At 42.6% G+C, this 72,089-nt stretch overlaps 2 protein-coding genes across 2 annotated transcripts; both read right to left on the minus strand.

The window, feature by feature from the left end:
* Positions 1–2,754: 2,754 nt before the first annotated feature.
* CHAT (choline O-acetyltransferase) lies at positions 2,755–57,344 on the minus strand. Its single transcript, XM_039481992.1, has 15 exons — positions 57,268–57,344; positions 51,898–52,039; positions 49,456–49,647; positions 46,500–46,618; positions 43,671–43,724; positions 36,017–36,197; positions 33,254–33,431; positions 24,333–24,502; positions 23,457–23,557; positions 22,631–22,759; positions 21,084–21,206; positions 18,378–18,519; positions 14,816–14,878; positions 5,103–5,240; positions 2,755–3,024 (listed from the first exon to the last, which is right to left on the minus strand). Exons 2-15 carry the CDS (start codon positions 51,955–51,957, stop codon positions 2,755–2,757), a joined length of 1,920 nt encoding a protein of 639 aa, XP_039337926.1. The 5' UTR covers positions 51,958–52,039; positions 57,268–57,344.
* Positions 57,345–59,827: 2,483 nt separating this feature from the next.
* On the minus strand, positions 59,828–62,835 carry SLC18A3 (solute carrier family 18 member A3). Its single transcript, XM_039481753.1, has one exon. It carries the CDS (start codon positions 62,157–62,159, stop codon positions 60,588–60,590), a length of 1,572 nt encoding a protein of 523 aa, XP_039337687.1. The 5' UTR covers positions 62,160–62,835; the 3' UTR covers positions 59,828–60,587.
* Between the last annotated feature and the right edge of the window lie 9,254 nt (positions 62,836–72,089).

The following is a 72,089-nucleotide window of genomic DNA, read 5'->3' on the forward strand; positions in this document are numbered from 1 at the left end:
TAAGCATATGAGTAGTTAATATTAAGTATGTGCTTAAATGCTCTGCTACATCATCCATGGTGGCATATAAGGATTTAGTGATGTGAAAAGCAGATGAATAGGAAAAACAGGTCAATATATCTAAGCCCAGAATCATTAAGTAATTGGTGGTAATCAGCAATCAGTAAGTATTGGTGGCTGTTGATTTCTTATTCGAATGAAAGGATGATGCCAAAACCTTCCATTGCTAATCAGTTTGCAGCGAGGAAAATAAAAGCATCCGCAGATGAGTGATGCATACTTTTGTGGTCATTTTTTTCTGCCTGTCAATTTAGTAAATTAATATTATAAAATACTATGATGTTTTTATCTAATCTGAATTTCAATGCATAAAGTTTTATGCTGAGTACCTAATAATTAGTCTGAGCTGTTTTATGGCATTTGCTTGTGCCAAAAAAGATGTGCAAGTAATACTTTGAAATACACATTGGAAGAATTATTTTACATTTTGATAGATTTCAATCTTAAATATATCTAATCAGAAATAATCAAAACCCCATTTTCTATAAATTAGCAAATTTGGTACTTGGTTATAGTTTCAAAAAACTCAGACACAATTTTGTGATTAAAAAAATCTAGGTATTTTGGTGTCAAGTTTGTATTAAAAGTGCAGACTGCCTTCATAGTGACATAGAACAAAGCAAGATTATATTGAGACTGTTGCAAAGTAATTCTCATAGCAGCAGTATGAAAACAAAATGTAAAGTCACATTTTAAACAGCAAATTAAAAAAATAAAAAGGTTAATTGCTAGACAACATACTTGCTACATAGTTAATGTATTTTTTTGTTATATTAATTTTGGAGCAAAATCATGCCATAGCATTATTTAATACTTTAAAAATAGTCTCCCTTTTTACTATTGACTGAAGGCAGTTCTGTGCTGTAATGAAACTGCTTTTTTTAAGCAGCAAATACGCATTAAAATATGGGACCACATCCTCAGCCAGTGTAAATTAATGTAGCTGATCTACACAAGTTGAGGAATAGAACCACAGTGCTTAAGTGTAATAGAGCCCTGTATAGCCCTCATCCAGCAGAGTACCTCAGCATGTACTTAACTGGAAGTACATGAATAGTTCCAATAAAGTTAATGAGACTGCTTGTGTTTAAAGCTAAGCATGTGCATATGCACTTTACTGGGTTGGTTTCTAAACTTAATTAAATAAACTATAATTATCCTTACAGCTATCCAGTTAGTTTGGTATACAGGTCTGTCTCATCTTACGCTGGGGTTATGTTCCGCAGTCAGCGCGTAAAATGAAAATCGCGTATAGTCAAAATTACATTGAGTGTAATGGCGTGCGGAATTGCCCGCACTACAGAAACAGTATTTAAATTATTTTTCTCTTTTTTTTTGTTTTTTCTTGTTTTTGCTGACCGTGTAAAACTGAAATTATGCATGTTAAATGCGCCTAAGATGCGACAGATCTGTACTGGATTGTATCTGGTCCCATGCTCTTAAGGCTATGAATGATGAGGACAGGCATTCAGTTCAATGGGAGGAGAAAGCACAGATCTCTACTCCCTCCTGTCCAACTAAACAACCCTGGCTAAACTCCTGAGAGTGACCCTTTTGGCTAACTATGGGTCTCCTCCTGCTCCTAATTCAATTAACAGGAGTCTTTCTATTGATTACCCTGAGAGTTGGGTAGGAATCAGGATTGAAAATCTCTAGACTGAACTAGCTGTGTCTTTCAGTCAGAGAGACAGTCACTGAAACAGAGGTGGAAAGTATGGGGGTTCCCCCACTCCCAAAATAAATTGTTCCAAAAAATGTACTGGTGGTATATTGTTCTTGCCATTTAGTTAACTATATTAAATAATATTGAAGCAAATGGCTTATTTAAAGAGACATACTCAATGCAAGACTAAAATGCTCTACAGTATCTACTGTGTATGAATCACTACAATCTGCATCTAAAAACAAAACCAAAACAAACAGGATAATCAGAGGTTAGAACGAGTGAAAAGTATTCTTAAAAATGGATCATGTCTGTAACTTCTATAGTGGGGACTTCTGCATCTTGTAGATCACATTTGAGTGCCTGCTTCTCTACTCCAGGTATTTGTAACTCTTTAATTTCTTATGGTTGCATGCAGCGCTACTGTTAGTCATGTGACTGAAATTCACTCCTCTGCAGAAAACTGACAAAAGGATTTAGTGGGACAGGCACATACACTTTGTGCTGGGCCTCTATAAAGGGATGTATTTCACCCAGTAAGAGGAGGAAATAAGTCCATGAATTAATTTAGGGCAAAATTCTCCCTGCTTCACTTGACTCTGATGTACTGCTATGCACTGGGAACTCCTCTGATGCAAAGACCCCATGTAGATTATTCTTGGCTTTACTAGGAACAGATGTGTGCTTGGGGCTAGTCAAGGTCAGAATAAAGATGGATGTTAAAACTACTTTTGCATATTGATAGGAATGGTGGTACAGTATGGTTCCATATTATTGCCATCTTCAGTTCAACTAAAGAAACCAATTGTTTTGCTGACTCTAGAGCAAAAAAACCTGAAACTTAAGTGTCATAGTATTCTAGCTTTCATATTGATAAATGATAATCATACCTAAAACAAGCTGCATTTTTGTTCTACAATAAAATGTTTCTCATTATACCTTGCCTTTGAACAGTTGTATAGTTGTTAATTCATAAGGATCTGCAGAGTGGAGGAAAGGAAAGGGTGCAGGAAAATAAGTCACACAGACAGTTAGAGCTTGCGTCCATTTTGAGATTTTGCAGCTGTTTCTTGTTTAGACAGTGATTTTGTCGTAGTAGAGTTGCATTTGCTGCACAGATCTCTCATTTCCATGAGACTTTCTTCCACAGCTTTAGCCAACATGACTGAGGAGGTCTCTTTACATTCTTTAAAGCTTGAGATGCAGAATAATATATGCTCTGGCTGTGGGTTATAACATACACCATAACCACTGGGGACCACAGGCCCATAACAGCAGAACATTTCCATGGTGGTTGGAACCTGATGGTGGGGAAAGGGAAAGAGTGATTTCAAGTTTAAGCAGTGCCACTGAAATCTAGTTAACATTAAATAATTATTTTTAAAAAACCCCCAAACATTTTAAATATAGAGGATCCACTTACCAAATATGGTTGCCTTAATAGGAAGTCTGGAGCACAGAGATGGACACCAAAATCAGCACTTTGGCAGATAAAACAGCTATGTATGGCTCTAAACACTGATCTGAGTGTCCAAATGCAGATTTTGGATGTTCTATTCAGTTGACTATATTTGAAAACTGGGCTCATTGTCTGAGACTGAAATGCATATATTTCACTTAGTCTATCATTTTAAATAGACCTTTAATGGCTATTAGCTTTGCATACTGATTTCTACAGAATAACTATCAATTTCTTCAGAATGCCTATCAACAGTTATGCTGCCTAAAATTTCCCTAAGATTTCACTCAGCTTATCTCAAGGTTAATTTAAACTTCTAATGTGCAAAGTTTAATTACTTTTGCAGCTCTTAACATTTATTATCAGGAGGCCAGGAAAAAAAAGTATATTTTAATTCATTCAGCTATTAGTTGAAACAATTCTTCTGTTACAATTCAAATTTAATTGTGACATAATGCTGGATAAAACACTTCCTACTGAAGGAAATTTAAGATTTGTTAGAAATCTGTATGTTTCAGACTTTGTGTACATGAGCCTTCAAAAGTGACATTTGGCTTTTTAATGGCATAGAACAAGCCATTAGTCCTGCTAATAGAGTCATAGAATTGTCAGATAAATTTGCTGTGCAACAGCCGAAGGCCATAAAGCTATTCAGAAGCACTTTTTTGCTCATGGATGGTTTCTTGGAGAATTTATGTAGTGGTATTCTGGCTACATTCACTCATGTCTGAAAGCCCACAAACATTATGACAAGATCAAATTACTTATTAAGATTTTTATGCTTCAGCACAATATTATCAGTCCTTTTTATTGCACACTCCCAGTCCTATATAGTTGAGGTAGAGTGTCAGTAAATGAATTACTTTGTAGATTTCTTTTTTCACTAAACCTGCTACCGTACGTAGAGAAACATTTAATTGTAAATTTTGATGACCCCGCTATTATAGTTCAAAATGTTGAATCTAGGTAATATTGGTGTGGTTAATCATCTTGTTACCAGCATATACCATCTTTAAAAGTAAAAGCTCATTTGCACATCAGGAATTGCAACTGACAGTTTTTGTGAATATCTGAAGGATGATAAGGCTATAGTTAGGATACTTACACTCTACTTTCCCTAATCTGTTCGTGTTCTTACTGCCTGTACATGTTGATCAGGCAGAGCCAGTGATGGTCTTAGCCTGTGCCAACTATAGCTTGCCTTTGGGCTCCACACATATCCAACCCACCAGTCACAGGATCTGAATAGCACACCCTCATTTCTAGTTGTTGTCTTGACAAGTTTTCATGTCACCTTCTGATTAAAGCTCTTGAATGTGTTTCTCTGCTGCTGCCTTCCTCCTAATTTACTGTTCAGTAGAATTTCCCATCTGGTCTATTCCAGAGACTGTAGACTAAAGTCTTGCAACCAGGTATACGGGAAGTGTGTCACAGTCATGTAACAGCCAGTCAGTATTGTTTTAAGGGTGAAGAGGTGGGGGTAGTCACAGGTGAGGAAAGGCTGCGCAAGGCCTTGTACCTCTTAGTAGCATGCATAGGTCCTTGCAAAACCTAAGCTAGCACTAGCCTGAAATTTCAAACACAGCTGCTTTTAAAAAGAAATATTTGTTCATGCTTCTTGGCCTCTCTGTCCACAATGGAAGCACGTCTGGCTTGGTGGCTGTGCTGTCTCTGGAAAACAGAATTACTACAGGAGTTGGTGCCTTCAGAAGGGCAAGACCTAAAGTGGAAGGGAAGGAAGCACAAGGCTCTCATACAAGTTTTGTTGTTTGTTTTTTGTGTTCAAGACTAGGCTTCACAAAGTTTGTCTGTCAGTTGGGGTACAGCTTTGGGATAGAGAAGGGAAGTTATGGCTTCAGCCAATTTTTATGTGTATTTTGACAATAGAAAAATACTGACTCATGAATTTGAAACACTCACCTGACTAGTTGAGAGGATAAATCGACTGCTTGTCAAATATGTTTCATCTGTAAATATCTCTGGTAGTTCCTTGAAGTGCTCCCGTGCTGTCTCTCTGAGCCCTAGCAAGTGATTGTCTATTGCCATTCCAGTAATGGCCTAGCAAAATATAATAGAAAGCACACAGTTTTACTGATGGTATGCAGAACTACAGAACTCCCAAGTGTCGCTGTCATTTCCCTTGGTTAGACTTGGGGGATTTTGTGTGGAATAATGCCCTAAATGTATTTTAAAATTACTCATTGTATATACATTGTGGATAATCAATAATAAAAGTTCATAAGGTACTTTTAAGTGCTATGTAAGAGCCTGATCCTGAGAAGTGTTGAGCACCCACAACTCCTTCTGGGGTTATGGGTGCTCATTATCTCTGAAAATCAGGTCCTGTAAGTATTATGGGTGGGTTTTTTAAAAGAGACTAAGTAAGTTAGACATCTAATTTCCAATGGAACTCCGTTAGGCACTTGTGAAAATATTACTTCACAGTACTTTTACTGGTTTCAAGGAAATTTTCAAGGAAGCTCCAAAACCTCTCCAAATGGTAGCAGATTATTCTCAAAAATTTCACTGCTTGTGGATCTGGGTCCAGGCTGATAAGGGGCTTAGTGTCCCACAGAATTTATATCCGCAGAGATATCTAGGATTCCCAGTCACTTGAGAAGAATGGGGCCAGGCGGTGGGGATTCCCTCTGCTCCTTAGTGTTTGAAGCTACCACTGACTTAACTTCCAAAGTCCTATCCTGCCATGCATTGGCCTGGGCTGAATTCTCTTAGGGTCAGCTCTCCTCTGATTGCTCCAAAGTCCTTATCAGGAATGTGGAAGAGATAACTCTAAGAACCATAACCACTTACTTGTTCCAAACTTCCTGTGCTTTAGGAGACTAGAATTGAATTAAAAATTATTTTAAAATATCTTGGCCATAGCAGTCTAGGTTTTGGCTGTTCTGAAGTGGGTGGTTTCAGAGTAGCAGTCGTGTTAGTCTGTATCCGCAAAAAGAACAGGAGTACTTGTGGCAAATAAATTGGTTAGTCTCTAAGGTGCCACAAGTATTCCTGTTCTTTTTGCTGAAGTGGGTGGAAGGTTACTCCAGATGAAAAGATACATTTAAATCTAACTTTTTCCTTCCATTTATTCACCACAACTGCCAGTCTCGGATGCTGTCAAAAACCCTTTTGGTACATCTTCAAGTTCCTGGTGAATCAAATGGTGAATATGTAGACTTTATCTGGGACAGAAAGCTAGAGTTCGTCACTGATTAAATCGTTTGGGAAGGGCAGATCATTTAGATGTAGAACAAGAAATTAAAATAGAACCGATAGCTAAAGGGCACAGAAAGCCTCAAGGATAGGGAAGACAAGATGCTCTAAAAGGGAAGGAGAAGAGTAAGAAGGCAGCAATTTGTTTTTTCTCTCAAGGAAAGAATTATCCCAATATCTAAGATGAATGATGCAAGGGTCAGGGAGTAAATAACCTTGTCTGGCTCATGAAGGAGAACGCACCCTTTGGTCAATGGTCTGTACGCCCATCAGCACACATGGTTCAGAAACACTGGAGAAAGGATTTGCAACATAACAGTGATTACCTTGGTTTTTCCTATCAAGGGAAATTGACTTGATGATCAAAGGACATATTTTGCTATCACACAAGATTTATAAGGCTCTTAGCAATGACATTTTTGCAACATAGATCAATGCCATGTCTGAAGAGAGACCGAGACAGGCTAACGAAATAAACTGTGAGTCAACACATAGGAAAAAATTGTGCTAAATTGAATTTTAGGGCTCCAAGTTTAAGATAGCAATGTTGCTGGTAAGCCCTAACAAGGGAAAATAAAATCACACTAAAGTGCTGTTTGTGTTATGAGGTGGATGTTTTATTTTCTTCAGGGCTGGTATGTTTCAGGTTGTAACATATACAGTTAAGTCAGATTGTGTAAATCTTCACTTGAATTTTCCCATAGTTTAAGGCACATCAGTTACATTATGTTTTTATGAGAACGAGGGAATGCCCAATGATCAAAACTAGGTGGAGTACTTTTGCATCTAAAATTGAATTTCATTGTCTCTTCAAGTGCATGCTAATATTAAGCTGTCCTCAAAAAAAGCAGGGGGAGGGGGAAGCTAATGAAATATTAAGGTTGAGATTTTAAATTTCTTGTAAACTAGGAAAGCCAGAATTAAAGTTCCCAAAACAATTTTAGCTCTGCCCCATGAGTTACATAAAGGTCTAATGTTTGTAACATTTCATTAGACTGAAAATGAACTACTGCATATTTTTAGTAATTTTAGGGAAAGGCGCACCCAGAGATCTCAGTGAGATTGGGGCCCTTTTGTGCTAGGGACTGTACATACTCAGTGAGAAACAGTCCCTGTCCTGAAGTGCTTAAAATCTACATAAACAAAGACAGACCCAGAATGTGAGAAAAGAAGTGTTAATATCCCCTTTTTAGAGATGGAGAACTAAGGATCAGAAAAAAAAATCTGGCAGAACCAGGATCTGATCCTCCAATGTCGCAGTGCAGTACCTTCACCACAAACGGTCATTCCTCATCCCTTTCTTCATTCCACAGTCCGAAGAATACCTCCTTTTACATGTCCTCCCCCTCACACTCTGCACATGTTTTCGGATAAGTAGTAGTGGAGAATGCTTTCTTGTCTATTACTACTATTTAAGCAGTAATCAGCAATTATTATGCCCAGCAGTGAATTTGTTAGGCATTGGACTGAGGCAAAACTAAAGGTGGTAAATTCTCCAACAAAACTAGTTATTAACGATTATTAACATCATGAGTGACTTGAGTAAGTTATTAGTATTGTAAGTCAGCACTTTGTCTTGACGCAGCAGGTTGTGAAGTGTTACCAAGACTGAGCTGCTTCACATTTAATCAACAGAAAATGGGTTGTTTTACTAGTAAAGTGATTTCTTCACTGGGGGATCCCCTTGTTTTATTGTCAAGCACATTCAATAGTCTTTTAAAGGGAGTATCATACAATCATTCATTTGCTGTTAATAACCATGCAAGTTCTAAGTCAATGTTCAGAATACATTTCACTTTAAGGACCAGATTCTCAGCTGGAGTATATGAATGCAGCTCCATTGATGTCAATAAAACTGTGCTCGCTTATCTCAGTGGAGGACTGGGCTCTAAAGTCATAGCTGCTTCCCCTGAAGGGTAATATAAAAATACATCAGTAGCCAGCTTTAGAAAAGTAACCCCTGGTATAGTAGAGACCTTCTTGAACAAAAGCCTTGGATCTAAATCCCTGTAAACTCTGGGAGAGATGTGAATTTTGCGGTTCCCGTTCCATATGTGTGTGTGTGTGTGTAGTGTAGGTGTAGGGGGGAGGGCTACAGAAAGGCTTTGCTGATTGCTTTTATGCATGCTTGCTTTTGTTCCCTATGAGACCCTTTAACATTCACTCACCACATTATCTTAGGAGCTGGCTGGGGGTGTGATTCCCAGCTTGCGTAGACATACTTGTTCTTGGTTTCCTCAAGCTAGCACACTAAAAGTAGTAGGGTAACTATGGTAGCACAAGTAGCAGCGTGGGTTAGCCATCCTGAGTACAACCCCCCCTGGGCCCTGTGGGTACATACCTAGGGTGGCGAGCCTATGTTGCCACTGCCCGGCTAAGTGCAGCTTCACTACTATTTTTAGCCCAAAGAGAGCTACTGCGAGAATGTCTGTGTGACCTGGGAATCACACCTCTAGCTCAAATATAGATGTAGCCTTAGTGTGCCCCATTTCCTCACCCCACCGCCCCCCACCTTTCCCCAGTTGTCAGCATGGTTAATGTTTATTGATGATCAAAAAGAGAAGTTACAAAAGCACATTACATATTGCTATCACTTGGTTTCCAATGGTCTAAAGTTTTAAAGGTAAACAGACCTTTTCATGGAGTTTTTGGACACTAGAATAAATACTGTGCTGAATAAAGGAAATATAGGTGGGTGTCTCATTGTACTCCTGCATCTGCCTACCTGTCCGTATCTACCTATTGCGTCTTGTTGTATACTTATATTTTAAGTTCTTTGGGGCACGGAATGTCTTTTTGTTCTGTGTGCATATGTTTGCCCTTTGGCCCCCAGGACTGTGTTCAAAGGGAGGGGACTTTGCTGGCAAGGGGAGGGGAGAAAAGGGCAGGAGGGCCAGGCAGGCCAGGACCCAGGGACTGACAGGAAGGCCAATGCTAGCAGGCAGGCCAATCAGGACAGCAGGGCCAATCCAGCAGTCCCCGTGTGGGAGCAGAGCAGCCGGGAGGGCAGGGGAGCGAGCTGTGGAGGAAGGAGGGGCCAGGGGGGAGCAGGAGAGCCAGAGCAGGAGCAGAGCCAGAGCAGGGCCAGAGAGCAGGCCAGAGAGCCAGAGGCCAGAGAGAGGGCAGGAGGAGAGCAGCAGCAGGCCAGAGCCAGAGCAGAGCAGCCAGAGAGCCAGAGATGCAGCCAGAGGAGAGACAGACTGCAGGAGAGAGAGCCAGAGAGAGGAGAGAGAGGCACATCCTGAGGAGAGAGGGGAGGCAGAGGAGAGCCAGAGGCCAGAGGAGAGGCCGAGCTGCTGGAGCCAGTGAGCAGCCAGCAGCCCAGAGGGCAGGGGCCAGCCAGGGGGGCCAGAGTCAGGGGCAAAGCAGGGGAAGGCCAGTGGCCCCAGGGGGAGCTGCCAGGGGGGGCCACCACCCAGGGGAAAAGGGGCCCACCACCCCCAAACCCACCAGGCCCACCACAGAGGAGGCCCACTCCAACCCACCAACAGCATCCCAACCCCTGCAGCCCAGGAGGACCCACCACAGGCCTGCTGGCAGCCAGGAGTCCTGACCACATGTTGTGCTCCCACCAGAGTGATTTATTGTCCCCTGTTCTTGTTTTCACTGTTTTTGTAATGTTCCTATAATGCTTTGTTTTATTCTTTTTCTTTATATTCTTTTTTATTCTTTTATTAGTTGTTTATTGGTTTATTGGTGCCAAAATCAGATATGTAAGAGGTTGGGTGCAGAAGGGAGGTGCCCAGTGCAGGGGGCCACCCCAGTGGCTCCCCTAGGGGGCCACAGGGGGCCACAGGGGGTTGAGCCAGGGAGGAGGCCCCTCTGGGGAGAGGCCCAGAACTTGAGAGGCAGAGAGAGGCCTGACAGGCAGGGAGCAAGGGGAGTAGGGGGGGGCGAAAAAGGAAGTGAGGGAGGGGACTCAGCACCTTTCCCACTTCCACAGAACAGAGAAAGTTCCCCACAATAGTCCCACCCACTCCCATACCACAGCTTACATGACCATTGTTGGTCCCATGGTTGGTCACCACACAGGTTCCCACTGGTTTGTGGTTGAGTTCTAGTAGCACTGTCCAGGCCTGGTTGAGCACTCCCAGCACTGAGATGCTGAAGAACAAGAAGAACCAACAGAACCAGATTACAGAGATTGAGCGCACTAACCAAGCGGAGCAGAACAGACAGAGACAGACAGGAACAGAAGCTATGGACAAGGCAAGAATACAGGCAGCACAGGCAGCAGAGACCGAGGACCGTACAGGAGCTGTTAGAAGAGAGCGGAAGGAAGGTCAGTTTGGGCTATTTCCAGACAAAGACAGGAGAGCAGGAGTAGAAGAAAGAAGACCTGTGTCAAGTCATGAGGCATACACTGTGAAAAGACCACCAGTAAGGCCAAGACCAAGAAATCAGAGGCCACAGACAAAGTAGACTTCATAGAGGAAGAACAAAAGAGCAATGTGCAAAAGAAAGAAAAGGAAAGGAAGGGAAGTATTTGGAAACCCTAAAGGGGTTCTTTGCAGGAACTCTAGGAGAAAGGGAGGAATTTGAGAAAAAGAGAAAAAGCAGAGCCCCAGGAAAGAGTGGAGAGGCAGAAGAGAGAGAATGAGAGGCAGCAGAGCAGTTCCAGAGAGAGACAGTTCTGGAACAGGAGGCTGGTGTTGAGTTCAAAGCTAGACTCTGTTGATGAAAGAGATGAGAAGAGAAAGGTAGAAGAAGAGAGGAAGAAAGGGAAGAAGAGAGAGCTGGAAGTAAGCAAGAACACAGGGAAGAAGAAGAGGAAGAGACAGAGGCTGACACAGAAGGAGAAGACTAGAAGTGAGCTGCTGGGGCGTGGCTGCTAGAACAGAAAGCTGCTGGTGAGCCCAAACCCAGCTCCAGCTACAGTGCTCAGCAGAAAAACAAGCTGGTCCAGCAACTGGTCCAATGAAAGAGGTGCCCAAAGCTGAGATGCCCACCAAAGGGAAAAGAAATCCAGGACCCCAAGAGACATCCCCCCCCCAGAGAGGATGGAAAAGAAGACCCACTGAAGCAGACACTGCCAGGAGAGAGGGGAAGATGAGACAGAGACACCCAGAAGAAAGAGAACAGAGACCAGGCGAGAGAAGGAGAACAGAAGAGAAGAGTCCCAGGCCCACAGAGGGCCAGAGTGAGAGGAGTGCAGGGAGGAGGGTGGCAGAGGCCCAAGCAGTGGTGAAAATCTCCAGTGAGGAGTGCTGGTGGTGGTCATGAGAGTCTGCTGCTTTGGAGGGGCAGATGTGTCTGTAGAGACTGTAAGAGCGAGCATAGAGAGGCAGGACTAGAGTACCATGCTATACTATATACTATGTTTGGGAGAGACCACCCAGACAGGCGCCAATGTGAAATTTTACAAACAGTTTGAAGAGCTGAAGCAATTGTTTGCACAGTTTGTCGACCAGCAGGACTAACAGACTGGCGGTCAATGGCCTAAGGCCTTGATGCAGCATATGCAGCACCCGGGAATATTGAAGCAAAAATAGCATAGCAAAGATAGCAAAAAAAAAGAGGAGAAAATGCATCTTCAGGTTCCAGAAAGATGAAAAGGGGGAGGGATGGGGAGAAGAAGAAGGAGCTACTTGGAGGAGGAGAGGAGACCAGGAGGATGGTGGGACGAGCACTATCACGGGGAAGGAGGATGAAGGTGGAGTATTCGAGAGGAGCGGAGAGGAGAAGGATGCTAAGCGGAGAAGTGGGCAGAGAAAGCGGGGAGAAAGAGGAGAAAGATAACCATGAGAGGCATAGAAGATGAACACCAGTGGAGAAAAAGAAGACCATTATTCCTCCGTGGAAAGGGAAGAAGATGATGAACTGATGATGATGAGAAAAGCAGCTGCTGATGATGAGGAGAGGAGGAGTTCCTGGACTGTTTGTTAGTTTGAGTTGGTGGCACGCCAGTGGCTGAGGCCTGCATAAAGAACACATGCCAGGGCAGAGTAGAGAACATAGGATCATAATGACCATGACAGGAACCATCAAGATGACAATTCAAACTGAGAGGTGACCAATCATGAAAACCAAGTCAAAAGTCAAGTCACAACAGGAAAATAGAAAAACAAGTTGCTCCTCTCATCAAATCTAAAATGTGGGGTGTAGGTAAGGATCAGACATCCGATCGCAAGTAAGTGACCAACCATAGACACCGTAAAATCAAGGACAAACATTGTAAAAGCCCCACATGTGTAAGCAAACACACCACAAGTGCTACCCAACCCTACCCAGTCGGCCACCACACAGAGGGTCCTGACACAGACCACAACAGAGGACAGTGAGAACAGGGAGGACAGGAGACCCACAGGGGGACATTCTGAGGATAGTTGAGGAGGCTGAAGAGGAGAGGAGAACCAGGACAGAACACCAAGGAAAAAGACCCTACACAGCCAAGAAGGGGAGAGAGGGGGCAATCCCAAACCCTAACAGGAGGCCAAGAGAAACCAGAAACAGGGGACTGAAGGAGTCCTCAAAAACCCAGAAAATACAGGAATGTGGGCCAGAGGATAGGAGAGAGAGGAGAGATAAGAAAGGTGTTAGAGAACTTATGTTGTGGTTCTATGTAGAGTGTGTTTATATGTATATTGTTATAGTTGTTATTGTTGTGTATAGTAGTAGTGTTATATATAAAGTTTCTTTTAAGTAATTGTTAATTTTTTTTTTTAAATTAATATATTGTATATATATGTTGTATATATATTGTATATGTTGTTGTTGTAACTATTGTGGCTGTGGCAGAATTTGTGGCTGTGAGTGAGGGGCACTGGGGCCCCTGTACTTGTGGCTGTATTTGTGTTTTGGCTGGGGTAGCCCTGCACTGTAAAGGGGAGGGAGGGAGGGAGGGTCAGGACTATGAGCCCCTGACCCGTCCAGCCCAGGAACAGGAAGGATGGCAACCCAGCCAGGCAGGCAGGACAGCAGCAGGCAGGCCGGCTAATCAGCCAGGGGGAGTGCAGGTCCTGGACTCCAGGTGTGTGTGGGAATGTGAGGTGTGTCAGGGGAATGGGCCGGGAGAGCAAGGAGGGGGGAGAGCTGGGGGCTGGAGAGAGGAAGGCAGAGCAGGCCCAGAGCAGAGGGCCAGAGCAGCAGCCAGAGAGCCAGAGCACCAGCCAGAGAGCAGCAGCCAGAGAGGGGAGCCCAGAGAGAGCCAGAGCTGAGCACAGAGGAGGGCAGGAGGAGGAGCAGCCAGAGGAGGAGGAGAGCGAGCTGCAGGCCAGAGAGCAGAGGCACAGAGCAGAGAGCATGCTGGGAGGCAGAGAGCAGGACAGAGGAGAGAGGAGCAGAGCAACTGGGCCCAGCCAGAGGAGGGGACTGGGAGGGGCGCAGCCCAGAACCAGCCACCAGCCAGCCCCAGGGCAGGCCTGTCCAGGGGGGCCAGGCTGCTGGGGGGGCTGGCTGGCACTGGCTGCAACACCCCCACCACCCAAAGCCACAGTGTGGTCAGTGTCCCACCCACAGCATCCCACCCCACAGCCCCAGCCACAGCAGCCAGGGCCTGGGAGAGAGGGCTGGGGCCAGGCAAAGACAGCTGCAAAGTGTGTTTTGAGAGTTTGTGTTGTTGTGTGTCCTGCCACAGAGCAGGGGGTGATGTGTTTGTCTGTAACCCGTTCCCATTTATTCTTATTTCTTTCTTTTGATTGATTTCTAAATTAACTAAATAATTTTTGCTAATAAAAAGTGGGAATCAGTGGGTCCAGAGGTGCCCAGTGCAGAGAGGGGGGGGGTGTGGACACCTTAGCCCCCCCTGGCTGTGGCAGCAGGGGGGGGGAGCCCCCCCAGGAATCCTGCCCAGTCTTGTTGGGGAGACTAGAACTCTGCCAAAACAGAGAGAGTCCTCAAGCAGGGAGGGAGGCTGGGAAAAGGAAGTGGGGGGGGGGACTCAGATCCTTTCGCTAGCCCACTTCACCGGGGTACACAGAAGCCAGGAAAGTTCCCCACAATAGCGGGACCATTCCCCCGCTTACACATACACTGCCTAGCACAATAGGTTCCAGGATTGGAGCTCCTAGATGTTACTGCAATACAAATAATTAATAATAATGTTAATGAGTGTCACACAAATGCCCAGTGTCCATATGCAGAGGTCATCTACACAAGGCCATCTTCTGGGACAACACTATATAAGAACTATCATATTTAAACAGGTTATGTCCAAAGGTTATTATGTAAGCTAACGAGCACTGTCTTATGCAGACATTTAACCTTGCAATGTCAGTTTCTGGAAAGTGTTTCTTGAAGTGAGATCATAGAAGATGGATGGTAGGTCAGGTAGTCAACAAGATAGTGTGAGGCACTGGGGTCCTCCATATTCAGAAGCATCTAAAGTTTTTGAAGTTTATGTACTTAGTGATTATGTCTTCATGTTTTTGGTATAAAACTGACTGGTTTTCATCCAGGCAGAACAACATTTTACTCACCAAAACAGTATAATTAGTCTGTGCCGTGATTGCATCTTGAAATCGTTGCATCTTCTCAGATTCCTGTTGGTGGAATAGAAACATAACTATTACTGAAAATCTCTGCAGGAAATAACTTTTACTGGCAACGAGCCAACAACCAATCATCAGTACACCCAAATGCCCCCAGTTACCCCAAAATTCCTACTTTGTTGTGGGCACTCTGAATGAATGGAAGGCCACTATGGTTCAAAGTTATGCTCACTGGTATTGCCTTATTTGTTTAGGGTCAAATAGGTCATAGGACCTAATCTAAAGTCAATGGAAATCCTGGAGAGACTTTCAATTAACTTAATAGAGTTTATATCAGGTCCATAGCCAACATAATGCCTAATCTATTTTTTAATCATATTCTTATCTGATTGGCAGCAGGTATCACTTAATAAATTAAAAGCAGAATGAACTGTGAAATTACATGTATTATATTAGTGAACAGAACCAGTTTACTGAAACTAAAATCTGATCAGTAGAGATGAGATGAATGGGTGAAGAAAATTCTCAGTAACTGTATACAGGGTCAGTCAATGTAGGTCCCTGTGGGCAGTCAGTGAAGTTTGCAACAGATGAAGGTATGAGTAATTAAAATTTAAAATTTAAAAGGTACAATAATTGCATAGTTTAATCCAGCCTTGCAAAACCATCATGGAAATTTACCAGACCAGGCACTAAATCTGTTGAGCATCCTTTATCATGATGACAATGACAGTGATGTTAATGAAAAAAAGTATTGATATTTTACCAGCTGGTCAAGAAAATCATTCCCCTGAGTGAATGAGCAACTAGAATTTTCCAGGGCTGCTTTAACCTTTGTAGTTACAGTTACTTCACATCTCTGGTTACAGAACTATAAATTTTGGCTCCTGCCAAATAACAGACTTTAGATCATGGGATCAATCTTAGGCACCGTTGCTACTGCATATCAAGCGAGATGTTTCAGATTAGGGAGATCTTGAAATAGCCAAAAGTTACTGGCTTCTTTTGTGTAGTTCTAAATGAACAGGGAAGCTTCAGCTTGCATGGACAATGAATGATCTTTTGAATAAAGAATTCATTTTAGAAGCAATCCAAGGGCATCATCAGAAACCTTCACAGCACAGAATCTGTTATTTCTTCATGAGACTAGAGCCAGGCCCCAGGTCCTTCATGTAGATTACATTACAAAATGCAGTCTTTAAATCTGATTTACAGTTTCTCAAGCACTCTCTGCAATGTCAGAGGTTCTTTCCTGTGAAGATGGTGTCTAGTGTATGATATATATCTCCTGTGTTAGAGAATCAATCTGACCCAGACTCAATCTTTGGTGACTGTTCAAACTATCGTTTGAAAATCACTTTCTTTGGTATCAGAAGCAAAATATTTTCTGATTTGATTTGGACTAATGGCTACTCACAAAAAATACTTCAGAAAGTTCAAGGCTACTTAAATCAGAAGACATATGTCTTTTAGTCCAACAAAAAAACACACCCCTTTTTCCTTCCATTGGTGGAGTGTAGGTCAGCTAAGGGAATCCTGTTTCTAATTCATTTTGTAACTATAGTATATATGGGTCTAGACTGGAAAAGAATGGTCATATCTGAACAAATGTTTGTGTTCCAAAAATTATGCATGAAATATCCACAGAGTAATTCAGATGCCTGCACCTTTCCAAATGGATATTCTAACAAAATATGCGTACTTTATAATCTCCAGGAAAACCATAATTCCATTGTGCAGAACTGCATGATGTTTACAGGATTCTTTAGATGGAACAACAACATTATTATCCTCCATATTTATTATTGCTGAGGGGTGAGATAAGGATTTAGAAGGTTGGGGCACACAAAATGAGGCACAGGCTGGCAGAGGTGATTCTAGAGAAATGAGGACTGTGTTGTCACATGTGACATTCCCTTGCTCACTCACACGATGCAACACAGTTAGGATATCACTGGTGGGTACACTGTCTCAGAGCTGAGGCAGTAAAGTATTGGGAGATGATGAAGCTTTGCAAGTGCTGGAGAAGCCAGATAGTTGAATCTGAGTGAACAAAGGTAGAGATAAGAGCCACCAGCAATGGTTCAAAGGGGCAAGAGAAATCAGATAAAAAATTTGGCATGAGAACTTGGGGGTGGGAACTGATTGGGGCATCTGTCTTCTACTAGAGGTTCTGAAAGAGTGAGAGCATGCACTGGTGTGGCGCTGTCCAGGGGCAGGGACTGATGCATGGAAAAAGGACTGTTCTGGGGAAGTACCTTCAGGCTTGCCCACTCTAGACAGTAGCACTGTATCACCAGAGAGGTTACCGGCAGGCAGAGGCCATTTTCAGCGCAATAGTGAGTCCCGTGTAGGATGGGTTGGCCAGATTGGAGGAGAGCTCAGGCCAAAGTATAGTGATTACCATTAAAAAGTCATCATTTTCCTAGAGTTATCACACAGTTATGTCCTGTTCAGGAACCTCCTCAGCTTTCATGGTGTCAGTGGATTTTTAACATAGAGTTTCTGAGAGCCCAGTTCAGCACAAGATGGGTTTTGAACTCGACAGCTTACACAGGTGGAAGATGTGGTGAGGGAATGGAAACTGTCACCTCATGCAGCCTCTGCAGTTTTGTACACAGGTCTGTTCTACACTAAGATTTCTTAAATCACCATGCCTCATTGTATTGCAGTTGTTTCTGTTAAAGTTTTGATAGATACTTAGAAGCAGCTACCCTGACTATCCCGTGCTAGAAGAGACTCTGTACAAACATGTCCAAATTCTGGCAGTGACACACATACAGGCACCCACCAGAAAATCTGTGCACAGCAGAGGTGGAAGACTCCCCTACAAAACCTGCAGAGAGATATACAGAGGGGCTTTCCTGCAGACTGCAAAGGGGAGCGCCTGGGACAACAATTAGGGTAAGCCTGTTTGTGCATGTACACTCCCTGACCTGGCAATTGCATCTCGCCACACACCCACCTGCCAGTTCAAATTATTCACATTCCTGGTAAGCGGATGGAGTGTGTGCAGGAGGAATCTGCATGAGGCAGCTGAACAGTGCAGTTCCAGAAAGTGGCTATCAGTGCATTATGGAAAGCTGTTTCCTAAGCATGACCAAGACTTAAACATCTAATCTCAGAAGTTTTAGCCTGACTGGGCATATTAGATAAACACTATATATGTTTGGCAGAAGCATGGCTATAGAAACAAACAAACCAACTAACATTCAGTGTGCAGTATATGACCCTGAACTTTCCAGTTCAGTGTGAAATTCTCCAAAGAGCAGAATTTGGCTCTGCGGGTGTAAATTACAAAAGATTCTGTTAAGTAAGTTTAGACACAGATTCTGTTTCTCATGGTGTAATTATCTGTATCATGCTTTTGGGTACTCAAATAATAAAACGAATATTCATATTTAGCATGAAGCTCTGGTTCTCACAGAAATGAGTTCCTACCTGACTATAGTCTACGAGGCCTACATTTTTGTCACCCTTATCTATAGGTAAGAGAAGCATGATTTTTTGTTCTGTTTTAAATAAAAGCAAAAGAGAGAGATTAAGGTACCGGTAGAGATGACTTGTCATCAATCATTGCTTTTACAAAAGCTAAAACTTCTGGGGTTGCAGACCTAATATTGTCAACTCTTCCCTCTTCAAATCGGCGTATGGAAGCACTTTCATAGGTAGGAACAAGTCTCCTGTGGCATCTGAGAGAATGAAATAGGAAAAGCAGAGAGTAATTGTTTCAGGGAATCATAATGGCAAAAAGAAAAATAGGCTCAGTAGGTTTTATTTTTACAAGGTTGATTTTATTTGTGGGTAATATTTCATTTTAATGTTAATAGAATGATATAAGAAATTGCCAAAAGATGGATACTATGGCCCTTTCAATACAAAGAGCTGTGTACAGTTGAATATATTTTATTTATGGATTGCTAGTAAAAATTACCTGGTATGTAAAAACAAGGCTAATAAAACTAGAATTTACTGAAAGATCTCAAGAAGTGTTTTATTAGTGCCACATGATAAAATAATTGTGTGATTAATCATTTACGTACAAGATTGGAACATGTTTTATTTAACACAAGAAAAAAATGCATTGCATATTTTCTGTGTGTGTGTATGTCACAGAAAATTCAGAGGAAATGAATGCCATTTCAGATGTAGAGCCAAAGGTGAAAACCCAGATTATAAGCAGAACTGTACATGGAAATTAGCACGTTACCATCTGTTTACTGTCCGTTGTCCCCTGCTTTTGCAACCAGTGGACTTACTGCAGGGGCGGCTCTAGGAATTGTGCCGCCCCAAGCAGGGGGGCACGCCGCGAGGGGCGCTCTGGCGGTCGCCGGTCCCGCGGCTCCAGTGGACCTCCTGCAGACGTGCCTGCGGAGGGTCCGCTGGTCCCCCGGCTCCGGTGGATCTCCACCGGAGCCGGGGGACCAGCGGACCCGCCACAGGCACGTCTGCAGGAGGTCCACCGGAGTCGCCTGCCGCCCTCCCGCGGCACGCCGCCCCAAGCACGCGCTTGGCGTGCTGGGGTCTGGAGCCGGCCCTGACTAACTGGTATCCCCACTGAAAATAACCTACAAATGACTTTGGCTTTTCTACACTACAGTTGAATCAGGGGCTGTCTTATAGCTCAGTTGTCCCCCAATCTACGAGCAGAGTTGAAATCTGTATTATAGTTGAGACCCAGCATGCTCTCATAACCAGGCTATGGACAGTCCTTTGTTGTGATTATTGGATTGCAGCTAACAAAGTGGGTGAAACAAGCTTGGCATCTGGTCACGTGAAAGGCCATTTCAGGATTTAATTTAATAAGTTTAGGGATTGTTGGTATAATGGGTCTACGCTAAGAAACCCCACAAGTGGTCACTACCCTGGGACATTAATTGTCCTGACAGTCCATAAGAGAGCCTGTGACAATGGGAATGCCATGGAGATTAGTAGAGTAAAAAGAGCAACCAAGGTCAGCTCTTAGTATCAAACCCTGGGATGCCCATTTTGCCTGGGGGAAGCCCAACAACAGCTGTCCAGGGGGAAATAAACAGTAACTACTACCTTGCAGTGGAGCTCCAACCCTATGTGCTGCTGAGATCTCTTCAGAAGGTCTCTGTTGTTCCCTGTGGATGGGGAACTGAGGGCATTATCAGCAGATCCCATGCACAGATGGTGCTTACTGCACCTATCTGTTGCTTTCCAACTTCACTTTCCCTGGGCCACTTCTGGGGGGTGGGCAGCTCCTGCCACATTCCATGCCCATCCTCGCTGCTGCCCCCCTGACACAGTGAAAATGGAGGGGAGGTTGTATGGGACAGGCAGAGGAAGGGGTGGGAGAGAGGGCAGACAAAGTGAACCAGAGAGTGAGGGTGAGAAAGACAGAGAGTGAAAGGGGGACTGTGAGTGGTGGAGAGAAGGCAATAATGAATGTGGGGTATGGGATGAACAAGCAGAGAAGAAGTGGTAAAATAAGATGGAGAAGCGAGGGATGGGAGCGGAATAGCTTGTGTTCATGGGTTTTAACTATGGCTCAGTCAGTCTTTGATTCCTTGCACAGAAAAATATATTAGAAGTGATGTTGGTGTGCACTGCACAGAACCTCTGGGCCCAAACCCCATACAGGAAGGGGAGTGGCACCTGGGTCTACTATTCCTGCCAGAGTCTGTATCATTTGTTTATGTATTAGCAGCTGCAGCCTGCCTATGCCTATTGAGATAGGTTGTACTCTTTCCCCAGGACTTCCTTTATGCTAAAGAGTCTTCTCAGTCATGTGCTTACTCATTTCAAGCTTTTGGGTGACGTGATTGTGTCCTGTAATTACACACCATTATTAGAGAAGCCCAGAACTGGGTTTGTTTTCATTACATTTTATATGCTGAATCTGAGCTACAACTTGGATTATAATAGACAGGCGAGGCTGTAACCATTCTCTGATTTATCTGCAAATGACAATTTGCTTCCTTTCAGGTTTTTAAACTATAGGCCCTGTAACTTTGCAATAACTGTGGATGTTTTGCTTACTTTTCTAGCTGATTTAAATAGTTCCACTATAATTGTAAAACAAACATATAGCTTATGAGAGGGTGCTATATGTCAGAACAAAGTGACTACTATTATGGGTTTTTATCCTGTTTTTTAAGGACCCCATCCAGCAGGCCTAACCTTTTATGCCAATGGGAGTTTGTCTGGGTGCAGGACTTAGCCCTTTGTTTTACTGATTAATTGTAAATCGTGCTCACAATATATTATTCCCATGATTTGATAAACATACCTGTAAAATGCCAGCTGAAGTGCTACTTGAATGTAGGCATCTGGGCTAGTCTTTTGTTTCTTGATAAACTCTTTTCCATAGTTTTCAAATGTATAAACAATAAAATCTAGATTGTTTACTATCCTAGAAAACAAGCAGGGGCATTTGTAGTAGAGGAAAATGCAAGATTCCCATATCATGTGGTTTGCAAGCAATATTTAGAAAACATTTTTCCCATGTACCGTTCACCACATATCTCAACTAGCACCTATTGGGTAGACATTTTCAGTCTAATGTCTGGCACTTGGCAACCAGTAAATTGTTCTCAACTAACAATCTCTAATCATGCACTATTCAACGTGCAACTTTAATCTTCAGTGCTGTTTATGAGCTGTGACACTCATGTAGTTGTGCTCATTTGGGTTAAACACTTTTTTTTCCCAGCGATTCTGCTCTTGAAGGTTAAACATGCTCTTCTTTGTTCTAGATTATATATCAGTGAAGCACCTGTATTTAAATAATGGATAGATTAAAAGTCTAATGCGGGTCCTGATTTTATTATGAACTCCCATTTCAAAGAAATGTCACCTTTTGTTTATTTAGAAACAAAACAATCTTTTTTTGGTATCTGGACTGAGTTAATGCCTCTCCTATTAGATCTTAGATTTTAAACACTTTGTTACCAGTGCTGCGTTACCTAATGGGATCACAATAAGCAAAGATTTAAAATTGGTCATGTGTACATTATGTTAATTTTCTCATGAAAATTGGACAATAAGCTTAAATAAATAAATCTCTCTCAAAAAAGTTGTCAGTCAAAGTCACCATGAAAAATTCCGTGCATATCCATTGTGATCTAGAAAATCCAGCTCCAAAGAACTGGCCTTTGTAGTAACAGTGTAGATACAAGCAAATTAAATGCTTGAATTCAAATTGTCTATTCAAACCAGTTGTTTACAACTCCCCTAAATACATTTCCTCCACAGGCGTGGCTATGTCTGGGTCAGATCAAACCATATACCTGTACAAACAGAGGCCATTGTTCATATTTTATGTAAATAATGCAGTGGTTCTCAAACTTTTGTACTGGTGACCCCTTTCACATAGCAAGCCTCTGAGGGCGACCCTCCCTTATAAATTAAAAATGCGTTTTAATATATATAATACCATTATAAATGCTGGCTGCAAAGCAGGGTTTGGGGTGGAGGCTGACAGCTCGTGACCCCCCATGTAATAACCTTGCGACCCCCTGAGGGGTCCCAACCCTCAGTCTGAGAACCCCTGAAACAAGGAATGCTGTATCAAATTTATTTCCAGTGGTATTGATAGTTATCATTAGCTTCTCCTATATTTACATGAAAGGAATGTAATGATAGTGCAGTTCCTAGTGCAATGTATTAACTGTACAGCCTTAAAGGCCTGATCCTGTGAGGCACTGAGCACCTTTTGTTTTCATGGGAGTTGAGGATGATCAGCACTGGGTGGGATCGGGCTGTATAATAAATTAGTTGTTTGTTAGGTGGCTCACAACTTGAAGCAGTTCAGAAAAGTCCAGGAATCTGCCGTACCTTTGAAGTTTTTCTGCTGATGATGCTAAGTGTCCCTGAATTTCTGGAGAGCATTTCCATCTCAATCTCCTTGGAGTAGGAAGCTCACTCACTGAATCAGCTCTGACTAATTTCTTAGCGCTTTCCTTCCTGTAAACATGTCAGAGAAAATACATAAGGGACATGGTAACAACCTATTTCTTACAAATGGTGATATAGCCATTTTCTTGATAAATCATTAGTTCCTGACATGCTGGAGAAACCAAGTAAGCTCTGATATTACAGATGTTCTGTTTTGCTGGGGAAAACACACAAATGCAATGGACCTAATTTTGATGTCACTTACACCAGTGTAAAGCAAGAGTAACTCCAAAGAGCCGATCAGTATGAGTTGTCTTTAGACACATGATTTTTACTTGGGTCCATTTCCGCTTGTTGGGGCAAAGCCAAGGGTGAAAATCCCAATGATATCAAGGCAACTAGGATTTGGTCCGTTAAACAAAAGCAGAGGAAAATGAAAGTGCTAAACTGTTTCAATGCTTTCTAATGTGCAAACTGCAATTCCAGTTATAAAGAACCACAATTAACAGTGTGAAGTTGTTCTGGGGGGGCGGGGGCAGGAAACGTGACTTCACTGTGGGTTTCAAAATAGAGTTGAAGTGGGGCTAAAGCCATAGGGGTGAATTTCACTCTGAAAGAGGATCCCAGTATGTTTAGAGCAGATACTGCATTTTTTGTTTTCAGGCACATTCATTTTGTTTTACTACTTAAGAGGCCCAGTTAATGCATTTGAGTAAAAAAACACCTGGATGCTGTCCTGTTATGTTAATAATGAAAGAGGACTCACATGTGCTTGAGCAAATGTTCGGTGCACTGTACCAGGACGATCCCATCGAAAGGGGAGTGTTCACACACAGTGCCACAGACTCCATCTCTTCCCACAACAAACTAGCAAGGGAAATGCCATCGCATAAATAATAAGCATAGGATAATATACTGAGTGCACTGTGCTTTGGATAGGAAAAAGCAAATATGCTGATGGCAGCAACATAGCAGGATGACATTGTTATTTCTCTGCTGTGTTATTTGCACACGTCTGGAACCAGCTCCCTCCAGAGGTCCACTAGGACCAGAGCTGGGAGAGCTTGAGGTTAAAGTGAAAGACTTGAAAAGGAGAGGAAATCTCAGCTGCTCTCATCCTTTTTCTTGTTCTCGATTTCCTAATTTAACCTTCTCTCTTTCTTTTAGTCTGGGGTAAAGACATTTCTGGAAGGTAGACGAGATAGATCTCTTCTCAGCTGCATGGGTAAAGGTAGCATTATGAACTCTGCAAGTGATTAAGTGTTAAAAAGGACACACTATACACTGCAACACTTCCTATTCCCCAAGCAGGTCTTGCTTCCCTTGTCTGCTGTCACTCATGGGCAGGAAGCCATTCTGGTCTCAGTGCCAGTGCTTCCCAGCCTCTTGCTTGACATGCTGCCATGACCCTCGCCCCTTCACTCTGCTGATTCCCCATCTGACTACCCTGCCTTTGCTCGTGGTCTATGTCTGATACTCCAAAGGAAATGAAAACCCTCTGTGATGTACTTGGCGTACTATGGCATGCAGATGAGTATCCATCCGGACCCCTGTGGTGATCAGCCCTGACACATGAGATTTGAGTATGTCATCGTTAGTGTGTATCAGAGCAATTACATGTCAGAGTACAGTAAGATTTTACCTGCATGGGTTTGTCATACCAGCGATTGGCACCATTTTTATCATAGCCTCCCCCATGTAGAAGTTGCAAAGCCATATTTGTATCATTGAGTTCCACCCCACTTGGGCCATCCAGACACACCAAGCATATACACCGTTCAATCATATCCAGGGAGTCTCGGTTAGTAGAGTCTGTGGATAAAACATTGACACATTTACAACTGCATCTTATTATTTGCATTACAATAGCACCTAGAGGGCCCCACAGAAGGAGGTGGTGTGCAACTATAGACCATAATCTTGCAATGAGCTCCAGGTAGAAGGGCTCCTCTGTCCTGCAGAGCTCTATTGCCATCAGAACTCACTGAAGGATCAGATGTATAGAGTAGGAGGACAATTGCTACTCTAAAGAATTCAGTCTTTTGTGTTAATTTTGCAATACAACTGTCTTTCTTTTACAGTAATTCAATAGTATCAGTCTCCCAAAATTACCCACCTTACCATAACACATGGGGCAAAGTCAGGCCTTTGGTTTTCCTGAAGTAACCATGTAGGAACTCAGGTCCACTTCACTTCACTATGGACTTTTTCATCACATCATATTTGGGCAGTAAAATGACATCTGTTAGCTTTATTCCTATCACATTGCTTTTCATAAGAAATATTTAGTCCCATATGGTGAAAATTTCCATTTTGGGCTTCTTCACTCCAAGTCTTGTGTGTAATAAGAGACTGGGCTTTTGCTTGACAAAAGTTCCAAGCGGGACATGTGCAACTAGATTTTATCAAAGCAGATGTGACCCCTGAGATGTGTCTTGACAAACATTCCACAATGAAATAACTGGATCTCTTCAGCATCACCCCCTTCCTTTAAGTAGTTTTCACAGTAAAAATCCTTTTGGAACAAAGAAACATTTATTTGTTCTCTCATTTAGCCTGAAAATTCTCAACTTGGGAGCATTGAAGAAAATCTGCCTAGTCAATAAACTCAAAGTTTCTTGTAAAAAACCCCAAAACAAAACAAAAAGAGTCTCCAACTTTGCCAGCTTCATGTCAATAAAGAAGATAATTCTACAGTTCAGTGCTCAGCTGGTCTCAAATCACTGTCTAGAGGACAGAGCACTGAACTAGCAAATGAGAGACCTGGGTTCTGGTCCCAATTCTGGCATGCTGGAGGACCTTAGGCAAGTCACATCACTTCCCTGTGCCTCAGTTTCCCCATCTATAAAATAGGGATAATGATACTTATCCCCTTTTGTAAACCACTTTGAGATCTATTGCTAAAAATGACAGATAAGAGTAGGTATTATTATAATTAGAAAATGGAAAAAATATGAAGTTATGGTTGTGGGGTTTGTTTCATGAACACTTTATTGTATAATCCATGCTCTGCTTCTCCTCCATCCCTTTCTGTCTCTAACACACTTTGAGCTAAATGCACTTATTTTGGTTTTCAGTCCATGCTTCTCTCCCCCATGCTGTCTGTCTGTCTCTCTCTCTCTCACTCAAAGGTGATGTGCATAGGATTTTTTAACAATTGGGCTTGTGCTCCCTTTTTCTTCTTGGTGATGGGTAAAGGCATGAATGGTTTCTTTGTTTATTTTCTGTATGGCTTTTAACTTCAAAACATTAGGAATGTAAAGTCTAGTCTTTCCTGGGAATGCCAGTAGGAAGTGTCAGAAATGTTTGTTAGCTCTTAATCCCTTAATCGAAAAGGTAAAAGTGTGGCATCTTTAACAAATTCTGTGCTTGTATTCCAAGGTATTTTAGTCAGTGATTGCCATTAAAAGGTTGTTCTCAAAATCAAACAAAAAACAGTTTCATACACTGCTTTAAAATCCCTCTTAACAGCTTAGCTTCTGCTCTCTTGCTTCATGTGATGTCATTTACACTATCTCTTCAGTCACCGTGCAGTGAAAAGGAGAAAGAAAATGCACAGAAAAGAAAAGGCTACACGAGAGATCAGAAAGAAGACAAACAGAAAAGGACATGCAAGAAAATGAAAGTGAAGAACTATTCTGGGAGTTTGAGTGAGCAGGTGCACTCCTCCACTAGCTCAATCTAAGGGGCAGCTCCAGCAAGAAATAGTTGGGATCCACTGGTTTAAAGTGATGAAAAGGGCCAGGTTGTGAGCCCCTTGCTTGCTGCGGTGAACAGTTACAGGAGTAGTCTCACTGACCTCAGTTTACCCACAGGAGCAGACCTGTTGTTCACCAGGACAAGTAAAGGGCTCATAGTCTGGCTCATAGAATTCCTGTGTGGTCCTACACTGAGATGAACTACAGCATTCTTTAAGGTGGAAAATGCTATATAATGATTCATGTTATTTGTATACAGAATGCTCCTAATACTATGGAAACAAAATTGGTTAGTGAATTACAAAACTGTTGTCCATGTTTGCTTACTATTTGTTCAATGTTTTGCTTATGTTACCTCACAGGTTTATACATTTTATTACAGCTGCTGCCTACACACCAGCAACCCTCACTCTGACATATGGATTCAGGGCTGCGATAACCTAGGTTTTTAAACTGAATAAAATGAGACTCCCATGCTAGAAACAGCAAAGCAATGGGAAAATGCCCTTACAAATGAACCAGAACATGTCCAGAGAACCAATCAGTCAAACACTGACAAGTTTATCATGTAAGCAGAAAATGAACTGAACAAGAACTCATGTACCATGACTTGGGACGGGAAAAAAAATCTAGAAGGAATGAAAACAAGGGGCTAGCAGAGAACAAAAACTGCATGAACAATTTGTTCTTTTTACTCCCTCCTCTAACATACAGAATTGCATTTAATATGGTAAATCAATCTCTCTAGAGGAACTATTTTTTTTAATAGGAAAAGAAGGGAAGGGAGTCATGGGCCTAATTTAGACACTGTAGGTGAGACTGCAACTCTAATGACTTTAGTAGATTTGCACTTGCTTACATCAGATCTGAATGTAGACCTCTATCTTATTAGCTTTGCAATATGAACTCACAGTTAACGACTGTGTGTGTATAACAATGGTGGCTGGTGTCCAAGTGTGACACCCTATAGCTCCTTTGCACCCTCACCCTCTTAAATACCCATTTCCCATTCCCATCAGATCTGAATGCCTCACCGTCTAGTATGTTTATTCTCACAATACCCCTTTCCAGTGTAGAAAACCCATTCCTGTTGCTTTGCTCCCTTGCTCCCTCCACTGAAGAATTTTCCAGGGCTGCCCAGAGGATTCAGGGGGCCTGGGGCAAAGCAATTTCAGGGGCCCCTGCCATAAAAGAAAGTTGCAATACTATAGAATACCGTTTTCTCATGGGCCCCCTGTGTGGCCCAGGGCAAATAGCCCCACTTGCCCCTCCCCACCCGCCAGGCAGCCCTGGAATTTCCACTGGCTGACTCTGACATCTCCCATTGTAGACCATCACCTGTGCCTAGATGAGTTTGTTGCCAACTACTGTGTTTTTACTGCAAGTTTTGCAATATGGTTAGGGTACTAGGCTAGGACTTGGAGACCTGGCTTCAATTCCCTGCTCTGTCACAGCCTTCCTCTGTGGCCTTGGGCAAGTCATTTAGCCTCTCTGTGCCTCAGTTCTCCATCTTAGCAATGACTTACCATATCAGTAGCCCTTCCCTACTTCATAGGGGTGTTGTGAGGATAAATACATTAATGATTGTCATGTTCTTTGAGATGCAAAGCTCTATCTAAGTGTTAGGTATTATTATACTAGTAAAGCAACAGTTCCTGGAAACAGATGATTAGCTGAAAACTCTCAGCTTCATTTTAAAAAAAAAGTTTCTGCCCTCATGGTTGCAGAGAAAAGCCTGAAAAAGTGGTATGAGTGTACCCTACAGGCTCAGCAACCAGAAGGCAAAGAATATTATTATTATTATTATTATTTTTTAAACCTCATGCTTTTTAAGCCAATCTCATGACTTTTGAGGTCTGGCATAGTTTTTTTTTTTTTCTTGTTTGGGATTGGCAATACTGTGTTTCTGTTATCTTCCAGAAAATGGGAATAATTACATTTAAAATAACAAAATCAGGATAAGCTATACTAGCTCTTTCTGTAAGTGTTTGGAGCAACTCTCAGCTAACTGGTTTCTTACCTCTTTTGCTGAAATTCACTAATTCAGTAGCTATTGGGTTTTTTATATCTAACTATTAATCTTTATGTCCCTTCAATTCTTTTTTTCACCGTGACATCAGTACAGCAACGGATCTCCATCCACCAGTGGCAATAAAGCTGCTAAGTGTCCCAAGTCAACCCCCCAAGCTTATTTTAATGCTATTATATCTCAACATCTGCTTTGACTCACCTGGATGAAGGTGTTTGCTGAAAGTCTAGCCAAACTCCAACAGCATGAGAGTGCCATGGCCATGTTGATATTTTATTTGTTTTTAGAACATTGAGATCTATGAGACTGACAGACTCAGAGAATTGCTATTGGGATAGAAAACTTTTCATGTCAAGGTTACTGGTATGAATGTGGTGTGGGTTGATAGCTTGGGGATTTGAGAAAGTTACTGACACATCTTATGCTGTCTCTGATCTGTTGACTTGAGTTTCCAGTGCTGTGAATCTGGAATCTGACATACTTTTTTTTTTCTTATTAGAAGCACACTCTGATCAAAGGATAAGCTATTTGCTATGAGGGGGGAGCAATAAGAGGGCATGAAATATGTACACTTATATCCCTTGCATACATGCAGAAGTAAAATTTGTATTTCCTTCTAGCACAGGCTCAAAATATATGGCAAGTAGAAATTCAAGGAGCAGACCATTTGCAAAGCAGAATGAAAAGTGGATTTAAAGGAACTTTGGAAAACAGAAAAAAAAGTAGCAATGTTTTAAAGAAAATGGTCTCTTTCTACAAGTTCATACAAAAATGGCCACCATTTTGTTGTATGCAAACTTGTCCCCCCAAATGATGTGATAGCTGACTGAAGTCAATGAGAATCTTTCTGTTGATTTCAATGGGCTGTGGATCAGGTCCTTAATTACTATTTTTTCATCTAAAAAGAGCTTAGCATCTTGGTGAACTTTTGTCTCAGCAGAGGGGCTCTTTTAATAATAATTCTGAAATGCTGCCTGAACTTTGTGTTTTGATGGCTGACGCAGGTCACAATTATTGACAAAAAGAATTAACATTTATTTCACCATAGTATTTACAGAATTTCCTGCAGGTAGAATGGGAAATACCACAAATGCTGTGGTAAACTTAACTAGGCAAACCATTTTTCCCCAGTGTAACCCAGGATCGTCTTAATTCAAAATAATTGGCACTAGACTACCAATCCAATAGGGAAAAATAAAGGAGGTAGGTTTGATTTTTGGGACCAAACTGTCATAACCATGACGTGCACGAACATCTACATGACATTTACTTGTGCAAAATCTGTTTGTCATGGGTTTTGCACGTCCTTTCCTGTGCCCCCCCATACAAATGCTCCAATCTCTCACCTGAACAAGTAGGTGTCAATACTTGAAAAGTGTTTGCATGCATAACACTGCACACAGAGAAACAGAGTCCGGTTTTGTTCATTTATGTTCCAGCACTCAGTTGTGATGAACATTAGCATGAAACCTCTGAGGTTTGAAGCCTTTCAGAATCTGGCCTTTTAAATAATTTTTCCATCTAGATACCCTATTTATCATCTTAGGTGTCCTCTCTTTCTTTGCTGGTATCTAGACCAGAGAATTCTCTCAGAAATTCACTGGCATTAGCACCCTGACAGCAAGATTATTTAGTTATGTAGACTCTCTCCTCAGGCCCTATGCTACCAGCACTCCCAGCTATCTTTGAGACACCACTGACTTCCTGAGGAAACTACAATCCTTTGGTGATCTTCCAGAAAACACCATCCTGTCCACTATGGATGTAGAAGCTCTCTACACCAACATTCCACACAAAGATGGACTACAAGCCATCAGGAATAGCATCCCTGATACCATCACAGCAAACCTGGTGGCTGAAATTTGTGACTTTGTCCTCACCCATAACTATTTCAGGTTTGGGGACAATGTGTACCTTCAAATCAGCGGGACTGCTGTGGGTACCTGCATTGCCCCTCAGTATGCCAACATTTTTATGGCTGACTTCAGAACAACACTTCCTCAGCTCTCATCCCCTTATGCCCCTACTCTACTTGCACTACATTGATGACATCTTCATCATCTGGACTCATGGGAAGGAGGCCCTTGAGGAATTCCACCAAGATTTCAATGATTTCCACGCTACCATCAACCTCAGCCTGGACCAGTCCACACAAGAGGTCGACTTCCTAGGTCCACTACAGTGCTAATAAGCGATGATGACATAAACACGACCCTATACCAGAAACCTACTGACCGCTATACTTACCTACATTCCTCCAGCTTTCATCCAGACCACATCACACGATCCATTGTCTACAGCCAAGCGCTAAGATACAACCATATTTGCTCCGATCCCTCAGACAGAGACAAACACCTACAGAATCTCTATCAAACATTCTTAAAACTGCAATACCCACCCGGTGAAGTGAAGAAACAGACTGACAGAGCCAGAAGGGTATCGAGAAGTCACCTACTACAAGACAGGCCCAACAAAGAAAGTAACAGAACGCCACTAGCCGTCACCTACAGCCCTCAGCTAAAACCTCTTCAGCGCATCATCAGGGATCTACAACCTATCCTGAAGAACGATCCCTCACTCTCTCAGACCTTCGGAGACAGGCCAGTTATTGCCTACAGACAGCCCCCCAACCTGAAGCAAATACTCACCAGCAACTACACAACACACAACAAAAACACCAACCCAGGAACCAAACTCTGCTACAAACCCCAGTGCCAACTCTGTCCAGATATCTATTCAAGAGACACCACTATAGGACCTAACCACATCAGCCATACCATTCGGGGCTCGTTCACCTGCACATCTACCAATGTGATATATGCCATCATGTGCCAGCAATGCCTCTCTGCCATGTACATTGGCCAAACCAGACGTTCTCTATGCAAAAGAATAAATGGACACAAATCTGACATCATTAATCATAATATTCAAAAACCAGTAGAACACTTCAGACTCTCTGGTTACTCAATAACAGACCTAAAAGTGGCAATTCTTCAACAAAAAAACTTCAAAAACAGACTCCAACGTGAAGCTGCAGAACTGGTATTAATTTGAAAACTGGATACCATCAGATTAGGCCTGAATAAAGCCTGAGAGTGGTTGGGTCATTATAAACCCTAAACTTAATTTCCCCAATACTAATTTCTCCCTACTGTTACTTACACCTTCTTGTCAACTGTCTGTAATGGGCCACTCTCATACTACTTCAAAAATTATTTTTCTTCCCTTGGTATCCTGCTGCTAATTGATTTATCTTGTTAGACTGACCTCACACCTGGTAAAGCAACCATCCTTTCATGTATTTATACCTGCTCCTGTATTTTTCACTTCATGCATCCAATGAAGTGGGTTCTAGCCCACGAAAGCTTATGTCCAAATAAATGTTAGTCTCTAAGGTGCCACAAGGACTCCTCATTGTTTTTGCTGATACAGACTAACATGGCTACCACTTTGAAACCTGTGTTTATATAGTGATTATTTACAAAGCACATCAAGAGAAATGTTGCTTGCTGCTCAGGAATTTGGAGGAATGGAGCTCAGCGAGTGAAAGGGTACTGCAAACACAAGACTCAACAATGAAAGCAACTGAATACTTTGCCAAAAGTATTGAGCCGACTCAAAAGGAAAATCAGAATATCCGAGTATCAAATCAGAGCCAAGAACATTAGCTCTTTGGGCATTCCAACAAGCTGACACATTGCCAACCTAGTAGAATTTGCAGAAGATGACATTCCTAAACACAAATAATTTTAGTGCAGGACAATGATATCAGACTGGCACTTCCTTGATACAGATATTCTCTAGCCACAGAACAGATACCACTGCTGCAACAGAGGGTAGGCTGCAGGGAGCTGCAGAGTCAGCCGTCTTACAAAGGCAATGTTCCTGGGGATCCTGAGTGGATGAAAACACAATGAGCCAGACCCTTAGCTGTTTAAAATTGGCTTAACTTCCTTTGAAGTCAATGGAGTTACACTGATCACACCAGTTGACAATCAGGTTGAATATGAAGAAAACACTACAAGAAATGAGCCCAATAATTCTTCAGTAAGATTGATTCTAAGAAAGATAAAGAATTTTCCAATCTATACTTAACACTGTAATTTATAGGTAGAAGGTCTCCAGAAACTCCTCATTTCTATACTATGCATTCTTATAGAAAAGTTAATGCTTAAATTCCATTTTTCTTGTTTAGTTGTAATGAGGGCTGAGGGTGGGTGGATTGTGTGAAAAGCCATTATCAGTAATCTGCAAGGGAAATGGGTATCCTCCTCTGGGGACATATTTTCAAATGACAAGCTGTTTGGTAAACTCTGGTGCATTTCTAAAGCACAAATACTATTCTTCCTAATATCTCTGAGCCAGAGATAAAGGGATGATTTAGCATTTTTCAGAGAGAAAGATAAATAGGAAAATTTCTCTTACCTTGCTTCAGTCTGAACACAGTGTAAAACATGAAGTGCTAGACTATCCAACACTTGCTAAAGCCTATGGATGCATTGTACTCATTATCACAGTTTGACCATGAAGAAATAGACAAATCACAAACTCTGATGGCATGTTCAGAATTTATCAGAGGAAAGACAAAGTGTGGGATGAAATCTAGCTACATGGTATTGCCCCTAGAGTTTCACAACTGGCTCAAAATCATACTTTCTGTTTCTCTGTGTGATGATACATCTGAATGCTTACAAGAATTGAACTTCCTCATGCTAGAGGACTTCAACAATGGAGCTGAGATTTTAGCCTTCTATGTGCCTTAAGGATCACCTCCCATCAAGGACCAGTGATGATGATGAAGATGAAGAAGAGAAGGTTGGGGTTGCCGCAGCTAACCTTTCATGAGGATTGTCCTGGCCTCTGCCCACTCAGTTCTTCCATCAGATGTCAGTAAACCAATTGGAGGCAGCCTCTCTTCTTCGTTCTCTGCCATTTTGACTATCTTTCTTAACTGAGTGAACAGATCCCCTTCGCTGAGACGGCGGAAATTAATTACAACATCCAAAACAAAGAACTGCAGGGAAATGATAAAAGTCAGAAGGATCACAGACAGATTATATTGAGCTCTGTAAGAAAACATCTTGCTCAATGTGGGATGGCCTGGAGGTGTTGCAGCTCTGCACAGTGAGAATACATGGCTGAGGGAAGTGGTGTGTTAACATGCTGGGGCCTGATACTGTGCCCTCACCTGTGTTTGGGTTTGATACCAGTGTAACTCCACTGACTTCAGTTGAGTGGCTCCTGATTTACACTGGAGTGGGAGCAGAATAAGAACATAAGAATGGCCATACTGGGTCAGACCAAAGGTCCATCCAGCCCAGAATCCTGTCTACTGACAGTGACCAATGCCAGGTGTCCCAGAGAGAGTGAATCTAACAGGTAACAATCAAGTGATCTCTTTCCTGCCATCCATCTCCACCCTCTGACAAACAGAGGCTAGGGTCACCATTCCTTGCCCATCCTGGCTAATAGCCATTGATGGACTTAACTTCTATTAATTTATCTAGTTCTCTTTTAATTCCTGTTATAATTCTAGCCTTCACAAAGTTCCAAAGGTTGACTGTGCGCTGTGTGAAGAAGAACTTCCTTTTGTTTTAAACCTGCTGCCCATTAATTTCATTTGGTGCCCCCTAGTTCTTATATTATGGGAACAAGTAAATAACTTTTCCTTATTCACTTTCTCCACACGACTCATGATTGTCTAGACCTCTATGATATCCCCCCTTAGTCTCTTTTCCAAGCTGAAAAGTCCTAGCCTCTTTAATCTCTCCTCATATGGGACCCGTTCCAAACCCCTAATCATTTTAGTTGCCCTTCTCTGAACCTTTTCTAATGCCAGTATATCTTTTTTGAGACAACGAGACCACATCTGTATGCAGTATTCAAGATGTGGGCATACCATGGATTTATATAAGGGCAATAAGATATTCTCCATCTTATTCTCTATCCCTTTTTTAATGATTCCTAACATCTTGTTTGCTTTTTTGACTGCTGCTGCACACTGTGTGGACCTCTTCAGAGAACTATCCATGATGACTCCAAGATCTCTTTCCTGATTAGTTGTAGCCTAATTGTCCCCATCACATTGTATGTATAGTTGGGGTTATTTTTTCCAATGTGCATTACTTTACATTTATCCACATTAAATTTCATTTGCCATTTTGTTGCCCAATCACTTAGTTTTGTGAGATCTTTTTGAAGTTCTTCACAGTCTGGCTTACATTGTTTGAATAAGATTAAAAACACGTGAGCAATTAAAACCAGGAAGCATGTTAATAATTTCCATAGTCCCAGCTCTTTTAAAAATAGCATAGGGATATGCAATACTGTTACGTGTGGAACCCACAGAGCTTTTTATAACCCGTTTATTATGTGCTAAATTACGCTGCTTGCTCTCTAAAGTTTTGCCAGCATTCAAAAGCTGACCATTAGTAATAAGTAAACTGTAGAAGATTCAGTGATCTATTGTGGATGGATAAACAACCAGGTGTCTGGATGTTTTTCCAGATTAATCCAAACCACCCTGATAGAGAAACTGACAGGGTCAGATTAAGACCATCTGGGACCTAGATCTACCAGAACTTCCCCTCCTGCCAAAAACAAACCAAAAAACAACAACAAAAAAACCCACACCACAAAAAAGATTACCCAGATTCTTTCCCTCTGATTCCTGACTCTTATCATCCTTCTTCAGCCCCCACAAATAGACTTTCACTGCCAGTTCCTTCCCCATAGACATGTCATTCCTCACTCTTCTCACTACCCATAGGTTCCTTAATCTTCTGCCCTCCGATTATTACTCTTGATTGGCTTGTTGTTCTGTTAAGCCCACACAGGTTGGCAGGCAGGGATTCCAAGGATGCTGCCTTAATCCATCCAGAAAATTTCATGAGTGCAGGATTTCTCATGACATTGCCAGTGATTCTGAAACTTCAGCTTTTCATCTCGATTTAGAAAGAAAACAAATGTCAGAATTTTCTGTGGAAGAGAAATGCTGTTTTGTGACCAGCTCTGCTCCTTACAATACATTAAAAAAGCAAAATGTTTGCCTCTGGAATGCACCATATTCTACTAAATGTCAGGGACTTGCAAACAAATGCTGTATGGGAGGGGTACTGTACAAGGTCTCTTTTCCTCCCACCCTCACTCTAAATTATACAGGCTGAACACTATGTGGTATGCCAATATATCCAAAAGAGTTTTCTGGTGAAAATATAAACATTTCAGCAAATGCACTTCATATAAATTTTTTTGCCTGTGGTGTTGCTTCCCTGCTTGATAAGTGTTTTTATTTGAATGGAAACTAAATTAGTATTTTCCCCAGTCCCACATCTCTCCTTGCTCTAGCAGTGTATTCAGAATGTAAGCTGGGCTAGGAAGGGGAAAAAAAAACTATGGGAGCTTCTTGTTAAAATGTTGGCAGCACATCACTGATAAGAACTGGGTATGGGCTTCAGGACTGAGTCCAGTGCCATCATCTATTGTACATTCAGTGAGATCCTGGACCAATGATCGTATTACATTGTTATCAAGCAAATTTATGCATACCCGATTTCTGAAGGAAAGAGGAAAAGGTTTAAAAACAAAATGCCTACTCACCTGATAGTTACAAGCAACAATGATGTGCTCTGGTTCTGGCATTATGCTGCTTTTCTGGGCCACAAGAGTATCTTTGGTATGGCCTGGAAGACGATAGGAAGAAAAGAGTCCATAGTATTGCTTCATACAGAGAGGATGACCAGATAGCTGTCCACGAGCAAAATCAACAGGTATAGCATTGCTGGAGAGAGAGGAGAGAAACAAAGCCAGAGAAAAGTAGAAAGAGAGAGACAGAAAGAAAAAGAAATCTAATCTGTCCTTTGTTCTGTTACAATTAGATTAGGTACAATACAAATGGAATAATAAAAACAAGATTACAGTGTAAGGAAATAGATAAATTCCCATACCAAAGTTAAATACATCATTCCTGGCAGATTCATGCATATTCATTAGGCAATTTTATTTGCATTCAATGAATATGTTTTTAGAGACTCAAACAATAGCAGGGCATGCAAATCAGTGACTGCAACATATATTCATCATCTGTGAATATACAATACCCTTGTACTTTTCATCATCCAGTATAAAATCTTTCACATATGTATCCCCTGCTGATCCAAAAAAAAAAAAAAAGCCTGCTTTCCACCAAGAGTCCTGAGGTAGGAGTAGGGAGCCTGCTTAAAAGGGACCCCTAAAAACTCTGTAGGATAAATGAAAATCAGATGAACATCTGAAGCTGACATGCACCCTAGAAGGCCATGTGTGCTTTGTACTGGAAGTCCTGGCTAGAGTTGCTTAGAATGTTTAAGGGAAACATCTCCATCTCTGGAAATCAGTAGAATGGGCAGGATGGAGGGGAATCATCTGCACAGTGAGGAGTTAATTTAATCCTACCAAACAACTTTGGCCCTTAGAGTGACACATGGAGGAAGTAAATGCTGAAATTTAACAGCTGGATCCTTTTTAATTGCTAGGAGTCTGAGGGGAGATATGATTGGTCTTTATAAATATATCAGAGGGATAAATATCAGGGAGGGAGAGGAATTATTTAAACTTACTAACAACGTGGACACAAGAACAAATGGATATAAACTGGATACTAGGAAGTTTAGACTTGAAATTAGACAAAGGTTTCTAACCATTAGAGGACTGAAGTTCTGGAAAAGCCTTCCAAGGGGAGTAGTGGGGGCAAAAGACATATCCGGCTTCAAGACTAAGATTGATAAGTTTATGGAGGGGATGGTATGATGGGATAGCCTAATTTTGGCAATTAATCTTTGATTATTAGTAGGTAAATATGCCCAATGGTGTGTGATGGGATGGGATCTGAGTTACTACAGAGAATTCTTTTCTGGGTGCTGGCTAGTGAGTCTTGCCCACATGCTCAGGGTTTAACTGGTTGCCATATTTGGGGTCAGGAAGGAATTTTCCTCCAGGGCAGATTGGCAGAGGCCCTGGAGGTTTTTCGCCTTCCTCTGCAGCGTGGGGCACGGGTCACTTACTGGAGGATTCTCTGCACCTTGAGGTCTTTAAACCACGATTTGAGGACTTCAATAACTCAGACATAGGTTAGGGGATTGTTACAGGAGTGGGTGGGTGAGATTCTGTGGCCTGCGTTATGCAGGAGGTCAGACTAGATGATCATAGTGGTCCCTTCTGACCTTAAAGTCTATGAACAATACACACTAAAGTGCCTCTTTAGTGACCAGAACAAAATCTGGTTACTTTGCTGTGGAATATTTTCTTTTCTGATTATGGATTGTAGCACATTGTACTGTCAATGCAGTATAAACTAATGTAGTTGTCATTGTAGGCAGGGGCCAAAGGGAAAATGCTGGTCTTGTGGTTAAGATACTAGATCAGGAGAAAGTTCTCTAATTCCCAGGTCTGCCATAGACTTCCTGTATGACTTACTTCCTTGGAAAAGTCACAAAATCTCTCTGTGCCTCAGGTCCTCATCTGTAAAATGGAGATAATAATACTTCCTTTCTTTCCACCCTCTATCTTTGTCTTATCTATTTAGATTGTCAGCACTTTGGGCCAGAGACAGTCTCTTATGTTCTGATGTAGTACAAAGCCCAATGGATTCCCACTCTCGTTTTGGGCCTATTTTTACAAGAATAGTAAATAATAACAGTGATGATAAGACAGCCTGTGATTATAATGATTTTAGAAAGGGGACATTCTACTATATTGTTCTGACAAAAAACTTGCACTGATTTAATACATTAAGCTATATTCTTGTGTTATATTTTTGTCTGTTTAAGTTAGGCTTTGTTTGAAATACTTTAACCAGGCAACTGGGCTAGCTACATAACTAAAACTACTGTGACAAAGTTCCTCCTCTACCTTGGTGGGTCCTGTGCTTATTGGCAGATTTCCTCACCTCACAAATTCACCTTGTGGATCAGGAAACAGCCCAGAGACCTTCCCCTCTGGTAGAAACCACAGTCCAGGTCAATTCCTCCTGTGTTTGATCAGGAGTTGGGAGGTTTGGCAGGAACCCAGGCCTGCCCTCTATTCCGGGTTCCAGCCCACGGCCCTGTGGACTGCAGCTGTCTACAGTGCCTCCTGGTACAGTTGCAGAACAGCTACTACTCCCTGGACTACTTCCCCATGGCCTCCTCCCAACAGCTTCTTTGTCCTCACCACCAGACCTTCCTCCTGATGTCTAATAATGCTTGTACTTCTCAGTCCTCCAGCAGTATGCCTACTCGCTCTCAGCTTCTTTCATACCTCTTGCTCCGAGTTCTTTGCACGCACACACTTTCTCTCCTCTGGCCTGACTGGAGTGAGCCCTTTTATAGCATCAGAGGGGCCTTAATTAGAGTCAGGTGCTTAACAGCCTCACCTGACTTTTAGCAGGTTAATTGGGGTCAGGTGTTCTCATTAGCCTGGAGCTGCCCCTGCTCTGGTCACTCAAGGAACAGAAAACTGCTTATCCAGTGGCCAGTAGATCTCCCTTCGACTACTCTGCTGTTCCCAACTGGCCTGGGTCTATCACACTACATATAAGTAAAAGCTGTGTTATCTTGCACTTTATCAACCAGAAAGCTCTATTAACCGGCATTTCTGATATTTCCCAATACAAATCTTCAATCTAGTAACCAGGACTAGTATACTGCCCAGGAGGTGATGCAATTGCATATTCCGCACTCTAGTTTTATGCAAAGGAGGCAGAAGACAAGTAATCAAGCTGATACCAGGGATTTATTCAAAACACCAGCTTCCAGGGTATGTCATAGGGTCATTACACATTCAGCCCAATCTCCTACACCTTCTACATCTACAAGGATAATTGATGTTGATAATGATGATGCCAAGGCACTGCAAGATCCTGAAGTGCCTTCTGAATCATCAAAGATCAAATTATGTTCAGTATAGTTTTAGTGTTAAATGTATTTTTAGTGATCTGGGTGTCCGCCATGAGCTGTCCATAGTGATATGTAGTGTCATAAGATAACCTACAGTATAGAAAACTTTACCTGTATACACCTGAGTGCTTCAAGAAATCAACCAACCAACTCCAGTACTACTACTAGATTGGTAAGTACAGTACCTTTATACTATTTTATATTTTATTCATTTTATTGTATTCTATGTCTTTGAAAACTGGTATTCCATTGGTAAGTATAGCTCTTAGGTAACCAGAATTTTTGACTAACCGGCACCATCATTCCCCCAGATGCCAGATAACAAAGCTTTACTGTACCTTGGAAAGTTATGAACTGCTTTTGCATACTAGTTTTGTGCTGTGGAGGCCAAGAATTAATTAATATAGGTTTGAAGGGATCTTAATGTATGTTAGCTAAGCTAAGATGTGACCCTGCATGCTGTAAGATATGTGGTACAGAGAGAATTGTGTGAAGAGTCATTACGACCTTGTGAATTGCAGTCTTGTTTTCTGTTCTAGTATTGCAGACAAATAAGATAGCGAATAGGCTTATGTATAAACAAATGCAAATGTTTATCTTCAATGTCTCCAAGATTACTAACCATTGTCTGTTACAGAGGTATAAATGATTGTTATGAATTGCTTACTAATTGAGAGAGATCCGTCCGGGACAAGGGGCAACCCAGTTCCTGACACTCTCTCCCTCTTGTGTTCACTAGAGAAATTAATAAAGTATTTTGATTTTGCTGCACCCAAACAAAAAGCGAGAACTTAGTTTTTCTTCGACAATTTGGGGGCTCGTCCGGGATGGCAACGCCCACGGACACACAGACGGCTACTACGGATCGTTCCCCTTCGAACCCCATGGCGCCACAATAGAGGTAAGAGACCTTTTGAAATCTCTATTGGGGTGTCGGAGGAGGACTGTCTGTGGGGGACGTCTGTTTCTGCTGGGCTCACGCCATCTGAACTTATTGACTGTGCAGCAGGATCAAATGCAGAGTGGTATTGGGGAGAGGCCCTGATAAGGTTAGTTTATAGCAGTACTGGGAACTGCTGAATTGGCCAACAGGTAAATGCATAAGGTAATGCATAAAGTAATGCATAGGTAAATGCATTAGAATGCACCGGTGCTGAGGGGTTTTTACCGCCTCAAGAGGGGTTGTCATACCGCCTCATAGTATTGGTCCGGACCAGGTAACGATGCATCTTGGTTTAAAAAAAAAAAAAAAAAAAAAGAGATAAATAGGTTTAAAAAAGGGTTAAATAGAGGAAAAGAGGCCTTGGTGTGTGTGTGTGTGTACACCAGTGTGACTGATCGTTATCGGAAGATGCCCAGAGTACCCTGTGAAGCGGAAGCTAATGATCAGGACTGCTCTAACGCAAGCCCGGTAACTAGTGGATCTTTAGGAGATCCGACCCACGGTGGGCTGACTCAGCTTGGCATAGTCCGGCGAGGAAGCTGCCTGGGTCTAGGAGTGTGTGAACCCATCTTCCCTCCCCTTTCCCTTCTGTGTGGGCTACTGACAATCTGATCGTCTCCCTGGAAGCAATTAGAGTACGCGGCTTTATCTCCCAGAGACTAGCCGACGCTCTTTGCTGAAAGGAGGTGTAAGAGGGTCGTAGTCTTTCTTGTGAGTCTCTCCTGTATGTGAGTACCCTGTAGGGAGAGATCCTTAGATTCTGGTCCGCGAGTGCGGACAGGGAACCCCTCTGAGTTTGTGTGATTGGAACATGGGGGAGGGACAGTCTAAACTTTCCACCTTACCCCCTAAGGGTACCCCTGCATATTACATGTACGTACATTATGGTCCTCAAACCTGCAGGTATTTAAATGATTGGAATCTATACACGCGTGAAAATTCATTTACTATTGTGTTTACCTATGCAGTGATTCAAAAGATGCTAGGATTACATTGACTATCCTACGGCAGTAACAGGGCAACAATGGATATTGGAATATTAATAGTTATAATGAGGAAATATTAGTGTTGGTACCCAAAGGTGAGCAACAACAGTAGAACTTCTAGAAAAGGGAGTAAATAACTATTAAAGTGAGTCTAAGAATCCTGTGACAAGTCTTCTTTAGATCAAGGAACCCAGGTCAAAATATTAAAGATAAAATGTTACATCTTTGCTAAGCAATATGTATTCCTAGCTCTTCAGAGATGCATATCAAGCTGTCATGTAAAGATGTAGTGACAAAGTAGTTTATAACATGTCAACATCTGCATTTTTAGATATGCAGATATGGCATACAGTTCTATAGTTTATCTTAGACAAAAGCACATGTTCCTGAGCAACCAAGAATAGTTTCAGACTTTTGAAGTAAAAAAATCCAACAACTCCTTCCAATTTCTTTTCTTATAGTCAATTCACAGCTGGTGAGATTAGGGTGACCAGATGTCACAATTTTATAGGGACAGTCCCGATATTTGGGGCTTTTTCTTATATAAGCACCTATTGCCCCTCCCCCACCTCCTGTCTCGATTTTTTACACTTTCTATTTGGTCACCCTAGGTGAGACCTCAGATGGCTAAATATCGACTTTGCCTTTCCCTGGCTCAAATGAATACTGGTCAGGATGCGTGACAAGGGGGCTCTCATTATCCCATGATTGAAAATGTTCCATTCCTCCGTTATGGTGCAGTGTACTGTGCATTGGTCGTCTGCCACATTGCACTCTTTGGGTGGATGCATTTCAGTGGTACTGCTGGAATGTAGTTTGTGAAATTCTTTTCGATGAATGGTGCTATATACGTAAAATACTGTTATTAATAGTACAGTTCTCAAGGACTGCTGGAGATATTTTCCTACATTTACATTTTCCATGTACAACAGGAAAAATGGATTACAACTTTTTTGGTTAAATACCAGCAGTAGAACCTGGGTATGATTAGGCTTGTGGGGTTTATTATTTTGGGATTGGGTAGGGGATGTCTATTAACAAATTAACCATGGTGAAGAGGCAAATATCAGAAATATGGAAATTGTACAGATACTTGTGAGGGAGTTTACCAATCTGGTGGTTCTCAAGTAATACGCAGGGATGTTGGCAAACTTTGCTATGACATACCACACAACAGAAACACTAACCCAAGAACCAATCCCTGCAACAAACCCCGGTGCCAACTCTGTCCGCATATCTATTCAAGGGACACCATCATAGGACGTAACCACATCAGCCACACCATCAGGGACTTATTCACCTGCACATCTACCAATGTGATATATGCCATCATGTGCCAGCAACGCCCCTCTGCCATTTACATTGGCCATACTGGACCATCTCTACGCAAAAGAATAAATGGATACAAATCAGACATCAAGAATTGTAACATTCCAAAACCTAGGAAAGCACTTCAATCTCCCAGACACCCAGTAACAGCTTTAAAATGGCCATTCTTCAACAAAAAATCTTCAAAAACAGACTTCAGTGAGAAACTGCAGAACTGGAATTAATTTGCAAACTTGACACCATCAAATTAGACCTGAATAAAGACTGTGAGTGGTTGGGTCACTACAAAAAGTAAAAAGAACAGGAGTACTTGTGGCAACTTAGAGACTAACAAATTTATTTGAGCATAAGCTTTTGTGGGCTACAGCCCACGTCATAGGATGCATAAGGTGCCACAAGTACTCCTGTTTTGTTTTGCAGATACAGACTAACACAGCTGCTACTCTGAAACCTACAAAAAGTAATTTTCTCTCTGACAGTCACCCCTTCTTGTCAACTGTTGGGAATGGGCCACATCCATCATGATTGAATAGGCCACGTCACCACTGACCCTCCACTTGGTAAGACAACTCCCATCTTTTCATGTGCTGTATATTTATACCTACCTACTGTATTTTTCACTCCATGCATCTGATGAAGTGGGTTATAGCCCACAAAAGCTTATGCCCAAATAAATTTGTTAGTCTCTAATGTGCCACAAGGACTCTTCCTTATTTTTGCTATGACACTGCCACACATTGATCTGCAGTTGGAGAGGATGGACTCCTTAGGTAGGTCTGAAACAATCACATTAGTCAGATTTTTATGTTGTATTGTAGATTGAACTGTGTATCTGACAGATGACTGACATGACTTCTGAAGAATCCTCATCTGGCACCTCATATTGTAGTAATAAAGGAGAAGTATGCAGAGCTACCATGGAGTTGCTAAAGCTACCATACCTGAACCATTTCAATTCCTAACATTAGAGTGGTCCAATGAATTATGGCCTAATGTAGCGTGCTTTTGGACACCTCCAAGCAATCCTAACCAGAGCTCTTTATATTTGTAGTCAGTCAGTGATTCTATTCCAAAATACTTACGCATCCAGTAAAGATTTATAATCCAGCACTCCTGAAATGAGATTAGCAGCAAACCTGTAAGTAAAAAATAGAAATAACCTCACTCTTTTGTCATGCAGCAACATGGTGCCATTTCTGGGAGTTCAGTCTGAGCCCGAGAAGGCCCATAAAGATCAATTATGCTCTACACTAGTGGTTCTCAAACTTTTTTTCTGCAGACCACTTGAAAATTTCTGAAGGTCTCGGCAGACCACTTAATGATCTTTCCAAATGTTGTTTGTACTGTTAACTAACTATTGTAATGCACTTTGGATAAAAGCGCTATATTACAAAAAAATATTTTGTTCTACAAATAAAAGCACACTTCTCATATTTTAATATCAGTAGTCTTACCTTTCTAATGTGATGGATGTGCCCTCTCTCCCCCGCTGCGGCAACCCCTGAGCTGGGGCTGAGAAGGAGGGGGGTCTCTTCCCCACCCCAGCAGCCACAGAGCTGAGGCTGGGAAGGAGGGCCATCTCTCCCTGGCAACCACAGCCCTGGAGCTGGGGAAAGTTGCCTGTTTCTCTGGCCGCTGCAGCCCTGCATGTCCCAAATTCCCCCCACCCCCTCTTCTCACCCCACTGCCCCCTCCCGCTTACCCTCTATTCCCCCCCAAGCCACCTCCTCACCTTACATGTGTGTTTTCTCCAGGGTCCAGGCACCTAATTAGTGGAGCCACGCCTGCATGGCTCCATTAATTAGGTGGGTGGCCCTTCATTCTCTCGTGTGCAGCCATCCAGGCACGCACCTTTAGAGAGAACTATCCGCAGACCACCTGAATGGAGTTTGCGGACCACTGGTGGTCCACGGACCACAGTTTGAGAACCTCTGCTCTACAGCATGACAGAGTCTGCCTCTTGGCAAGAAAGGGAAAAAAACCTATGATTAATTTTAACATACACATGCAGAGGAAGAATTAATTGACTAGTGTATATAATTAGTGTTATGTATTTTTATGAGCATAGTGCCTAGTCATGGACCAGGACCCCATTGTACTAGGTGCTATACAAACACAGAACAAAATGACAGTCCCTGCCCCACAGAGTTTACAGTCATGTAGTGATAATCCTTATTTAACAATTAAACAAAATTAGACTGGATACCACAAGAGGATACTTGGAAGTAGTTGTTTACAGAACAGGATGGGGGCTGCATCCTTGATAGGAGCCTCAGCAATATAAATGCTTAAGTATATAAACGGCTGCAGGGCAGGAACATTATTTCCTCAGACCGCCCATTTGCTATGTTTCTGAATGGGATCCTCTATGTTAAAAGTGTTTGTTTGTTACGGGTCATATGCATTAGAGAAATGCAAAACTTAGTTTCATAGAAAAGAATGTGCACAGTGAATCTATTCAGTAACAAGAGGAAGCACATTTATTCTAATGTTTAGAGTAGGTTTAAAAAAAGACATGGTGCTCTGTCTATGCAAAATTTTAATATAATACAGAGCAGCTTCAAGGTTCTGGCTGTTTTTTTAAATTATAACAGCATAAATTCATATGCAATTTACTCTTTCAGTAATGTGCAGCTGCAAAGTGCTAAAAGCAAAGAGGAAATCTGCAATATTTGAAAGTAGATTTGCTTTGTATTGCTGTTTAAAAAGGGAGAAATGATTTGGCAAAGGTTGAGAACTGGAAGCTTACTTTTGAATAGCATCTGGGGATGTATATTGTGTACTTGGCTTGTATAAACTTTGTTTATTCTTTATGTTTTCATTTTTTAAAATAAATTAAGCCACCCTTATATCCATATAGGGAAATGGTCAACACCAAAAATGTTCTTTGGATGCTGGTGATTTTAGAAGCAACAGGGCTCCAGAATTCATTGGTTATATGTGCAGCAGCAGGTATAATCAGGAGTAATGCAATTACTTTTTGACATAAAGTACTTTTTGAAAACACTGTCTGTTAAAGGGACCCTTCTCCCCCCAACCCTGTTTTCTTATCTGTCAGTCAGCTCTGCTGGTTGTACATAGCCTAATTCTTAATGAGCCCCAGAAATGATTGTCTTCTAGCTCATGTTTTAATATTGTATCTCCAAGTTCTTTTCTTTGGGCTCTGCAGCAGTCTTCTCCATTAATCTGTTATCCTGATCAATGACAACAAAGCACTGACTGTTGCTTTAGAATGGATTTTATTGTATTGTTGGAGGGTGTTGATTTCTCGATACTAGTTCTTGGTAACCCAGTTGTTTCCATTGCACTTTCAGGTTGTTTTGACACGAGCAAAGTTAGTGCCCACTTTCCAGCACTCGTGCAGCCTTGGGGTACATGGTGGGAGATTGGGCAGTATACTAACTTTTGGGCTTATATTTTTCCATACTCATCAGTCCCCAGAAGATGCTAAACTGAGCACAAATGTTTTTCCCGCATGGCACAAAGACCTCAAATTAGGGTGGCTGACATGTAGGGCTCTGCTACAGCTTGCTGAGCTGTAACTGTAGCATATTGGAGACTGTTCAACTCTAAACAACATGCATGGAGTCAGGATTTCTTTTCCCAGCAAAGAGCTCTGATTTGGGAAAGTATCTGATGAGAAGTTTAAGATGCTTCACAAATCTCCCTAGTTTTAAAAGTTCCGCCAGTATATTTTGTCTAAAATGATAAATGTGATGGCAAAAATTTCTATTTAAAGTATAATTCTTAATTTAAGGTTTCTGCATGAGTGAAATTAGAAGCTGTACGGTAGGGAGCGGTTTAATGACAGGCACCCTCATTTGTTTAAACAAGCTGGTTATCTGTTTGCCAGAGCAGCATATTTAAAGGTTTTTTTTCAGAGGCAAAAGCTGTGGTCTTTAATACGTTACCTCAGCTGGTCATTCACATCCTTGAAATGTTGACGGGCAAAGATAATTGCAGGGCTGGAATTGACTGGAAGAGCCAACCGGTTGTTGAGGTACATGTCATCCAACCAGTAGTTAAACACCTAAGGGAAGGGGAGGAAACCTCTTACAACCAAGTAAAATTGTGTGTGTGTGTGTGTGTGTGTGTGTGTGTGTGTGTGTGTGTGTGTGTGTGTGTGTGTGTGTGTGTGTAGGTGGTTGGTGGCACAATGCGTCAAATGTGGGCTTTGATTAATGGGGCCATTAATCATTTTCAGTCTGGGCTCAGCGGTCTCGGCTCACTCTAAATCAGCCACAAATCCATTATCCTATCATTCAATCTATGGTAATTTACAGTGTGCACCATAAAAAAATAAACAAGTTTATTGTATTATTACCTATATATTTGTTCACAGCCAACTATTTTTAAATAAACAATGGTAAGTGTTTATTTCTTAATGACAACAACTGTATGTTCAAGGATGGGTAGAATTTAACCAATGTAGGCTTTCCTTATGCAGAGAGTTGCTACAAATGTTGGTTGATATTGCCTAGATGCTATTTTTATTATCTATCAAGCACCTTCAGTGTACTTACTGCTGTGCAGTATGTAGAGATATACATAGCACCAGCAAACTTAATAATCTAAGGCCCTGATCCTGCAGATAATAGTGGATGGGTGGAATTCTGAGCCTGAACAGAACCCTATAATAGTCAATGGGGCTTCATGCATGTGCAGCAGTCCACTTACATGCCATCGGTTGCAAGATCAGGGCCCAAATAAGACAGACAATATAGTTAAAAACGAACAACAGGACCTAAATTTTCAAAAGTGACTAGTGATTCTCGGTGCCTGAGTTTTTGGATACCTAATGTGAGAAACCTCAAAGGGACTGATTTTAAGAGGGGGATGGTACTTGGCATTATTTGATCATTGGGACTATTTGAAGTGGGGAACTCCAAAACTGGGTCATCTAAAACACCAGTCATTTGAAAATTTAGGTCCACGTGACCATGTGAAGGTCAAAATTTCAAAGCATGGGGTGTTTGCTTGTTTTTTAATTTAACAAATTTGTAGGTGGATTATGCCATTGAGAGGTGGGGAGAGAAGCACATCAACTGCTGGCATGTTGGAGTGTGATTGTTATCAGTACTTGGCCCATACAAGCACAAGTAATGACCTCCTAAGCATTTGTGTACAGAAGTTGAAAGTACAACAAAGACATTTTCATATCCCCAGCCACTATTTCATGCTATTGCTGATCACCATGTTTTGAAAGACAGAGAGTTGTTTGGAAAATCAAGTTGTCTGTCTGAATTTAGCAGACACGCTTTGAGTACAGTAAATATAAACAGAGAAATTATGCAAAACTAATTATAAATTTATGCATCTGCTGAAAAAGATTTCCTTTGAGATTTTTTTCAACATTATTGGAACAGATGCTGAAAATAACTCCTTCCCCCACATTCCCTGGAGTCTTTAGGAGAAGAGGCCAAAGCTTTATTCCTGGGAAGTTAAATTCCAAATTAAAATAACTCTAGTTTGTCTTAACAATTGAATTATTACTTTTACCAGCCAGCCTGGATGTTGTGATATTTCAGAAAAGCCTTGTATGTGGCTCATCTATAATTCTTGTACCCTTCAGGTGGGTCACATTTCTTATTTGAATGATCAGCTCACTCCTTAAATAGTTATTAGAAACCCTTTTTATTTAATAAATGTATTTTTTCTCCAACCAAGAAGATTAATTATTATTTTAGGAACAGAATAACAAAAGGAGATTTGACCATTCAGTGCAGCTTGCAGATTATATCTACGTGTAGTCTATACAGTAGGGAGAGAATTTTTACTTGGAATGTGTCGGCTTTTAAAATCCAGCTGTCGTGTCATCATTACAATCTAGGTCTGAATACAGGAACACTTTAATTGTTCAAAGGTTCATGTGGATCATATCACTAAAGCTGGGGGAAAATTCTGGCCTCACTGAAGTCAAGGGCAAAACTTCCATTGACTTTAGTGGGACCAGGATTTCACCCTCTTCCTAGATGATATGGATAAACCTTAATACATACCATTTAGTTACAATTCCTGTCACTCATTCATTATCCAATATGCTGTCACTACTGCCATTTTTCAGATTGGCCAGTAGAGACAGCTTCAGAATGGATGGCCTGTAACTGTCTGCAAAGATCAAACACAATTTATCCATAACATATTGAACTTTTCCTGCTTTAGGGAGCAGAAACCTAGATGATTTAAAGATTGAGGCCTTCAGCATGGAGCATACAATTTTTTTTCCTGCAAAGAGGGTATTTTAGGCAAACCTTTTGACACACTATACAGAAAGGCAAATAATAGTCTTCTTTAAAACCATGTTCCCCATGTATACAGCCCAGAATAATTTGATTTGCTCAGAGATCAGACAGAATTGGTACCCAATAGTACACCATGCCCACATTCCTTTTGTAGCCCCATCAATTTGTGAAAAATTTAAACTTTTTTTTTTAAACAAAAAATGTCTAGTGCCCACAGCTGCCCAGAGAGCCTTCCAAAAGGGATATAGCACTCTCTGCCTGTGTGTGCAAATAGCTTTAAATGACGGCTCTGAGAGATGTGAACGGCCCTCATTCATCCTACTGAGTTGTTGACCCTGAAGTCTAATGATGGCATTGCAAATATCTACATTTTTAACAATGTTAGTGGCTAATCATTTTAGAAACATTCCAGTTTACCCTTCTGGGATTGTGGATAGAAGATGAATCAAAGCACCAGCACATTTTAATCTAGTCTAATCTCCTGGACTTGATCCAAAAAGGTGACCTGATTTATAGCAACCTGATATAAAGGTTATTCGTGTAAATCACGTAGGACATCACAAATAACTTACAAATGAGCAGCCTCACACACAAGCCATTCTTTTTCTAATGTGCATTTGCTTACCCAGTTTCCAGTCTTCTCCCTTTTATCTAGAAGTTTTTGCTGTAAAGATTCTCCTAGGCCTCCTGCAACTCCAAATTGTTCCACTATGGCCTTGGTCTTCCTAAATTGCTCCTCTGGAATCAAGTGTTTCACGCATTGTAGGTACATGTGCAAGGTCTGTTGCAGTGGAGGCACCGGAAGCTTGGGCAGTGTCTAATCATAAAAAGATGGAACAGTAAATAATTGTATGTATTTGTAGTATTTCTTTGTTTTTGGTTGAGTTACAACAGATGGTGTGAATATTTTAGAGGAATATATAGGTTCGGATTGGATCTTGGGTTTGAGATGTTATTATCTGAGACCAAGCCCATACTCCTAGCTTTGGCCAAATGTCATTTCTATCACACATTTTTTTTGCACTAACTGCTATAGAAATAGCATAAAAATATTTTTTCTTCTTTGTATTAGAAAGATGAGCCAGATGAAGGCAATGCATAAAGAAATCTCCCAGGAAGAGTTAAAGTTCTCCTTAAGGGAAGCCTTCCTGATGGCACTGGAATCTTACCAAGTTTAACTGAAAAGATGCAGAGATTCCTTTGGAATTAGTTGGTGCTGCCCTCAACGTGCAGATTGATTGTCAGGGACAGATGCACAGAGCTTTTCTTTGAGGGTGACTAAAAGGGGAAATATTGGAGGACCACATGGCCTATTTCTCTAGAAAAGGTTTCAGCCACCTTAAAAAACTTCCCTTTTGAACCCCTTTAATTCTCCTAGGGAGATTCCTTTAGTATCTACTGTCTATGTCTGACACATCTTTCTAGTAAATCTGCATGCCATGTGCAGTGTCAATGAATTCCAATGGGATCCGTGTATATTTTACATTAGTGGTATCTCGTAGCAGTTGTGGTTTTGAACATTGTGGGTGTAACTGCGTCACTTCGGTGGAGTTGGATCAGTGATGATGTTGACCCAAGATAAGTTGGGTGTAAGATCTCTGATGAAGAGCACAGTTAGTTGTCTATGCAATAATTAACCAAAGGTGGCTCTCAAACAGCATTCCTTAGTGTTCTCATGCATTACTTTTGGACATTATCACTTTGTTTTATAGGTTGGAATTCAGCCAAACAAATATGAGCTTTCATGACAAATAAAAAGAGCAGAGAAGTATGGTGGAGGGGGCAAACAAAGCGGAGATCCATGGAAGGATGGAAAAATATGAAAGATTTTGAGTCTATCAGAAATCACAAGTGTAGTTCCCAGAGAGGTGTACGGTGTCCTCAGAGTGCTGAAATTGATTTTCACCTAGTGAAGCCATCCAAACCCACCCATTAGTATTTCTCATACAATGGGATGTTTGTGTGGATCAGTTCTTATAATAGATATTCATTCTTTTGTTTTGGCTTTCTTCTGTTTCATAAACAGGCAGTCTTCAGATTGCTTTTCCCTATTTGATGTACTAGAAATTCATTTTTAACAGGTTTGTTCCTTTACCAGGGAAAATATGTGCATGAGAGAGAGCTGTGCTCTGAGCCGAGAACATGGAACTCTGAGTTCAAATCCCAGCTCTACCACTGCCACCCAATGCTGCAGGGAAAGTCACCACTTTGTCTCCATTTCCCCATCTGTAAAATGGAGATACTACTTAGCTACCCAGGAAACATGTGATGGGATGAATTAATTGATGAAGCTGAAGGGCCAGATTAGCCTGTAATGCATCTATATACATCATAAGTGAACAAGTAATTAAGCGGTCTCATTGTGATTTTTGTCCATTTGGTGCACAATACAGGCATACAACCTCGTCTGGAATTTATTTGAGCAGTTCAGTGGTAATGGGCATGGAAATTTTTATGTCCTGGTGATGTCAGATACTCTGGTTCCATCGTGTTTTGTCCAAGTAACGTTGCTGTTAGTTTCATGTCTTTACTAAGGCCAAAAGTTTCACGCGTGATGGACTTAGCTAACTAATTTGGGGCATACTCATCTGAATTTCTGGCCTAAGCTCCCTAAATCAATGTATTAACTCTTTAATATTTTTACCCAGCTGTCTCACAGATGAGTTGTATGTGAGAAACTGATAGGTGGCCTGTACTAGTAAGAAATTAATATTGGCCATTTCAGACTTTGTTGTAAAGAATCTGCTCTATTTTTTTTGTTGGTCTCTGTTTCTCCATCTGTAGAATATGGATAATAATACATAACTACCTAGTAATGCTCACAGGGGCCTGGTGAGGATAAATTGTTTGTATTGTGAATACGAAAAGTGCTAAGACTAGTTTAAGGTCTTGATACTACACTGTTGCAAGTGATCATTGTTTTCCAAAAATCAAGAAACGAGGTTAGGAATAGTGTTTGTATTTACCACTAAGTTTCAGTGATAACACTGCTCCTATCGATAATAATTAAAAATCATCTTTCTTTAATCCAACTCTGTTTTATTTTTGTCCAAAACCAGTCACTTACTGTCACATCTTTGCTGGATGCATCTTTCTCCTTCTGTGTGGGTTTCTCTAGCACAGGCATCCTTGCATTTCTTTTGATATCTTTTACTGAGGCCAGAAATTGAAGCCACTTGGGGGCACTTACAGAGCGGCACACCTCGGTTCTGGAAATGGAAAAGATTTAAAGCCAAGTAGGTGACAGTTATTACCAAAATGTGCACAATATATAGTGTTCCCTGTGCAAACATACACTGAAGCTTAAGAATGCAAAGTTGAAGAGAAACAGAACTACAATATCTAAAGTAAACTGAATCGAATCCTTTGAGTATTACTTTGTCATTCAATTTGTTGCATTTCTCTATAAATTCATTTCTATAGAAATATCCCATGTACGTAATGGGTTCTCTTTTGCCAGTTTTGATGCGCTTTATTTTGTTAGTCTAATTTACTTCAGAGTATGTCACACCATTTCAGAGTAAGGCCTGGTCTGCAGACAGCTTCTATGTCAGTCAGGGGTGTGACTTTTTGCTAACATAGTTATACTGAGGATGCAGTTATACCAGTATATTCTATCCAAGGTACTTCCAAGGCCCCTGTTGCCACGGTATCAGAGCACCTCACACTCTTTTAATGTGTTTTTTCCTCACAACACACCTGTGAGGAAATGAAGTGTCAAATGACTTGCCTAAGGTTACAGAGAAAGTCTGTGGCAGAGCGGGAAATTGAATCTCCTGAGCCCCGGGTGAGTGCCCTAACCATTGGACCATCCTTTCTTTTACCTGTGACACTGCCTTATACCAGCATAGCTTGTTCTCCTTCCCATTCAGGAATAAACTATGCTAGTATAAGCAGATATATTGGTATAGCTGCATCCACATCAGCTGATTGGGCTGCTTTAGCTATAGTGGTATAGTTAAGGTAGTCCAACTTTTGTGTGCAGACAGGCCCAGATGCTTCCTCTCAATTCAGGTGCCACTGACATTTGCAAAGCTGCTGCTCATCAGCTGCCAAACCTTGTAAGCACCTAAGTCCCTTGGATACCTAGACTTCTGCCAGCCAGCATTTGCAAAGCTGCCTAAACACTGATGCCAGCCCCACAAGTAAAATAAATAGATGTTGATCAAGTAGATCGAGAACCTTCAATGTTTATAAAATACTTGTGACTATACAAATGCAAGGTAGTGGTATTATTGCTACAATGGAGTTTTAAAATAATTGGTAGGAGAATTTTTGTGTTTGAAAGTGAGGGGTGAATTACTGGGCATGCTGTGGAAGGCACTGTGGGTTATTTCCTTCACACAGCTCTATACAAGGGAAATTTAGGTTAGATGGTAGCAAAAACTTCCAAGCTCTCGAATGGGCTTCCAAGGGTTTTAAAACACCGGTGGATGTCCACAGGGCACTGGAATGAAACATACCAAACTCTCTTTTTGATCTGTGATGTGCTTTATCATAGATATTATGATGTGAAAGGCTGCATTAACCCACAGTACCACTCCGCTCTCTATATAGTATTACAAAAATCTCTCCAAGTATTTATGAACCATTAAGCGAACAACATAAACTCAAAAACCAAAAGAATTTAAACTTTCTGTAATGCTCACTGAAGTCTGTGGCGTATGTAGCTGTGAAACTGTGATGCCTTAGTTCTCAGTGTACTGCCTTTACATTCATAAAAAACCTACGTTCAAAGACAGAGCAGCCAGTTTGTCTTTGAAACTGCCACAGCCTGTGCTGAGGACGCACACACGTGGTGCTCTTGCAGGCAGACTTTCCTTCTTTCCTTATTGTTTCCTTTAAGTTGAAATAAATGTCATGCAATCTCAAAGTACATGTTTGTTCTTTGTCTGTGGAAAAACTTAGCAAAGGCAAAGCCCCTGGGGTGAATAAAATCATAGAATCATAGAAATGTAGGGCTCGAAGGGACCTCAGCCATCAAGTCCAATCCCCTACACTGAGGCAGTACTAAATCAATGTAAATCATCCCTGACAGTTGTTTGTCCACCCTGTTCTTAAAAACCTCCAGTGATGGGGATTCCACAACCTCCCTTGGAAGCCATCATTAGGGGCAATGTTTGTCTTCCTTGTACAACATTTAAGTGAAGTCAGGATTTGTGAGAGATGCTAGATTGACAGCATTTGTGACTGCAAGTGAGACTCTATCCATGGAAGATACAAAACAAAAGCAACTACAGTGTCAGATTTCCCATACTATTCCAAGTCCTTGTACATGATATATATTGTTTGTTCTTCATGTCCACTGAAGGAAGGACAAGAAGTAATGGGCTTAATCTGCAGCAAGAGAGTTTTAGTTTAAATATTAGTTATTTCTAATATTTAAACTAAGACTCTCTTGCTGCAGATTAAGCCCATTACTTCACTTAAATGTTGTACAAGGGAGACAAATGTTGCCCCTAATGATGGAAAATCCCAGTGAAAAGCAAGATGACTTTATAGTTAATCACTCTGATTGAAAGGAACATTGTCAAAGTTATTGGGCCAAAAATTAATTTTCATGTCTTTGATTATGGGTGGCTGAAGTACACTCCCACTGTTCCTTCAGTTAACTCCATCTTTTTCAGCAGGATGCTGACATTTGCAGGAATCATGTAGTGATTGTTCATCGTGCTTCAAAGCAGCAGCAAAAATCCACAACAGAGAAGACTGACCTCTTCTTTAGCAAATAACAGAGAAAGACTGACTCATCTAATCCACTTATTTGGGTTTGTTTGCAACTCATTATTGGAGTCAATAGATAGGATTTAGGTATCAGTTAAAATTACTTCTTGCAATTTATACTGTAGTGGTAGTTTTACACAAGCAGCTCACAACCAATCATGCTTATTCTCTTTGTTATCAAGAGTATGCACTTTGAGCTTTGCATTACTATGGCTTGTTAAATGTTTGAAAAAGCTAAAGTCAGGGCTATTTAATGCCTAATTTAAGTCTCAGCCAGTCATATGGCCATTGCTTGATATATAATGACTAGTGTGAAATCACAATTAAATCTTTTGCTCTTCTTTTTCATATTAGACTTCTTTAACTATGTCATGTGGTGGAAGGGTATATAAGTACTGGGATGAAATTATGAAGGGGAACATTTAGGCAGCATGTTAGGAGAAACTGAAGAGTGAAGACATTAAGCTTTCATCCCTTGAGACCTTTATAGCTACATTGCAAGAACTAGTACACAAGGCAGGCAGCAATCCTGGATTCGCTATGAGATAGATCAAGTTGACCCAGTAGATCTTTTGCAGTGTGTCTCAATGAGCAATGGGCCTGATCCCTCAATATGTCAAGTGCCTCCTACAAGTTCCTGATCCACTTCAACTCCCAATGACCTCAGTGGGGATTGAGGACTCTCAGCACTTTGTGAGAGACCCTCAGCATTTCTCGGCGCTGTTTTCTTGGGAGCTAACCAGGCCTCTCAAGCGTTGCGCAGCCAGGCCCAGGGTATGCCAGATGAACAACTCAAGGATCCGCGAAGTCAGCTGGGCAGGGGAAAGAAGACTTCGAGGGCTATAGCCCGTGGGTGGAATACCTTCCTCGACGGAATGAGAGCTACTGGTGTGAACCCAGCATCTAACCTTCCTCTCTGGCAGTATTGGGTGGGATCCCGACAAGCTGCGCGAGAGCGAGCGATAGAGGGAATATTGGCCGGGGGGAGGCGCGCAGAGGAGGCAGTGGAAGGTCTCCGCACCAAGGCCTCAATCCCTTGGGCAGCGCAGGGGCGGAGAGCTCCGTGCCTCGGGCTGCTGCAGAGGGCCGCGTGCTGGGCTGGGCTCCCGGGAAGGGGGCGGGGCGGGCGCCCGCATGGGGGCACTGGAAGAGGGATGGGGTGACCGCTCCGGGTTACAGGGCGGAGGGCCGCTCCCGCTGATCGGTCCGCTCTCTCTGCGCGGCGCTGAGCCCCTGGAGCCCGGATCTCTCGCTGCTCTCCCAAGCCAGCGGTTACCTTTAGCTTTCGCTTTGCCCGCAGCCGGCATTATCCTGCTTCCTTCTTCCTCTGCCCCTTCCCATCTCCGCTGGAGCCTCTCTGGCCCTGCCCCTGGCTAATCCCCTTTCCATCCATTGCGCTTCTGCGTCCATCCCTTCGCGGGTCTCACCCCTCCTTTCTAGGCGATCCCGAGGGAGGCTACAGGCTAGCAATGGGTAACCGCGGAAAGCAGATTAACTTTAGGCTTTGCGCTGGGGGGGCGAGGCGCGGAACACCCGCCTTGACTTTCTGCAGTGAATAAAAACTTATTGCGCTCCAGCTGTGCTGAAAGTAACTGGCCTAAGCTGCTGGCTCTGCCCAGTGTCTGCTGCGCGGGGAAGCCAGGTAAACTCCCGCCTGCCCCGAGTCCTTGGGAAAGAGTTTGCTATCGAGATTGGCTCTGCCACTTGAGTCCAGAACCCGCCCCTGGTCCCACCCGCGGCGGTGTTAGTGCAGCCACCTCTGGGGCTGGCACCAGGGGCTGCGCTGTGGTTTTTGCAGCCCCAAGCAGGGCAGTGAGGCGGCCTTCGGCGGCGCGCCTGCGGGTGATCTGCCGGTCCCGCCGCGGAACTGCCGCCGAAGCGGACCTCCCGCAGGTGCCTGCCTGACTGCTGCCCCCAGGGCGACCAGCACGCCGCCCCCCGGAGCTTGCCGCCGCAGCCACAGGCTTGGTGCGCTGGTGCCACCCCTGGCTGGCACCACTTGGAGGCGGATTCGTCTGATACAAACCCACCCACAAAGACACAGGTGTCCGCAAGGAAGCGCTCAGAAAGGGCGGAGCACTGAGTTATAGACCCAGCCCTGGTTCGGACACCTTGACAATCTTCCCGATCTTCCGAGCGCTTGAGCTCGGCTGGGAGGAGGCAGCCTATATAAATATTTAAAGGGACAGTAAAGATGCTGCCTGCAGCCAGCCCCTTTGAGGAGATGATTTAACGCGCTGGAATAGACAGAGATTAATGGAACTTGCCAACTACACCAACATAATAAATGGTTAGCAGCAGAGCAAATTAATAACAGCAATAAAAGTCAAATCTTCCCCTAACCGTTGCTCTGCGCTCGCGGTGTTAAATTGATTATAAACCGAGGCGTCTACAACGTGTAAAAACGGATGTAAATAGTCCCACTCCTCCCCCTCGTCTGGTTTTAGTCGCCTTTCGCCTAAATTAGCCGATTCCCCGGACATCCTGCAGAGACTGGAGCTTGGGTTTGTTCGCGGGGTGTCATTCTACGGAACAGTGCCTGCTGCAAAATGAGTCCAACGCGCGCGCACACACACCGGTGTGAGAAGGGCACATCTGTCTGGTGCAAAGGTAGGAAAAGGCACAAACTAAAGAGCCTCTGACACGCACCCCTGACGTGAGCGCGAACAACTCTTGAGTGCATCAGTGCCCGCGAGCGCTGAACGCCCCTTACCTGTTCCAGCGAGCTGATTGAAGTCGAAGTTTCAAACGCAAATGTCAGGAGCAGAGGGAAACGGGGAGGAAGGGTGGATATTTCAGGCTTCAAAACGCTTCTTGCGGGCTCAGAAGCGCTCTGGGCATCGTGGAGGCTTTAGAGCCTGCTTTTGCTCTGTCCAAGGTACTTTCACGTCTCCCTTTCCTTCTGGACACACACACTGGCGTTGGGAGAACCTCTTCGTTCAGCCTCCCCAGGTCTGCCTGTCTAACTCCTCCCTCCCTCCCTTCCTATTCGTGCAAGTCTGAGAGGCCTCCCCTAAAGCAATCCAGCCCAACCTCAAACCATCCTCCAGCTAGAGTTCAGCTTTCCTACAGGCTGGACACGAGGGGAGCATCCTCCTCTCCGGGGCCAGCGGCAGGGGTTTTGCATTGTTTGCTGCCCCTATCCCAGCAGCAGATTGTGCATTTAAAAGCAACATGGCGCTAGCCTCTCTGAGCGACTAGTGCCCGGGAGGGGGCTGTCATAAGTTACTGGGCCTCCCCCCATGGCGTGTATTTCACGCCTCTTTCCGAGTGGAAAGCTGGTGCAGGGGAGGCAGGGTCCCCCTTCTGCGCTGACTTTGATAAAGCCACATTTTCTTTCGGTCATTTGTTGCTTGGCTCGCAGATTAACCTGCCACGTGCGGCTGTCTGAGAAGGGAAAAGGGAACACACGCAAATGGGTACGCAATATACATGTGCACTGACCTCTCCTGATTCCTGATCTGCTTCCCCGACCCCATTGGGAAGCCTTAATACTCTCCAGCTCTTAAAGTAGCAGGTTAAAGGATAGCGCCTCTCCTAGGCAACGCTTCCTAGCTTTAGTTAAAAAGTTCTTTTCTTGGGCGTTCATTGTATGATTAACGGTGTTACTGGAGATAGGGGAGCGGGAGGGAAATAAACAGCTCTGACTCCAAGGAAAAATTCAGTTCCCCATTTTTTCTGCCTTTAATTCAGTTGTAATGCAAGTTCTTCCGCCTCCCCTTTCCCCCTTAAACAATAGCAGCTAATGTGAAAAACCGGGACAGGGCGTGGGGGGTAACAGGCGCGTATATAAGAAAAAGACCCCAAAATCGGGACTGTCCCTATAAAATCGGGACATCTGGTCACCCTAAGCTTCTCCTTTGACCAAGTCAGGTCTTTATTCCCCGCGTTCATTAGAATGGAGTCGTATTTTATTTCTAAATCTTTAGCCCGCTAGCTCCGGGGGTGCGGGCTTCATTCTAAGAAGCAATTGGCAGTGCATTTCGAGAGAGCTTATTAAATACCCTCTGCACCCAGTGTTTAAAGTAGTACTAGTCTGTTGACGAAGATGGTTAACCAAAGGGTTTTGAATAATAAGAATCGGAGCTCTGTAGAGAAATTATTTGATCCCCTTGCGTCATAGCTGGGCAAGTCATCGGACTCTGTTTTTTAACAAATTATCTGTCCTGAAAAAGGTAAGCACTCTCTTTTTCGGCTGGTTTAAAATGAAATCAGAATGTGGGTGTTTGGTTAGTGTGCAGTCCCTGGGTTTGTAAATATTGCTACACTGGCTAAACCTCCTTACCCGCACACACAACCAAATGATCATTTGAATCTAGTCACTCTGAAAAGAACGTAAGTTTTCAGTGACATTAACTAAAAGCCATAACAGATTTATCCTATTACCAATAGCACTGTGGAAGGATGCCAGAGAAATCCTAGTTATCTGACTCCGAGCAAAAAGATTTATTACATCCTTAAATCTTCTTCTTTTTGGCAATTGCCAAAACTGAGCTTTATTTTATAAATGTGGAACTCAACTTGGTCCTACGGTCATTATTGAGTCTTTGTTACCGAAACCGAAATGCCACTACAAAGCAGCGTTTTCATTATTTGTTCCTCTGAGCAGGGACTCTGAGGCTCCGAAAGCTGCTATCATAACGCCTTATGTCAATCAGAGACCTTGATGACCAAGTGAAATTGATGAATGGTTTGCTATGTTTCTTCTTCATTTTTCTAGGAAGCTAGAGGGAACTACACCAGTTAATATACACGCTAATAGTGGATTCTTTATTTTTTAGAAAAGAAGCCGTTTGTTTTGTCTAATAGATGGATGGACCTTTAAATAAACGATGTATTATAGTGACCTATAACCAAGGGGGACATGTACAGGAAAAATAATGTAAGCTTCGGTTTCATATTTGCGTTTGGACCAAAGGGTCTATCATTCGGATACCTTTGAATAAATCACCTTCGCCCTTTTCAGCCTGTGATACTGACATCCTTTGTGAAGCGCTTTGAGATCTATAGAAAGCGTTGTATAAGAACTAGGTATTATTGTGTATTTTATCCGCATAGATTATAATTATGTGATATAGACGGGACTACATTCTGGTAAGGTACTACATTTTCCTTACCATAAATCTACCCGCGGAAAATGCAAAATTCGGAAGCATTTGAGTATTTAAAGTCTTTATTGGAAAAGTGCTGTTTAAACAAAACAAAACGAACAAAAAAACCCAATATCTTAATACCAAGACACTGTACGCAAAGATGTTTGATGCCGTGTTTGCAGTTCAGTACACATTTTCTTTCGGAACATTTTTACATAGAATTCAAAGATTGACAGAGATTCCACCCCAGGGTTTTATCTTTATTGAATCGATCTTAAGAAATAAACGAGGTTGATGTTATAGGGAACTTCTTGACATTTGTTAGAGTAATATCCTTGCTCTCAAAACAATGAAACAAAGACCATGGACCCCTCGAACTTCATTTATTCAGATCATATTATCCTTGTAGATTTGGACTTACACATGATACAATATATTGCATTTACCAGGTAGCAGCACAACAGAAAAAAAAGATTACAGCAGATTCCCAAAGAAGAAATAATACGATGTGATTTTTGTTGCTGTTGTTAAATATGAAACCAAGTGAAAGTGTCAATACATATATACAAGCTTTAGTAAATTTAAGTCCCTGAATATGCAATCTGAATTTTATTACAGACTTCCTTAATACAGAGATATACAGTATGCCACACAGAGTTTCAACTCGAGAAAACTTTTGCACAAGAGACCCCAGCTAAAAGTTTTTGGAAGGACCACCACAGATTTATGTAAACGCATCATTCAATTAGTCTTCTTCGTGATTTTCTCCTGCCAATGTCTAAGGAAATACCAACTTACAACAAGTCGAGAAGACGAAAGCCATTACAGCATGACAACGGTTAAATTGTATATAGTGCACATTGGTACATAAACAGATGGCAATAATGTTTTCACACCCCCCACACCCATTTTAACCTTTGTTCTGCCAGTTCAGTGTAGCCTAACTGTATTCATAGTCTGAAGAGTCCTCCTCCGAGGCCCCTGTCAGCTCTCTGTGATAAGAGTCCACGCTATTTCCTTCCATCCCCCCTACTGGATGGGGGGTTTTCCCCTTGCCTTTGCGCTCCTGCATTTTGATGGTGTCATAGAGCCCTTTGGGTCCTTCCTCCAGCAGGATGTTCCTCTCGGAGTGAGAGGCTTTCATTTGGCAGACGTTTTTGAGGAGCAGGAGGACCGGGGCGTAAAGCACGTTGGCAAGCCCCATGCCCAGGTTCAGCTGCACAAAGCCTAGCGAGTGCACGATCTGGCTGGCGACTATGGGCCCCAGGGCATACGCCACGGAGTAGGAGATATCCGCTATGGCATAGACGCTGCCGTAGACGGACACGTGGCGCACGTCCACGAGGAAGGCAAGCGTGGGCAGCAGGGCCGTGTCCACCAGGGCGATCCCGAAGCAAATGCCGCACAGCGGGACGATGAGCTGCCCGAAGTTCCGGCAGGCGGGCACCGTGCACGAGCTGGCCCCGATGATGACCATGCCCAGGGCCCCATAGAACCACTGCAGGTGCGGGTACTTGGCGGCCAGTTTGACGGTGATGTAGACGCCCAGCACGTGGGGGAAGAAGGCGGGGAGCCACGTGACCCCCATCTCCCACTCGGAGGCGCCCATGTTCTTCTTCATCCACGTGGCGATGGTGGGCTCCAGGAAGGCCAGGGGGATGTTGCACGTGGTGAGGGCGCCGGCCACCACGGCGATGTAGGGGTCGATCATGAGCCTGTGGATGGGGGTGCCCACGAGCATGTTCTCCCGAGCCCGGTTGCCGAAGGGCTTGATGACGGTGAGCAGCAGCAGGCAGTCCAGCAGGCAGACGCTGGCCAGCACCAGGAAGGGCACCTCCCTGCCGGCGAACTCGTAGAGGACGCCGCCGAAAGGGGGCGCCACCAGGCTGCCGAAGGAGATGAAGGCCAGGGCGATGCCCAGGGCCCGGCTGCGCTCCGACTCCTCGGTGTACTTGTCGGCGATCATGGCGATGCCGGAGGTGTCGGCGAAGGCCGAGCCCAGCCCCTGCAGGCTGCGGGCGGCGAAGAGGGTGGCGTAGTTCTCGGCCAGGGCGAAGATGATGGTGGAGAGGAACATGACGGTGAGTCCGATCAGCAACGGGATGTCGTAGCCCACGCGGTCGATGAAGGTCCCGCTCAGCGGGTTCACCAGCAGCTGTAGGATGGCCTTGGAGGCGAAGAGCACCCCGATCTTGATGTCCTCGTTTTCCGGGGGGTACGCGGGCCCCAGCATGGCCTTGGTCCAGCTGGCGTTGGCCGCCTTGGCGTTAACCCCGCTGGCGTTGCTCCCCTGGGCCTCCCACATGGCGAGGTAGCTCGGCATGATGGGCACGATCACCATGTAGAGCATGTTATCCAGGAAGAGGGCCACGCACACGATGACCAGGATCAGCCGCCGCTGCCGGTGCACGTCCTGCATGGCTGTGCCCAGCTGCTTGGTCTTCTCGCCCATGGCATCGGACAGCTTCTCCACGGCGGACTTGGCCAGTCCGGCTCCCCCTTCGGTCGCCATCCTCCGATCCGGGGGACACCCCTTCCTGCGCCCGGCAACACAGTCGCTGCCCTCCTCAAACTTCAGCCTCTCCGCTCCGCGGGAGCTTCGCTATCTGTGCATGGGGGGCTGCTGGGGGAGAATCACTCTGAGGACAGAGAAGGCTGAAGCTCCGGTCCTTTCCTCCACACCCCCCTCCTCCGGCCTTTCCCTCTTGCCGCCTTCTTCCTTGGCGACACGGCTCCTTCCCTTCTCCTTCCAGACACACCTCCTCGCTCCAGTCCTGCCCTCCTTCCTCTCGCCCCGGCTCTGCTGTGCCCTGCGCTCTTGCTCGTCTGCTGCTCACATGCTCGGACGCCTTTCACGTCTCCAGTGAAGCCGGCAGGGCGGCTCACACTGTGGCGCGGGGTCCGGACGCGCGCTGGCAGCTGCTTCCCCTTGGCGGAGCCGCTCACTCCGCTTGGCTTTGCCCGTAGCTCACTCCCAGTCTGCAGCGACCATCCCTGCCAAGGCTGCGAGGCCAGCAGTAATAACGCCCGCAGCTCAGAAGGCCTGGGAGAGCCGGGCGCCTCCAGGTGTCAGCCCCATCGCTCGCGAGCCAGCCCGTGGCAGCTCTGCCCTCAGCCCAGCGCAGGCACGCCGGCTGTGGGGGCCACTGGCGCAAATTGACTTGCATGCTTCTCGAGTCTTACTCTTATTTTTTTCTTCCCCCAATATAATCCCGTTTCCCCTCCCCAGCCAGGGCTCTGACGCACAGTCCGCTTTGGCCCCCAAGTGGTTACTTTGCCAGCTGCGTCTCTTTATGCTAATATAACACATGGAGGAGCCGTAGCCAATTACTGAGGAGAGAGCCGCTCGCTGAGCGCAGCCCCTCGGGATGGAGTGTTCCCGGCTCAGGGACTCGCACGCTGCCCACGAGACGGGAGGCAGCACCGCGCTGCTACGCCCTGAAGCCAAGGAAGCCACAGAATCCGCAGGCAGGTTTTGGGGACGGGACCTTACAAGACGCAGCAGTAGCCCAGTTGTAAAACGAACCAGATCTAGCAGCAGGGCCGTGTAAAGTGTAAGCGAGTGTGGCTAAATCTGATCCTTCATTCACTGAGCTCCGCGAGCTAGACACGTCTCGGGGCACTTCTTGGGCAATTTAAATGAAGGATTCCGTTAGTTTTTCCAAACGCGAAGACAGAGGGGTTGCCAACCCCTTTCCCCCCCAGTTATGTGGGTAGGTTCAGACCCTCAAGGGACTGCAAGAAACAGGGCACAGACCTTATGGAGAGGAACAGATTTTGTTTTATCTTCCGTTTTATCCGTCCCTATAGAGGCCAGCGGAGACTTTCAAAGCGCGCACGCTAAAATCCCCAAGCCCAATCGCGAACATTTGGGCAGAGCGGGAGGGCTGGGCTGACACGTTCCCTTTGCTTGAGGAGTCTGACATTTCGCTGTCTAAATATACCAATTTCTAAATAATTTCTCTGACAGGGTCCTCTGTGCTTGAGGTACAGGAGAAGGAAGAAGCAGAACTTAAGACCTCACTGATCTTGTCCTTAAAATGTCAGCAGGCTTCCTCCAAACAGGGCTTACGATTGTTCATGGAGTTTTAATTAGTGCTGCTTCCCCAGAGGGGCAGCAGGTGAAATGCTCATATGGCCAGACTGAAACTGCCTTTGCTTAGGAGAGATGCTCTCGGCACGGTGCTAGGTAGCAGGGGATTAACTCTTTGACCCCTGCGCTGTGTCATCTGTAAAACGATTTTCCCCTCAGCTTTGTGCCGACTGTCAGATCGCTGCGACTTTTGTTATCTTTTTGCCGGAAGAATTAACTTGCTCTCTTAGGCGCCACATGTTGGTGTAACTTACGACAGGAGAGGGCATTGCGGTTGAGAATTGGCACATTCACACAGTTTCTACACCCTCACACGCACACCCCAACAACATACCTAAAGAGCTCGTCTTGACTCTCTGCCTTTCAAATAGGAGCGAATGATACCCCGGCAATGCTTCATGCAGGCTGTGCCTTCTCTTGATGCTCCTTTTAGTATAAGCGAGAATGGCTAAATTTGGTTATAAATTAACCATACCGCGATACGTCCCCACCCCTAGTTAGGTCCAGAAGGACATTTGGGAGGCACTTTCTGAACAATTTGTGCCATGCTTTGTAAATCCCCTCGCCGCTAGTTCTTATTAGATTGTCCTTTGTCTGAGCAATTTAGTTGTGCTGAAATGGCAAACATAGAAATACTCTACAGTCAAATAACAACTAAAAGAGGATTAACTTTCTACATTAAAAATCTGTTTCAGATTTCATTAAATCTGGCCTGAATAATAGGAGAGAATGACTGAAAAAGCGCTTGACCCTGCAACCCTTAAAACAGGTAACTTTCTGGGAGCCCATCCATGAAAGGGACACTGTCAGGGATAGTTTGAGTTTAGATTTTAATAACAAGACCTTTTAGAAAATTAATGCCAAGAGAAACAATTTCATTACTATTTTAAAATTCAGAGAAAAGTTTGTTTGGATTTTAAACATTCTCCTGCAGTGTTTACAGCATAAACACTGCAGCCTTGTGCTAATTTAGAAAACAGGGAAGCGAAATTGACTCAAAAGCAATATGAAACTGACTAGTCTGTTTTCACCACCTAAAATGAAAGAAATGCAAAAACTAAACCAACAGAATAAACGAGGAAAAATACGTTAGATGTGTACATTTCCTGCATTTTTAATTAGGGAAGTAGAGATACTAAGGCTGCAAAGTCTTTTTGAATGCTGTATATAACACATTACCAGTTTGATAAATACCCAGAAAAATGAAATTTATTCAAATATATGGATTTCAGACAAGGTTTTAAAACAAATACAATCAGAATTACTACTTCAACTATACACTCCTTGTAGCAGAGATCTTGCTCCCCATTGTGCCCTGTGGAGCTGGGAGCATACAGTAAATAAAAAAACAAACATTCCATATAGCAGAATTATGTGTAGACTAATCCAAGGAGATAGTTCTGCAAATGCTGTTTAAAATAATCAGACCTCTCAACTGAATGAAAAATGGTTTCTTCATTGATATGGAGTGCAAGGCTCCTTCATTTGCTTGCATTGCACTCTGCTGGGCTTCTGAGGCCAAAGAGAAAGTCATTCATTCTGTCAGTTGCTGTGTCTTGCACTACTCAAACAAAGCAGTCTAGATGACCAGAAAGACTCTTAATATGAGTGCCTGCATAGAGAGAGAGGTATACAGATGCAATTGTGCATATACAGAAATAGAGAAGCAAAATAAATGTAAAATGATACCCTTTCACTGTTGTTATTATTTATTTTATTTTATTTTATCCAATAAACACTAACATTAGGGATAAAGATCCCAAACAGAGACCCGAGGATGATGTAACATTAGTCAAAATGACTATTTTCAAAATGAAAAGAAAGCAGCCAGGAGGAAAACTAGTTGCTACTAAGTTACTTAAAGGCCATTGCAGTTACTCCTGGATGCACAGTCCAGGTCAGTTGTTCCCCTTGGGAACCCTGCTCTTTGGACAAAGAATTTAGACTGGAGCTTCCACAGAAATACCCAAGGGGATCAGGCTGGGGAGGAGGATTTTAAGAATGTATAAAAGCATAACTGGGGTGGGGGAGGGAGAGAAGAGAAATGAATCTAAGGATAAGAATACAAATGCTGAAGGACATTCTCCCTACTTGCGATGGATGTCACGTTTACACCAAGTGGTAATGGGTTGTGTGTGTGGTGGGGATTTGATTTTGGATTATTGCTGTACTGTAGTCAAGAGTATTGGAATCTTGGCTCTTGCTTGATGATGCACTTTATTTGATTAAAGGTTCCCTTTTAATCAAAGATATGGCCATTTCCCGTCTCTAAAATGGAATCTGGCTGGGGAAATACAGAGACTGGTTCTCTTGTCTCAGGGGAGCTGATATCTCATTTATTACCATCAAGGGTAAGCTGAATTATACTTGTAAAATGTCGCATAATAAATTTAGCTTTCTTAGTAAATCAAATCAGTTGATTCATTTATCTACGACAGATGCGTCATAGCTACGTGAACTTCATTGACTAGACAGAACTAATAGGCAGAGTATGTACCTTCAAACATGATCAAAATTGATGGCGCTACAATGAAATGAAGTAAAAAGCAGCTCCACAAGGTCAGTTTAGAAACTAATAATACACTATAAATAGAACTCTAAGGTAAGGTGAGGTGAAAACCCTTTGTCCCTAGGTTCTGTTCTTCCCAAAGCCCAAAAGACACTAATGTGCACACTGACTTTGGGTTGAAGGGGAAAATGCTGAGGAGCAGATGTCCTTCACTTGTCCTACATTGCAGTACATTAGCTCTTTGGAAAACTACCATGGATATCAAGAGAAGAAGATTCTATATTTGTAAAGGGAATGAAATGGTATGGGCTAGGATTAGTTACCTCCTTTGTTCTAAAGGTTGTAGATGAAGGGAAGGGAAGCCTGCAATGAGCATTCTGTCCTACTAGTGAGTTAAATGGCAAACTGACACTGAAGGAAGTTGGAAAAAGACTGCTTTGGTTGAAGAGTCTTTATATTCGTTTTATCATAGTTTTATTCATCGCCATCCACCTTGGCACTTACATAAGGGGTAAGAATCAGGAAAACACTGGACTTTTCATCACCTATATTTTCTATGTCTAATGACCTTTCCAGCCCTCATAGCCTTCAGATCTCCTGGGCTTTTCAGTTTCCAGATACTCGTAATTAGAAAATTGTATCTACCTCACTGATGCACTTTTTAGGATAGACCAATCCAAAATCTGTAAGACAAAATGTGATTTTTTTAAAAATCAGAACAATTAGTGGAAGTGATGTTTAGGATAATCAGATTTCCAGAGAGGAGAGAATTTAACACATTCATATAAATAAACACACAAAAGGCTAGAATACAAGTTGGATTTGATTATGACTGGGAGTGACTTGTGGCAGTACCCACAGGTTTGTAACACTCACTTCAGTAAGAAGTGAAAATCCTTAGGAATGTCTGAAAATGAAAAATTTCAACCTACATATTCTAATAGGAAAGCAGAGGCAATGACCTTGCAAAATCTGCACTCACCTCATTGAATTACTGGTGACTGGAAGAAAACACTTGTGCTTTAAATTAAGAGTTGCTTTAATGGTAATATTAGTGCAATTTTATAAATAGAGAAATTACTTTTGATAAGACAGTATTGTAAAGAACGGATCTGAGATAGTTATAAGGTGTTTAGAAATCTGCACAACAGAAAAACTTCTTGGTATAAGGAGACTAAATACAATGACTCAGAAGGTTGAGCCACTTCACATCTTCAAAAAACGAATCCCCTTAATAGCCCTAGTACTTAATGTTTGTAATAAAGAGCTCATTCTCTTAAGGACTTGGCAATACATTTTGGCACCCATCACAGAGCAAATTATGTGTTTCCTTTTCTAGATAATTTTTCACCAAGATTTGTGTGTCTATTTCTCTCAAATAAAGAAACCTCACCTATTTAGACAAATACTGTATTATTTGTCTAGACAGGACAGAGAGAAAAGGGAGGAGAATTGAAGTTAATTTTTAAGTAAACTGTTTCAAGAATCCCTTTGTATGATAAACACTGGAAGTAAAAATAGAAGGATGTATATTGTTTTTGTATGCAGAATTTAAGAGTAAATGCAAATATTTTGCGTCAGCCAATAATATTTTTTCCCTTGCATCATTGATATACCTAAAGTGTCATCCTGATCCCATTCAAGTCAATAGGAGTTTTGCCACTGACTTAATCGGAGTAATCATTTTATACCCATCTTTTGGAATGCATCCTTAGACTGGTAACTTTAATTCCCTGATAATGTTCAGGCAAAATACAGCGGAAATCAGAGAGGTAGGCTTTACACTATAGCATATTTACTATTTGCATAAAACTAGTGTTTAAATTGTATCGTTTCTCTCTGTAAATATTGTTACTGCTTAGTTGACAGTAGTAAATCATCAATTTGTTTATACTGTGTACTTCATATAGTTTGAAAACTGTTGTCATACTTCCTGAATTTTTTGCAAATAGTGTTTTGAGAGAGAGTAAAACAGGTGACAAATAGGAGACAACAGGCAATCAGAAACTCCTGGTTTATAAATTATGGTATAAGTTTGTATTAGTTTAGTGACTGTTGATGTTCTTGTTAATACTTGTGGGTAATACAATCACAGAGTTGAAATTGGAAGAGAGCAATTAGATTGTTACTCGCCCCCTGCAACAGTAGGGTTATTCTCTACAATATATTCTTGAGTATTTTGTTCACATTAGTTTAAACAGCTCAAGCTACTGGGCTTGCACCACTTCTGGGAGAAAACTCCACAGTCTAATAGGGCCCACTGCTTGAATATTCTCCTGATATTCAACCTTAAACTTCCTTTGCTCAATTTTATCCCATTAATCCTAGTTCTATTCCCTTGGATCACATTAAACAATCTCCTTCCCTTCCTGGGTTTTTACATCCTTCAAATATTTATTCTGTCAATCACAAACCATGCCTTTTACACCGCTGGCATACCCATTGATTGATCTCCTGTAGCAGTCTTCTCTTTCCTTGAGCTACACATGGCATCAGCAAGATCTCAAGGAGATCATCTGCTCATTCCCATTGTCAGGTCTCTTTCTAGGCCACACTGTCATCCTTATTCTATCAAATCTCCCTTCACTTCACTGACAAAACTTGTCAAAGAGATTCCCCAACCAGCTCTGAAAACATCAACCTCACCAAGTCCTCGTTTCTCAGCCATTCAATGCTAAAAATACAGAATCTATCCTCAAGAATAATTTGTGCAAGAACTCACCTGTCATCTGATTAACATAACAGAAAACACTTCTGACATTTCAAGAATACATATGTGTGTGTGTTTGTGTAGAAGATACATATCTAAGTTCTTTAGCTTTGAGAGGCCAAGTGAACTGAGAAAGCCACAGAATGAGGAAGAAACAGAGTTCTAATAGAAGGAATTTAATCTGGAGTAGGAGTAAGAGGCCAGCAGCTAAACAGGAGTTGAGTGAGCAGGAAGACTGGCAATGTTTTGATGGTGTGATGATTTGGGGACCCTGTCTATGCACAACTTATTAATTCTGTTAGATGTTGGGTGCTTTTTATGTGTATCTGTGTCAGACTGCAGAATCCATTTTGAACATGGGGTTTGTTTGCCTTTGAGGGCTCTCCATGTTGGACTGAAATTCCAAGGGGCAGTGACACAGGGCTAATACTACAGGGTTATTAAATCAGAATGGTTCTCTATTCAAATAAAAGCATCCTAGACAAAAGACCAGCTCCTGCCCAGGAACTGGGAGAGGTTGCCTGGCAGGGAAGTCACCTGTTGAAGTAGTGGTCTGAGGTCACCTGTTGAGGTTGATCAGGAGGTCCCATAACAGAGGCGACTGGAAGATTATAAAAGAGCAGAAGCTGCCCTGCTTTGGGTTTTTGGCCATTTTCACCAGCTCAATCAGAGGAAAGCTGCTCAAGAGCATGATGAGGCAGGGAAAACCTGCCCACCTGAACACAGATGGACTCTCAAGGGAAGGGTGACTCTCAAGGGGGGAGTGTGGTGTTGTTTTCTACATTACTGGTTTTCAAACTGTGCGAGCACCCCCCGCCCCCGGAGTGTGTGTGCAATGAGGTATCGGGGACACAGGGTGGAGGGTGGGGCTCTGATTGGCTGGGTGTTCATTCTGGGGAGCATTCAAGAACTGTCATGAAGGCTTGGTGGAGACTGCATTGGTTCTGGGCCTAGGCAATTGGACTGAGGGGTCCCCCCTGCTAAGAAGGGTGTCAGACACGAGACCTGCATTTGGAATGCATCCCTAGTGGCCCAAAAGCAGACAGACAGCATCTAAACTCTGCCCAGCCCTCGCAAGGGAAAGGGCACATGGGATTCAACATTTGGATCCCCTCACAGCAATCTGTTGAGTATCCAGGAGGGGGAGTGCGACCAGATCTGACAGATTTTATTGGAAAAACTGTGTGACTGGGAAGACTGCAAATGCTTTGATGACATTGTTTCTAACTCTCATCTCTGCTGAACGCTCAGCTTTGTTCACCTCCTAGTACTGTACTCCCACTCGGATTAAATTCCTTCTTATTAGGACTCCTTCTTCCTCCTTCAGTGCCTTTCTCAGTTCACTTGGCCTCTCAAAGAACAGACACACACACACACACACACTCACTCACTCACTCTGGAAATGTCAGGTGTGTTTTTGTTTTACAAATTGTATTTAGCATCTTGACAATCCGCTTTGCTGGCATTTTACCTGAATTTTTTCAATATGCTAGGTATTCTCACCATACTGTCTGCATAAGAAGAGTATCTAGACGAAGCTATCCAGAATGTCACATTAGGTAATTTGTGAAATGAGAGAACAATTCTGATATGAATGGCTTGTCCTCCCAAACTGAAAGGCAAATGTCCTGGAAAGGAAAATGAACAGCTTTTCCTTCCTCCATGTAACAACCTGCTATGTACTTGAAAACTGTTATCACGTTGTCATCCTGCCTCCATGGGTCACAACTGAGAATACCAAATTCAGGACAAATTGCTGAGAAATAGGGCAGACACACCCCAAAACTGGTGGTTATTCTTCTATGAGATATACCAAACCAGCACCAAAAGTAAACTTCTGTCTCACCACACTGGCTAACAAGAAATCAGAAATGCAGCCTCCTTAGGTATTCCAGTCCTGGATTGAACACCCAGACGCTAGACTTAATGAAGAGTGGTTATTTAAAGCCAATTTAATCAAACAAAAGGACCAGCCACGTACCCAGGTCAATATATAAGTCAGATCTTACCCAATAATCATGCTGTTGCCAGTCCTTTAGTATCTAAAATCTAAAGGTTTATTTATAAAAGAAAGAAAGAAAAATGAGAGTTAAAATTGGCTAAAGGAAACAAATACATACAACAATTGCAAAACATTTGGACCAGGCTTGTAGCAGTGATGGAATAAACTGCTGGCTTGTTAAGTCTCTCGTTGCTTCCAAATCAGTGGAAGGTCCTCAGTCCCTTGGTTAAAATGTGCCCAGTAGTACAAGTTTATAGGCATCTTCCATGGGCCATTATGAGTTAAGTGTTTCTTGATGGGCAATTTAACATGAATAGTCCCTTCAGGATGTGTAGGCTAAATACCTTGTGGGTATTACCACATGAGCAAACATTTGAAATACAGGTTATTTCATTAATACATTAATTCATTAATATTAATACATTATTAATATTCATAACTTCAGATAAAAAATGGTACTGTATACAAATAGCATAATCATATTCAGCAAATCATACCTCTTCCATAGACATCTTACATCACACTTTGTACAAGATTTTTTGTAATTATATAACAGTGGTAGCAACAATGCGCTACATGATCATATTTTAATCAGATAACGTCACACATGTCCCCATTCAGTCTTCTCTTCTGCAGACTAAAAAACCCAATTTTTTCAATCTTCCTTCATAGGTTATGTTTTCTAGACCTTTCATCATTTTTGTTGTTCTTCTGTCTCCAATTTGTCCACATCTTTCCTGAAATGTGGTGCCCAGAACTGGACACTGTACTCCAGTTGAGGCCTTATCAGCACAGAGTAAAACATAAGAATTACATCTTGTGTCTTGCTTACAACACTCCTGCTATTACATCCCAGAATGTTTGCTTTTTTTGCACTAGTGTTACACTGTTGACTCGTATTTAGCCTGTGATCCACTATGACCTCCAGATCCCTTTTTTCAGTACTCCTTCCTAGGCAGTCATTTCACATTTTGTATGTGTGCAACTGATGGTTCCTTTCTATGTGGAGTACTTCACATTTGTCCTTATTGAATTTCATTCTATTTACTTCAGACCATTTCTCCAGTTTGTCCAGATCGTTTTTTGCCAAGAAAGCATCACACACAGTGATTTTTATAATGTGCTACT

The sequence above is a fragment of the Mauremys reevesii genome, linkage group 7 (assembly GCF_016161935.1).
Source record: "Mauremys reevesii isolate NIE-2019 linkage group 7, ASM1616193v1, whole genome shotgun sequence".
NCBI lineage: Eukaryota > Metazoa > Chordata > Testudines > Geoemydidae > Mauremys > Mauremys reevesii.

What these genes read in the sequence shown, in the direction of transcription:
- CHAT (XM_039481992.1), bottom strand. Translation starts at nt 51,957, where the DNA reads ATGCCTGTGCTAGAGAAACCCACACAGAAGGAGAAAGATGCATCCAGC. An exon ending in TATAAATCTTTACTGGATGC is followed by an intron (nt 36,198 to 43,670) that starts GTAAGTATTTTG and finishes CTCTCTCTCCAG; the next exon opens with CAATGCTATACCTGTTGATT. An exon ending in TCAGCAGAAAAACTTCAAAG is followed by an intron (nt 21,207 to 22,630) that starts GTACGGCAGATT and finishes CTTGTTTTCTAG; the next exon opens with GATAGTAAACAATCTAGATT.
- SLC18A3 (XM_039481753.1), bottom strand. Translation starts at nt 62,159, where the DNA reads ATGGCGACCGAAGGGGGAGCCGGACTGGCCAAGTCCGCCGTGGAGAAG.